The sequence below is a fragment of the Crinia signifera genome, chromosome 4, assembly GCF_055691185.1.
Source record: "Crinia signifera chromosome 4, ASM5569118v1, whole genome shotgun sequence".
Lineage (NCBI taxonomy): Eukaryota > Metazoa > Chordata > Amphibia > Anura > Myobatrachidae > Crinia > Crinia signifera.
Window position 1 is genome coordinate 188441439 of NC_139220.1, and position 72089 is coordinate 188513527.

Here is a 72089-nt window from a genome sequence, read left to right on the forward strand (position 1 = left end):
AGATTTTTACATATTCACTTATTGGTTACAAAAAAAAAAACAGCTCAGCCTCTTTATGATAAACTACTGTATCTGCAATTATTACTGAAAATATTCCTTAAAATAAAGAAAATAAAAAGTAATGTGCATGTGTTTGTGGAAAGTGTTCGGTTGAGATTTATTCCAGAATATAAACAAGTGGCACTTTGTAAGGAAGAGTCGTTTGTATTTAAAGAGGCAATCCAGTTCCAGAATACTAACCAATTAGGGAGAATATATACTGACACATAATACAGAAGGCCCTGCACTGTAGTCCTTATAATCTCCAAAGGTCATATACATATGTAAGACAAACTGTAGTGTCTGTTTAGGGTAGCTGGCATAAAAGTTGTGAGATGGTGATAACAAATGGACTCAGGCACCAAAGCAGGAAGTAATAGGATTTAGCAACCTCTGTAATGTGCTGCAGATACCACTTCTCCTGTTATCTGTGCGCCTTATCTGCGATGAATGAGTGGTTTTAGCACTGATTGCTTTGGATACTGTAGCTATCCATTTCCAGAGCTACAGCTGCCATTGCCTCACCACAGAACTGTGCCTGGCTTTCAATTCTGACAGCTAAAGATTTTTTTTTTTTCTCAAAAAAGCAGCAGGTGTTGCTGGGGAATTTCTGACACTATGTAAAGGCTGGTCAGACTAGTCAAGAAGTAGAGAGGACATATTGGGGAAAAAAAGGTAAGCAATTTCCCTCTTTGTCAAAAGAGCCAGTAATTCATGTAGCTGATGTATGGACCGTCACCTGCTTCACCAAACTAAATGGTGAAGCACCACTAAGAATACATCTCCACTGCACCAGGGTGGACACCTTTAGTGAGGTCTGATAGAATACATTTGTTTCCTATAGTCTATTCTATGGTCTTCAGAGTATGAGGTAGTATTTTTGTAGTCAATTGTAGCAAAGTGATTCAGGGTTTAATGGAATCTTGTGTTATAGGCATATTCTGGCAATGTTGTTGAAGTGAAAGCTGCAGAACTTGGTATTCCTCTTTGCTCACCACATTCATTCAGTTTCCAAGGCGAAGATAAGAGCAAACTTTGTGGATTGGTGCAAACCATTAGGTATCATGCTGGCCATACGCTATACAAGTGATGGCTAACCTTGACACGGCAGCTGTTGTTGAACTACACATCCCAGAATGCAGGGCCGGTGCAAGGCACCGGAGCGCCCCAGGCGTGTCGGGGTGGGGGTGCCGGGGGGAGGGAGGGGGGGTGGGGGTGGTACCTGTGTAAAAAAATTGCTGCCCCGGCGTCCCTGCAGTGCTGGGGCGGTCAGGGGTGTCCGTGCCGTAGGGGTACCTGCGGCGCCGTCATGTGTATAAAGCTGGCTGCGCCGCGCGCATAGCGCTAGTTATTTGCTATTCACTACAGGGACCCCGCCGGCCGCAACCAGCTTTATACACATGACGGCGCCGCAGGTACCCCTATGGCACGGACACCCCTGACCGCCCCAGCACTGCAGGGATGCCGGGGCAGCAATTTTTTTACACAGTTCGCTGGGGGTGAGGGGCAAACTTCCGCCCTCCAGGTGCCGGCGCCCTAGGCAAATGCCTAGAGCTGCCTAGTGGTGGCGCCGGCCCTGCCAGAATGCCCTGCATCAGTTTGTCAAGGTTAGCCATCACTGCTCTATACCAACCTTCATCCTACTAGTTGGTTGGAGGAATTGAAAATCTGGTGTTGGATAGGAGCAAATGTAAACTGTAATTTACTCCCAAAATCTGGAAACGTATATTTACTGCTTTACTTGTTAGTATACTGTATGTACCTCATTTGACAATTTGAAAAACCTCTCTCCACAAATCATTAAAAGCATTATTTTCCCATGCTTTTTTTTACATGTTACAAATATTTGATACACCCATCAGCCATAACCATATGACTGAAGTGAATAACATTGATTATCCTTTACAATGGCTCCCGTCAAAGGTTGGGGTATATTCTGCAGCATGTGAATAGTCTGTTTGTATGTAATCAGCACAAAAATATACCTCATCATGTGCTATTATGAGAAAAAAAGTTCATTAAAGGTCCAATGTTAGCAAATAATTTGGTTGGCTGCTCATATTGGTAAATCCCAGTTAGTGTAGGTCCCAAAACAAAATACAAGCAATCAGTGGCCCTCACGCCTCCACTCCAACCCACATTCACAATGTACCACACAGCAGTGAGTGGCAGCAGTTGGCTCCTTAGTCAACAGGGGCCCGGCGCAATGCACCTGCTGCACCAATGGTAGTTCCACCTTTGCTCACAATACAAATACCAAAAGGGCACAAGTAACGTGTTATATAAGAAAATTACTTCTTTAAAAATGTTATGTCCTTAAAATGTATCTGGTTTTAATTCTTATATCATTAAATTATGTTTATTTGGCTTTTCTTACTAGCATTCCATTAATCCAACAGGTTACCTCTCTGTCAGTAAGGTACAATGTTTATCTTTATCACAAGGATCATATACACGGGGATTCAAATGAAGACTTTGATCTTTATTTTATAAAGCAGGTCACAGCATACCAGATGAAGAATTCCATAGTCAAGCGTAGTTACAGGCAGCAGCATACAGGTAATCACAGCATAAACACTCTTGTGAATTGCTCCAGTGGTTCCTACCTCAGCCCATACCCAGTCTATTGCTTGGGCAGCTAATCCCACCATCAAGAGCATTTGCACTCTGCCCTGGAAACACTTCTATCAGGAAATTACAGGTGCTGCTGATTACACACCTGGCTTCTGCTACTGCTCCAAAACCCATCTCTGCCACATCCTCTTTCCACCTAAAATTAATATTTCTCCTTCCACATTCACATTTTTGTAGGTGTCATAGAAATAGACCCTTGCACCAAAAGCACACAGCAAAAAACAATGGACAATCGTTGTGTAGTATTTCACAAAATATAATGTATTTCATAAAAAATATATGTATAATTTGATTACTCTTATGCTGGCACACTTTGGCGATATGGCTCTTGAACAATATCACTGAGTGATTTCCCTTTATATCCTCAGACTCTAAGCACATTGCATTTATGCTCTATGGCTAGTTTGGTGTGGTTTATACTTACTGAATGCTGTTGCATTGTAAGATTGCACTACTTTTTGTTTTTGGCTTATACCTTCACAAAGTGTCTAGTTCTCTAACTATTGTGTTAAGGCGCTGTATGCTCTGGCTAAGGTGTTTATGGGAGAGGGCCCAGAATCGGAGAAGGCTTCAATCTTGCTGGACAAAGGAATGGCTGCTGAAGAGGGATTCTCTCATGTGCCTCTCCTTATGGAGATCCGCAAGAATAGTCCAGATGACTACCGGAACTATTTGTGCATGGATGCAACAATCCAGGAGTTACTGAATCCTGTGATTCAGCGGCAGGATACTAGGTTCAGTGGGCCATACCTGCTGAGGAAACGCTGATTGCTACTTTGGGTGATTGGCAGGTCCCTTGAAGTTTGGTTCCCTCATCTTCCTGTAGGCTATAGGTCTAATCATCCCAGAGATGATGTTTTACAAGAGGCTCATGACAAAATGGCTCACTATACCGAATAGTGAGGAATGCAATCATGGACTGAATTTCATGTTCGTTGCCGATGAAGCCTTTGTACTGCATGAGTATGTTATGAAGCCATATGTGCAAAGTGGTCTGACCAAGGAGTGGAGGATCCACAACTATCAACTTTCTAGGGCCTGTTGTGTTATGGAGAATGGAGTTAGAGTCCAGGGCTTGAAGGCGTGGCTGAGGATACTGATTTTAGTATAGTAAGTAGAAGTACACTGGAAATTTTACAGGGTCTGAGAACCGACTGTGGCCAAACTGGAACCAGAGGATTACTGGAATCTGCTAAAACCGAAGGAAGGATGAAGCTGGACTGGAACTAGAGTATTTATGGAATTGTCTGGAACCCAAGGAGGACGGATATTGGATCAGACCGACATTGATCATCAGTGGTGAGACGTAGACAGGGATAAATACACTGCAGATAAGTTTAAGTAGCTCATGGAAGATGCCATTAATATAGGCACAATGGGAGTCCACCGATGATGACAGTTATTGATGTTGGCACACTGATGGTGGCTGATATCAATAGTGACACTCTGACTGGTGACTGGTAGAAGAGGGTGGTACATCTGCTAAATGAGCTTATAGGCAGATGAAACAGAAATAACAGAAGCTCTAGGAGTTGGCTGGAACTAAACGGAGATTACCAGTGTAGCCACTGGAAGGTGCCAAGCTGTGCAGCAAGATACTAGCGGGGGCATTCTGGTGAGCCCCGGCGCTCGCTGAGAGGCGCTCCATCGTAGATGTTTAATATATAAAATATATTTTTTACATATTTTTAAATTGAATCTGTCAGGTTGTATCCTAATTCACACTCTAAATTGACTAGAATGTACCAACAATGTTGCGACTCCAAATGGAGCTTGCAGAGCTTTGTGTGCATTCAGAAATGAGACATCCTGTGGAATTGTCTATTATTTTAGACTCCTCCCATCATTTTGTGCTGCCATGTATGTGCTGTCTGCTGACTACACATGTGATGTGATGACCTTTTGCACTTACCTTATTCTGTCACACAGCCTGCAGTTTATTACACATACTGAGAGCTATCATCTGCATTAACCTGTTCCACAGGTGCCGGATATACTGTAATACAGCTTGTTAGTAGAGTATTAGTTCATGGTTTTCAAAATGTACAATTTATTTACTAACAGTTTCTTATTTAGCACAGCATATTACATTGCGCTTTACAAAAGGAGACAATGATACAACAAACTGGGTATTTACAGACAGTCAAAAGGTATGAGGGCCCTGCTCGCAAGCTTACAATCTATAGGGAAAGTCTGTTTACATAAATCTACTGATCTGGCAACTGGATAATTGAGTTTAGTATGTATTTTACATTTTGACTTACTGTTTTTTTTTTGTTTTGTTTTTTTATTATTTTTTTAAATAAGTTTTTATTGGGTTTTTCAAAATGAATACAAGCAGTACAATTAATATTTGTAACAGACCAAAAAGATTAGCTCCCTATAACATGAGCTGGGAGAAATTAAAAGATGATGATGAGACTGGAGGAGCATAGAGAAAGTCAAAAACATTTGTTAAATTAAGGGAGGGCAAACGTGGGGTTTTTAAAGTTTTGGCCCGGGCGAAGGATGAGTAAAAGGAGGGAAGGGGGATAGGTAGTAATTTGGAAGAAGATGGAGGGAAGGGGGAGGTTTAGTTGGGAGGGTATAGAGAATGTTTTGAAAGTGCCAGTGGTTTTCGAAGAGATTTGAGAAGAGATTGAAAGTTAAATATGTCAATGGGACCTCAGTCTGAAAGTGGGAGGTCCAAGGAGACCAGGTTTTGATGAAGATGGAAGAGGTATCGTTCAAGAAGGAGGTCATTTTTTTCTATCCTGTATGTGACCCATATAGCCTTAATCAGGGCGGTTTTGGCTGGGGGTGATTGATTCTTCCACCCTTTGGCTATCATGCATTTAGCTGTTTTGAGGATGTGATTAATCAGTTTTTGATTAGCAGGCTACAATTTTTATTTTATTTTATGATAAAGATAGAACAGTAAATCCACAGACGTATGCACAAATAAGTGATTACAGTGTTACATGTACTGTATGTTATTCTTGCAAAGGAACAGAAAGACATAAGACGTCATTGTATCATATGCTGAATAATGATAATAATACAGTTACAGACAAGTGGATGTAACATAATATGCAGTAAAACATTTCTATAGGCAAAATTCTGTCCATATAGAACAGGTAGAATATATAGAGCCTTCCTCTCGCATATCGTCATTTAGTAACACAGTTATCTAAGCAACAATGGGATGTAAATGTAAAAGAGACCGTACTGCGTACAACAGGAGTAATAGAGCCTATCAAGCACAAAGCTGTTTCAAAAGGTACCAAGTAGTAGACTCAAAAATTTTAACTATACGATTCTGAACTTGTTGGTCCAGGCTCATAATGTACAAAGCCCATTTTTTTATAAAAGCATGGAGCGCCTATGTCTAGCAGCTGAAACTGTCACTCAGAGTAGGGGTAGTAAACCAATCGGTGATATATCTAAAGTAGGAGGCCTGCGTGAATGATGAAATATCAGGCATGCCGAATCTTCCGTCTGATTTGGAAAGTCGCAGGCGGTCAAAGGGAATAGGTGCCTTCTTCCCCGCCCAGGCAAATGTAATAAAAAGCGTTTTGAGTTTTTGCAGGTCTACAGTGTGCAGTTGCAACGGCAGCATCTGGAGTATGTAAGAGAGTTTGGGGAAGGCCACAGATTTAATGACCGCTATCCTACCTGACAAGGACAATGGGAGTGCCATCCATCCATTTAGTAATCTATCAATCACCAGATAGGCGGGATGTATATTCACGGTATAGAGGTCCTCTAATCTCTTAGGGATCATTATCCCCAGATATTTATGGGTCGTCGGGCAAATAGTAAACTGATTGATGGAAGGGGTGGAGGAGAAGTAGGTAGGGGACGTACGCAAGGGTAGCAATCTAGACTTATCATAGTTTACACGGAATCCAGAGAATAGGGAGAAGTGATGCAAAATCTGTTGTATGGCTGGAATCGAGGAAGGGGGTCAGATATAAACAGTAATATGTCGTCTGCGAACAGACTAAGCTTTACTTCAAATGAACCCACTTGTATTCCCGAAAAAGTGAACTGTGAATTACATAACGAAATTGTTATGGGTTCAACTGCTAGCGCAAATAGCAGGGGTGACAATAGACATCCCTGTCTGGTTCCTCAAAAAATGGAAATCTTGGATGAAAGATGTCAAGATTTGGGAGGAGGAGCTAGAGTATAATAGCTTAAATGTGCGAATGAAATCATCCGGAAGCCCAAACTGTTTCATGGTATAAAACAGATGGTCCCATGTGACCAGATCAAACGCTTTTTCTGCGTCAAGGGCCAATAACGTAAGGGTCAGTGCTCCCAGATTCCAGCCACTGCATAACTGTAAGGGCCTTGCGTACATTGAGTACTGATTGACGTCCTCAGACAAACCTGGTTTGGTCAGAGTGTACCAATGCAGGCAGTTTAACCTTAAATCTATCTGCCAGAATCTTTGTGAAAAAGTTTTAGTCAGAATTCAAGAGGGATAGTGGTCGGTATGAACTAAGCCAGTGGTTCCCAACCCTGGTCCTCAAGTACCCCCAACAGTGCACGTTTCCCAGGTCACCCGGCAGGTGCACTCATTAGTCAGGCACATTTGGAAAGATCCACAGGTGGAGCTAATTATAGCACTTGTGATTCTGTGTGGAGACCTGCAAAACGTGCACTGTTGGGGGTACTTGAGGACCAGGGTTGGGAACCACTGAGCTAGGCAACAGACGATCTCTGCCTGGTTTATGAATAATCTACCTTAGGACTGTTGACCTAAACACCGTAGATCTAATGACTGCTTACCCCCTCAGCCTGCTACTTATACTTTCCCTTTGAATGGTGCACACAGTTTAAATACTTGGTGATTCAGATTTCACATTCCTCAACTGAAGTTGTGGCCCCTAATTTGACCCCTCAAATTGATATTTTTCATTAAGATAAAACTCTGGTGTGGCAAACATTTCACCTGTCAGTCACGGGTAGGGTCAATCTTATTAAAATGATTGTCCAGCCTGAATTGCTATACATATTTCAAAACTCCCCTATCTATATCCCTGCCTTTTAATTAATAGCATGTCATTTTGCCTCTTTTATATGGGGCTGTAAATGAGCGGGTATCACACTAAAGATGCTCTGTAGGTCTAGAACTGAGGGTGGCTTAGCCTTACCTGAGATACGTTTATACTATATTGCGGATTCGGCATGAAAAGCCGGCGGTCGGGATCCCGGCGTCCGAAATCCCGAAGCCGAAATCCCGACAAGGGGGGACGTGGATCGCCCCCCCTTGCGGGCTCGCTGCACTCGCCACGGTTATTCTCCCTCCGAGGGTGTCGTGGACACCCACTGGGGGAGAAAGTGTCGGGATTTCGGCGTACGGGATTCCGGCGTCGGGATTTTGAACGCCGGGATCCCGACCGCCGGGATTTAAACGGCTTCCCCTATTTTGCTTCACAGTTAGCTCAGTTGGGTGACTAGGTCATGCCTGCAGATTACAGGAATCTCCCTATAGCCCTTTTAGAAAGTGCAGGTTTTTCTTTCTCGTCATTACAGGTTCTGTCTGCTCGTACCTTAATATTTCTTGCTCCCCTTCTGAAACAAGCTTATAGAATTTGAGTGGCGGTTGGTAATCTTATGCCTGACTGAAAAGTCATGTGAGTCAAGCTATGGTGATTCAGGAAGGGGAGAGAGGTCAGAGACTGACAGCAGTCAGTGTGTGTGGAATCTGCAGCCGCCCACCCAGACAGTATGACTGCATGCGCTCATGGCCAGAGCTACCACTAGGCAGCTTTAGGCAGCTGCCTAGGGCACCAGCCACTGGAGGGCGCCCCATTTCATCCTAATCATTTTTCGGTACTTATGTAATATCTGGATTCCCGTTTTTCTTATGAGACCGCGTCCACTCACGGGGCTCGCTGCGCTCACCACGCTTCGGGCGCGGTGGCTCGCTGCGCTCTCCACACTATATGGTACTTCTGTAGTTTCACGGCGCCAGTATGGCTGAGCCCCCTAAGCGCAATAGTAGTCTGTTATTTTCTGTATTGATTAGTGTATGTGGCACGATGTGTGCTGGGTGAGAGGAGTTATGCATAAGGAAAAGGTGCTGAGGGCACAGTCCTGGGGATGGAAAGCGCTTGCCCTTGCTAGCCTGGGTCATACCTAGGAACCCCCTCATCTGGAATTTGAGGGGGATGAGGTTCAATTGTTTAAGAGGCAGTTGTTTAATCAAACACATGTTAATAGATTACAGTTGCAATGTTCTCAGTGGATTACTGTAACACAAGTAATTCAGACCTTTGTCATTGTATTAGCAATGCATCAGTGCTAAGTGCAAGGTGTGTACAGAGTTTAAAATCAAACGCTCATTTATAATGTATGCAAATACAGACAGGCAATTTCTATGAAAAGCAGTTTGGCTCTGTGAGAATGCAAAGCTTGCCCTTAAAATACTGTGATATAATAGACCATGACCCTATGATATATCAGAGCCATTTTCTGTCTTCTTAATCAAATCCTCTATTGCATAGTAAATTATCCATAATATACTATTGCTGGGAAATCTACGCACCATAAACTACTGCATGCATTTCAGATAACTATGCTATTTATTCATAGGCTTCTCATAATGTTAAATGGTCCTTCCACTATGAGATACAAATGTGTCCATATATACCTATCATCTTTTTATCATATGGCACGAGATGCTTGGCTCCCTATCATGGCTAGCAAAGTGTACTTTTATCTATAATTGCATAAGTGTCATCATAGCCAGGCTACCACTACTTGTTGCAATGGAACTAGTAGAACATGTATATTACGCATAAAGGACATGGCAGGAGCAATGGTCACAGAATGGTTGCTGCACAGATTACAGTAGTTGCAAACAGAAGTGCGGTACTATTATTGCCAGCCTCCGTGGTCATTGTACATTTGCAGCATAGTTTTGTTGCTTTTTGGGGTGTAAGTCACAAGGGTAGATGTATAAAGCAATGATAAGGAAGGAGAAGTGATAAAGTGGCTGGTACTTTATCACGGCCAATCAGCTCCTAACTGTCCCTTTTTCAACCCAGCCTGTAACTTAACAGTCAGGAGCTGATTGGCTGGTAATAAGGTACCAGGCACTTTATCACTTCTCCTCCCCTATCACTGCTTCATACACCTACCCAAAGATTCCTGGTACACCAGTGAGGCTGTTTGTGATGATCAGTGATGTGATGTATGTATGTAGATTTTGTGATGTATGTATACACCTATAGCATTATTTTCTTGGTATGCAAATTCCAATATGGCTCATACAATCAGACATGGCCTCCCCTACCACACGGTCACAAGGAGGTGTCCAGTCCACATACACCTCTCGGCCTGGTAGCAGTAAAGAAGGTGGAGTGGAAATATTACTGGATATGATGCTCAAACAGACTGCTGATTAAAATGATATGCAGCATGACTGTATTGCTACAGTGGCACACAGATTATATTCATGCTGCATATTATTTTAATCAGCAAAGTCTGCTTGTGCGCCTTATTTGTATATATGTACAAAAAGGACTTTCTGTAATCTGAGTCACATGCAGCTCGCATGTGACTCAGATTACAGAAAGTCCTTTTTGTACATATATACAAATAAGGCGCACAAGCAGACTTTGCTGATTAAAATAATGCGCAGCATGAACATAATCTGTGTGCCATAATGCGCTCTGCGTGTTGCGATTCATCACGTACAAAGGTTAGATGAAGGACGGATCGGTACATGCATCCTTTTGTCACAAATATTTTAATTTATGTTTGTAACAATTAGTTTTACATTTATTCATTTGAAAAATGAAAATACCATGGCTGTAGATATGCTGCACAGGTGTAAATTAACAAAGAGTTTTTCCATGTCACTTAATAAACAGGTGAACAAACATTGATCAACATCCGAGACAGTGTAATTCCACCGTAGAACTTTCCATTTCCTTATGTACTGTTATACCTTTAATTCAAAATCACCATGTGCCACAAATCGTTTTTTCTAATTGCCTTGACACGTAGGTAGGTCTCTGTCCCTCTGCTGGTCCTGAAGAAAATCCATATGGGTACCTGTGGAAGAACCACCATACCCACCATGATCGTAGATCACATCCTCTTCTGTCCAAGTAGGCATCCAGGGTACTTGGCAAAATATGAACCGATGTACGCGATACCAATCACGGACTGAGAAGAAGCTGCAGAATGTCTGTTTACATCCTGCGGCTCCTCCCCCCAAATAGTGCAATTGGCCGCCTAGTGGCCAATCAGGAGTCACTAGGCGGCCATTAGCGATATTTGGGGGGAGGAGCCGCAGGATGTAAACACACAACCTCCTGCTTCTCTCCAGTCCGTGCAGGGTATTGCATACATCGATTTGGTATTTTGCCAAGTACCCTGGATACCTACTTGGACAGAAGCGGACATGATCTATGTCGGAGGACTGCGGTGAGCATGGATTCCTTCCACAGGCACCCATATGGATTTTCTTCAGGACCACAGCGGAGGGACAGATACCTGCCTACGTATAAATGTAGGTAAGTATCTGTATGGATGGACTGTTGGTGTAATACAGTATTACTTTTATTGTGTGTGTGAGTTTTTATTTCACTATTTGTACTGCTGTGGAACTACAAGTTCCAGCGGGCCCTTTAATGCCCTGCATGCTGGGACTTGTGGTTCTCCAAGTCCCTGCATGTGGTGCAGGCTTGCTGGGACTTGTAGTTCCACCACAATATTATTATCTTTTTTACATCATCAGCCTGGTACCCCCTCTTTGTAGACCCATGAATTGCAGCATTTGGTTGAATAGAGGCATACTTGCCTACCTAACCCTCTCCATGAGGGAGAAAATGTTCTGTTCCTGGGCTTCCCTGCTAATGTATGATTGCCATCACCTGTGGGGAGTTAGGTAATTGATAAGAAAGGTGCTTCCACACAGGTGATGGCAATCATACATTACCAGGGAAGGCCAGGTACAGAGCATTTTCTTCCTCATGGAGAGGATCAGGTAGGCGATATTGGATATGGCTTGATGACCTCGGACCCGAGGTCCTGGGGCAAGATGTACACAGTACTAAGGATTGAAAAGTGATAAAATGGATAGTGCTATACTGTACCACCAACCAATCAGCTCCTGTCATTTTTCAAACCCAGCCTGTAACATGGCAGTTATGAGCTGATTGGCTTCTACTTTATCACTCTGCATTGTATCACTTTTCAAGCTTAGTACATCTGGCCCTGGAGAGGGGGAAAAGTAGGTAAGCTGCAAATGTACAAGAAGCTGTTAATAAATCTAAATCTACATAAATGGAACACCGCTGTGCAATACTTGGCCCATGCTGCTATTTTTTGTAGTTTATATGAAACAAAAGACATACAGTATAAGAAGACCTTGAAACAGAAATGCTACCAAAGCACTTCTATCCTGCATCTCTCTATCTGTCCCACATTATACAGGACTCTCCCAGTACCTGCAGCTACAGGGGACCTGCCAGTCATCAGGAAGGTCAGACTGGAAGCAAATCAAAATTGATGAGCTTTGCTCCGATTCACTGTACTACTGAGGAGCTGAGTCTTGGCAGGCAGGTGAGACATATGTAGGAGAAATATGTTGGTACGGTGGAAGAGACAGGAATATGTGACACCTGACTAATGTTTAGACTGCAAAGAAGTGTATACAGACATCATTAGTAGGCTGTCTATAGCTTACAGTAATTAACCACAATATGCATTATGAGATGCGTGAAAGCTTAGCATGTGTAAGATGTGTTTTAGTGATACGTTTCATTTGTTTTCTTTTGATGCATTTTGTTTATACCAGTACAGCCTATTTTTCTGATCGCACATTAGTACTTGAAAGCTAAATAACTTGTCACTAACATTTAATAACGTAACTGTTTGTCTTACCCAGCATTAGCAGCTAAGAGTGCAGTAACAGCTTATTGGCGTGAGCAAGCTATAAAGCTGTGATAACATTGTCTTTAAAATATGTTAAAGCTAATTTTGCTCATGTGTCAAACAATTAAAATTTTAGGTGCTATGAAATGTTAATTAGTGGCGCAGTGGCAAATATATGTTGATTGGGACAATTCTAATTAATACCTTATATAGCTCATTAAAGCCTCTACAAATCTATGAAATACCTGTATTTCTTTATGGTTCATAAATATCACATATTTGTTAGATATTTAAGGACAGGGGTGTATTCTGACTGTTGCCGCTAATGGGGGAGCTGTATCATGGCTTGGAGAGAAAGAAATAACCAATCAACTTCTGTCTGTCATTTTATACGTTTTTATTGTAAAATAAAAATTCAGAGCTGATTGGTTGGTACCTCTCTCCAAGTTTTAAAAACTATCCCCCAAAGTATGAATATTGATCACTGGCAAATAAACAGTTGTATTTTTACCCCATGTATATCAATCTTGTTTATTCTCCTTGTACTCCTGGTTCTCAGTGTCCCGGTTCTCAGTTTTTTCGGCGAATCGGTCTGTTTTCACTCCCTACGTGAAACTTTTTCACTGAAATATCTGGTTCATCATGGCCCTAGAGACGCCTGGCATTGACACCAACAAGTTCAATCTTTGTCTCATCAGACCAGAGAACTTTGTTTCATCAGACCAGAGAGTCCTTCAGGTGCATTTTGGCAAACTGCAGCTAGGCTGCCATGTGCTTTTTACTAAGGAGTGGCTTTCGTCTGGCCAGTCTACCATACAGGCCTGGAAGGTTCTACTTTCTCCACAGAAAAATGCTGTAGCTCTGAAAGAGTGACCATCTGGTATTTGATCACCTCCTTGACTAGGGCCCATCTCCCCTGATTGATCAGTTTAGACGACCACCCATCTCTAGGAAGAGAACATCTTCCATTTATGGATGATTGAGGCCACGATGCTCATTGGAACCTTCAAAGCAGCAGATCATTTTCTGAACTCTTCCCCATATTTGTGACTCGACACAATCCTGTCTTGATGGTCTACAGACAATTCCAGTGACTTCATGTTGGTTTGTGCTCTCACACATGTACTGTCAAGTGTGGGACCTTATGTAGACAGGTGTGTGCCTTTCCATATCATGTCCAACCAACTACACTTACCACAGGTGGACTCCAATTAAGCTGTAGTAACATTGCAAGGATGATCAGTGTAAACAGGATGCACCTGAGCTCAATACTTATGTACAGTACATGTGATTTTATAGTTTTCTTTAAAAAAAATTCATAAATTAGCATAAATCTCCCAAAACCGTTTCCGATTGTCATTATGGGATAATTGTGAGGGAAAATTTAAATTTATTCCATTTTAGAATAAGGCTGTGATATAACAATGTGGAGAAAGTGAAGTGCTGTGAATACTTTCTTGATGCACTGTACTGTGTATCATATTAATTTTTTTCAATGATTTTTAAATGCGTTATTACAACAGTCTATTAATCATCACTGTCATTTCTACAAAAGCTGAAACTGAACCTTTTCACCTACTTTTGTAGAAATGACGTAATGGGCCATTTATTTGTAAAGGTAATGCAGTAGAAATCATACAGTATATCCAGGGCCTGATTAAGGGTCTCATGAGGAGGTGAGGCAAATGCCATGTAGGCATACACTATATAAGCTCCAATGTTTTCCTAAATATAGAAAAGCACAAAAATTGAATAAATGTGTCAAATAGAAATGCAATTAAAATACGTATTGTGGCCAACATGTGTCTGTATGGTGTCTTCCTGGTAATCATCATGCTGCCATGATGATGGGCCTGTTTTTATGTGGAAGCTACCTGGGGCTGCAGCTCCAACCGACCCATTGATTTAATTTTCGGAGCTTAAAGAATTGACTTAATATTATTTTATAAGTCATGATTTTGCCTGATGTCCCCATAAAATAAAATTAAGTAAATTCTTTAAGCTCCGAAAATGAAGTATTTTGAAAATGAAAGCTTCACCATCTTGACATGCCATTTGTTCCCTCACTACATCCAATAGGAAGGCAGTCCATGGTTGCTATGGGGATCTGATCAGTTCCATTCTTCACTGTTTGGTTCCTTCTACCAAAATTTGCTCATATGTGAATCTATACAAGTGCAGTCCTGCTACTGGCGGCTACAGTAGTTGTACACTTACTTAGCATGTCCAATAATCCCTTAATAAGTTACTAATTGCAATAGTTATCTACAGTGTACAGGAATAAATGTTACATGATCAATATGTCCGGAGATATATATATATATGTACCAGTTATTTATTATTATCTTTTAACATGGTGACACTTGACACTGCCTGGGCTGACGCCTGTGTCATGGCCGTGCGTTCCACGATCTGACTGTGGGCGTTCTAGCGGCAGGATGTCATGTGTTGGCCCCTGTTTGATGTACTGCTACATCCTGTGTTGTTTGCCCTGCCTTAGCTGGCGCCTGTGTCATGGCCGTGCGTTCCACGGCCTGACTGTATGCGTTCCAGCGGCAGTAAGGCATTCACACGCTAGCGGTCACGCCGTTGGACACGCTGCTCACACCGGAGGGGGTGAGCGGTGGTGGACCTGTACGGCAATGTCTGCGGGCGGTGTTATACAGGATTTGTTTATCTATATCAGGTTCATTTTGTAATTTATACTGGTCATATTTTGAGAAGCCGGTCCCGGAACCGGAAGTGCGGTTCACGTGCGTTCCAGGGCACAGGTACACCAGGTGAGGTGATCTGACAGGTGAGAACTGTTTGGCCGATTTTGGCGCCATCTGGGCCTTTATATATGGCTAGCAAATCAGTTATGCTTGTACCCTTGAGGAAGGTGGTCGCACCACCAAAACAGGCTGTCGGGTATTCATGCTTTGGAGCTGGTGGCAGGTCCCCCTGTAACGCTACACCGTTGTGATGGGTTTTGGATAAGTAACCTGCACCTTACTTTTTGCCTTTTTGATTCCAATGCAATGCCATGTGCTTTATCTTTTTTATGACATAAAAATGTTTTGTCTTTAAACTGGTGTGCAGACCACTCTCTGTTAAAGGAGACACCCAACATATGCACAATTTCTTATGTGATCTGGCACCCTACTATTTGCCTGGCGGTGTGCGGTTTTTCAACTGTATATATATATATATATATATATATATATATATATATATATATATATATATATATATATATATATATATGAACAGCTGTAATCTGGACAGCTACTGTAGGTTCTTATATTGTAATAAATTTCCTTTAATATTGTTAAGCTTGATGTGTGCTTGATATGCTACATTAGTACACAGTTCATAACATTTTACATAATGTATGTTGTTCAGTAAAAACGCAACCAAAGGAAATAATAATAATTTTCCTTTATTGAAGTAGAATAAAGACAATTTCATTTATTTTACTATGCACAATGCTATAGTTTGAGAATTTTCAAAGTAATGCTTCTGAACCCATATGAAAGTGAAATGATAATGATTAGCTATAAAAAAAATAAAGTAATAAATTATACATTACTGAAGATAAAAGGCAATTCTATTAAAACCCATGATACTTCCCATAATAACAGAGGACAAAGTTCCTAACTATAGAAAATAAAACTTCATTGTCTAAAAATGCAGGCTTTACACTGTGCTTACAGAATGGATTTGCGCCCTATCTTGATTACTGCAATATGGGTCTGTGTTTCTGTACTACTGTATAAGGGACCCTCGGAAAATAAAGGTAGACAGCAAGGTAAGTGAGTAAGCTTGTGTCACAATCTGGAACTACATCATGGGACTCTCTGTGCTGCCTGTCCTACATGTCAGGTTTTCTTGTTGCACCTGTTTTGTGGAGCTGATGCATGGATTTTGCTACAATGGTCTTGTCAGCTGACTGTATTGCATCCTGTCAGAATGCTCTATGCCACAGCTCTCATTGGTAACCAATATGTGAAGTGCACTACCTATATTAGGTACTTGTTTCCTAGCACGGCGCCCATCGCATACCATAAGGCATATGATGGTATGCGATGCAATGTTAGCCGATGTTATACAATTTTAATTTGTATACCATCGAATTGTATGGCATAAACAATGGTATACGATTTTAAATTGTATAAGCACCCTAATGGGTGTTTTCAATGTTAAATGTGCCCCCTATAAGATAAATAATTGTATAAGCACCGTAATAGGTGCTTACAATGTTAAAAGCACCCCCATGCCACCCGTACTATCAACGCCAACCCGAAGCGTGGCAAGCGGCGGCAGTACGCGTCCTCCAACCTTTTCATACCCCCACTATCCACGTCGACGTGGAGTTAATTTTATTTAGTGTGGCGAGCGCAGCGAGGCGAGCGGAAGCGGAATACATTTGAAGTAATGCGCGTCCCCTCGCGGGGGTCGCTGCGCTCGACCTGCTCGCCATGCTTTGGTCTCGGTGGCTCACTGCGCTCGCCAAACTATATAAAATGAACTCCACGCCGACGTGGATAGTAGGGGTATGAAAAGGTCAGAGGATGCGTACCACCGCCCCTTGCGGGCTCGCTGCGCTCTCCATGCTTCGGATTAACGTCAATACTGGATGTGGCGTGGGGGTGCATTTAACATTTTACGCACCCATTAGGGTGCTTATACATTTAAAAATTGTATAGGGGCTTATACAATTTAAAATCGCATCGCATTGTGGGAGGGGGGATCGCACCATATAAAATCGCATGCGATCGCAGTTATCCATCATCATTTTTTCAGTGGTCAAAATTCTCTGGAAAGGGCTGGAAATTAAGGTTATTGAGGTTAATATTACTCTAGGGACAAAAAAACACAAAAATTATGTGCTTTGGGCGTTTTTTGACCATTTTTAACAAAATCCAAATCCAAAGCTTTTCACCGCCGCTTAAAAACTTTGTTTTTGGTTTAGCCGACATGTACCAACAGATGGTATTTCATACTTTACCATCTAGTAGGATGTGGAGGGAGAATAAACAGTGTAAACAGAATAAACAGTGTGCTGAGCACAGCACGCCATGCAAGGGGATGTGGTGCACCGATCAGAGAAAACAAACTTGAAAAAACCCATGTGAATTTTTGACTGTCGACCTAATGCTTGTGTCGACCTAATGACCCTGCCGATCTAAGCCAGTGGTCGCCAACCTGCCGCTCGCTAGCTACCTGTAGCTCACGGCAGCGAATTGGGTGGCTCGACCACTCGCCCACCCCTCCCTCCATTATATGCCACAGCTTCCCTTTTAAAGTTCTTCCTCTGAGCGTGAGGGGAGGAGAGCGCATTGCGCATCTCTCCTACCCCTCACTCTGCATCCCTGTGACTTGGCCGCCTGTCCGCCAATCAGAGCTCGCAGGCCGGCAGCCAATCAGGAGCCGGCCCGCAAGTTTTGATTGGCAGAAGGCCCAGCCACAGGCAAGTGATCGGCCGCATCACCCACCAGCGCCTTAAGTCTGTGGAGGGTTCCTCCCCCGTGTAGTGACGCAACCCTTGCGACGGCCGCTGCATCACACAGCCCCCCTCCGGCTGTGCTCTCCTCCGCAAAACAGACAGCAACAGCAGAGCACTGTGGGGGGGATGCCTAACTTTCCTTTCCCAGGCAGTGGCAGCAGCAACAACAGTGAGTGCTGCTGCTGGGCATACTGTGGGGGCATACCAATTTCTGGCACTGTGGAGGCATACCAGTTTCTGGCACTGTGGAGGCATACCAGTTTCTGGCACTGTGGAGGCATACCAGTTTCTGGCACTGTGGAGGCATACCAGTTTCTGGCACTGTGGGGGCATACCAGTTTCTGGCACTGTGGGGGCATACCAGTTTCTGGCACTGTGGGGGCATATCAGTTTCTGGCAATGTGGGGGAATATCAGTTTCTGGCACTGTGGGGGCATACTAGTTTCTGGCACTGTGAGGGCATACAAGTTGTGTCACTGTGAGGGCATACCAGTTTCTGGCACTGTGGGGGCATACAAGTTTCTGGCACTGTGGGGGAATAGCAGTTTCTGGCACTGTGGGGTCATACAAGTTTCTGGCACTGTGGGGTCATACAAGTTTCTGGCACTGTGAGGGCATACAAGATGTCTCACTGTGGGGGCATACCAGTTTCTGGCACTGTGGGGGCATACCAGTTTCTGGCACTGTGAGGGCATACCAGTTTCTGGCACTGTGGGAGCATACCAGTTTCTGGCACTGTGGGAGCATACCAGTTTCTGGCACTGTGGGGGCATACCAGTTTCTGGCACTGTGGAGGCATACCTGGTGCTGTGGGAGCATACCCGGCACCGTGGGGGCATATGTGTATCTGGCACTATTGGGGGCATATGTGTATCTGCCACTGCACTATTTGGGGCATATGTGTATCACACCCCCATTTTCCGCACCCCTTGTGGCATGTGGCTACATCCGTTTTTTTATGCGCGCCTACAGTACCACCAGGGTAAGTATTTAGAATGGCACCATAATCGGTCAGGCATTTTTTATCTGGCAGTACTGTGGGGAGTTGTGTTTATGGCATTGGGGGCAATGTGTAACTGGCACTGCTGGTGGCATGTTTATATATGGCACAGCGTCTATTCAGATAGGCTGGGGGCATGGCCAGCAGCTCTCAGAGCGCAGGAGTGCCACGATAGTAAGTCATGCCCCCTAATTTTGTGCGCAGATGTCCCTTCTTCTCTGTTTCCAGTGTTGGGAGGTATGTATGCAGCATATTGAACATTGCAGTGTGTGGCATATTGTGTTAGGGGCATTACAGTGTGTGGCATAATGTGTAAAGGGCATTATTTGGTTATTATGCAGATTTATTTTTATTTTTTATTTTAGTAGCTCTTCAGGCGGTTTATTTTGTCTGGAGTAGCTCATGCCCAAAAAAAATGTTGGCGACTACTGATCTAAGCCCATGTCAACCTTCTGAGGTGTTGACCTAAGCCAATGTTGACCTTCAGTGGTCGACCCAATTCATGTTGACCCTAAGAAGCATACCCAGATCTCACCCCCAGGGTATAGAAATCATTCAGGTACAATAAACTGTGCCTGGCTAAGATAACTGCAGGGTATCAGGCTACAAGTCTTACAGGCATTTTATCAGGCCGTGTATGCCCAGCATAAGAATGTGTTTTCCTTTTTTACCCTCACATATGCTAATGCATTTTTACCAGTTAATTGGCTATTGCTTTAATGAAAATATATTTCAAATAACTGACTGTTCTTCAAACTCCTTTAATGACCAGCATTATGTCCACGCAACTCAATTATCTCAATCCAGTCCCTCAGAGACTGCACTTTCTGCAGATAGCAGTAGCAGAATATCTCCGTAATTTGAAGTTTCCTATAAAATGAATAAGGATGGATTCTGTGTGCATTATCATCTGACCAAAGCTGCTCAGGAAGATGTAAAGACTTAGAGTGTGTAGATAAATATTATTTTGTGATTCTTTGAACCTTACAATCAGGGATGCGGTGTGCATAAAAGTGTAGATATATTGGCTGAAATTTGCTTTATACAGAAATGTTATGTATGTGTATGCAGTACTCCCAGACAGTAATGATCTATCAGTATTAGTCGCCAGGGATAACTTCAGTAATGTTTAGGAAAGATCATGTACCTGAATTGATCATGATATTCAAGAGCTTGTAACATAAGATGAAAATACAGGACATTTTGTTAAACAGGAATGAAAAAGACAACATGCATGTGAAGCACTGAGCAGTTTGACAAGCCACTATTTCCATATAAATGCCATGATATTTCCCATAGTGCTTACAGCACAAAAAGGATGTTTGCCTATGCTGAGCAGGATAATAGAGGCACCATTAGACTAGAATATGAAATTAGTTTCTATCTAGACCAAACCTTTTCTTATATACAGTATACTGTAGTTTGCCTTTTCTCCTATGATTGTTGATTACATTAAACCTAACATCACCGAGTCAAGCAACAAAATAATAAAAAAAAATACCAACATTACTTTAACAATAAAACTATCTTGCTAGGCAAAAAGCGATACACAAATCTTTTGAAATACAGATCTTCTTGTATAATGCAATAACTCGTTCTACTTGTTCATCTAGTTCATCTTTTATATGTGATCTGCCCGCATGCAGTTACTCTAATACCTCTCTGCCCATCGGCTTTTATTTTACATGACCCTCTGTCCATAATTTTCCCTTGCAGGCGACACTGCTTACCATCTTTTCATTCAAATGAACAACTGCCCGCTAGCATTTCCCTTATTTGCTTCACTGCCAACTAGCTTTCTCACATCCCCCCAATATATCCCTTAATGCCTTCTTGCCAGAGGAGGATTTTCCACAAAGTAACCTAGGTGACCGTCTAGGTTCCAAGGGTCCCCATAAAGATATACTGGCAATCCAAACATTGCATGACTATCGCTTGATGTCATGGCATCAACTTTCGGTTTAACTAGGTAGTGCCGGCTGCCAGCTCTGCCCTCCTGCTTCCCACTTCCAGCACCTGATGTGTCAATGGTCACATAGACATTCTGACGATTTGAAGCAAGCTTCCTCCTTTTCAATGTGTGAACAAAATACAAAGTAACGCGCTCACACAAGAAGGCATCTCCCATCCGTATGATCTCCATGGACTGCTTTCAGTGCTGTTGCCTCGAGCACTTTCAGGTTCATGGTACGGGGGATGTGCATAGGTGCTGATGGCTTGTTTCTGTGGCACTCTGCAGTGAGCCATTTCTGGCATCTTGGATTGTTGTAAAATCTCTAATTAACTATTAGAAGATATTCCAAAGCTGTAGATCTTCTTTTCTTCCAATTATAGAAGTTCACTTGCTCGGTCTCTTCCCCGGATGTAAGGAGGAGTGTGGTCAAAGACCATATACTTCAGGAAGGAAAGTTGGTGCTCTTTTTCCAAAAATGTTTAGCAAAAGTTTGGTCATTCAGTTTGCCGGTCAAATGACATGGGCAGACAATGATGTACACAATGTATGAACTAGAGCAGGTAAGTAGATGTTTTATTTTGGGCTTGTAAGGGTGTCGGAAATGTGGGCAATTCAAAATAAATTTACAAGTGGCACAATTTGTGCACTTGTAGCACTCTGATGCTTTAGATAAAAAATAAGTGCTTGTTTTGTTGGCACTGAAACCTGTGACATCCGTGTGTACCATGGTGTGTCTGATATTTTTAGCTTGAGTGAAACAGGACATAGGCCTATTGTCAGCGAACATGGGAAGGTCCCTGTCTATCTTTACAATGGGCCACAGTGCTCTAAGTGCCCTTTGAATAACTGGACTGGATATGCTATTGGTGTTTTTCCATGGAATTACTTTTTTTTTTTTTTTAAATCTTGGATATTAAGCATATTTAATTCCTCCGGTTTAATGATCCTTAAATTAGTCTGGTCGTATACCCTCTCTGAGAATATTAGCATGGTTTTGTCCAATTTTTCAGCCAAAGTGGAAGGGTTGCTCATAATTCTTGCAGTACGTATGAACTGTGATTTTGGAAATCCTTTTAGCAACACTTTGGGGTGGTGACTGTTGGTCTCCAACAAGTTGTTTCGATCAGTCAGTTTCATATAAAGAGATGTGTATTTTAATGTCCTCCAGTGTGACATGACTAAGTAATGAATAGTGTGTTGGCTCCATTGATAGGTATTTTTGGTACTTGTTTCCTAGCATGGCCACAAATCGCGACCATCGGTGGTCATTTTAGTGGCCTGCGACGCGACCGACACGATGCCCCCGATTTTTCCATTGAAATGCATTGAAAACAGTGAAAATCGGGTCGGTCGCGTCGTGTGCGGCTAAAAATGCTTAAATGGTCCACACGCGATGGCCGCAATTTCCCCATAGGGAACAATGTTAAATGGGTAACTTTACCCCCGATGTCCGCGATTTCCCATAGGAAACAATGTTAAATGGGTCAATTTACCCAAATCATCATAGGGAACAATGGTAAATGGGCCAGAAAGCCCAAAAAACACCCTTGAACATTGACATGTCCCCCCAAAAGTAGTTCACGCCACCCCGCGATGAACGTGAACCCGAAGCGTGGCGAGCGCAGCGGTACGCGTCCTCCGACCTTTTCATACCCCCACTATCCACGTCGGCGTGGAGTCGAGAATAGAATAGTGTGGCGAGCGCAGCGAGCCACCTAGCCCGAAGCGTGGCGCGCGCAGCGCGCCCCGCGAGGGGACGCGGATACCTTCACAGGTAGACGCGTCCCTTCGCGGGCTTCACAGGTATCCGCGGCCCCTCGCGGGGCTCGCTGCGCTTGCCACGCTTCGGGCTCGGTGGCTCGCTGCGCTCACCACACTATTCTATTCTCAACTCCACGCCGACGTGGATAGTAGGGGTATGAAAAGGTCGGAGGACGCGTACCGCCGCCCCTCGCGGGCTCGCTGCGCTCGCCACGCTTCGGGTTCACGTTGATCACGGGGTGGCGTAAACTACTTTTGGGGGGACATTTCAATGTTCAGGGGTGTTTTTGGCCCATTTACCATTGTTCCTATGATAATTTGGGTAAATTGAGCCATTTCACATTGTTTCCTATGGGAAATCGTGGTCATCGCGGGTAAATTGAGGCATTTAACATTGTTCTCTATGGGGAAATCGCGGCCATTGCGTCTGGCCCATTGCAGCCGATTTTTTAGTGCATGCGATGCCCGCGATGGCCCCGATTTTACCCCCGATGCCCGCGATCATGATCGTTGTGGCCGTGCTAGGAAACAAGTACCGTATTTTTGATGACAGGAGCATCCTGATTGATTTTCTCCATAAGTTATGTACATTTTTGAACACCTACTGTCCATACCATGAAGATGTCATCAATATACCTAGTGTATAGCAGTATAGACGATTTGATAGCTGAATCATAGAAGAACAAGGACTATTCCTCTTTGATCATGAAAATGTTGGCAAAGGAGAATGGCACATTGCTGCCCAAAAAGAAAGTTGTTTCCTGTGAATGTACATTCCAATAGGTGTGCAAAGAGATCAAGGTGTACCTCCTTGGAGACTTCCCTCTTTAGAAGTTCTTGTAGCACCTCCAGGCTTTCTTTATGGGGTTTACTGGTGACCATAGTACAAAGGATGCTCTCCTGAGGAATGTGGGATAGTTTCTGTAGCTTATTCCAAAAATTGGTAGTATCTTTAATGAAAGATGTCTGTTTTGTCACCAATGGCAGGAGAATGGTATCCAAGATTTGAGAAATGGGCTGATATAATGATTCTCGGGCAGAAATTATGGGTAGTTGGAATCTTTGTGAATCTTACGAACGGTGAACAACACTGGGACAACGGCATATGGCTGGATCAAAACTTTATGAATCCTATTGGAGATGTTCCCTTCTGTTAAAGATTTAGATAGAACCCATTCAATTCTTGTCTGTACTGTAATGTTGGGTCACAAGGAAGCAGAATATAAGTCTCTGGGTCCGCCAATTGTCAATAAATTTCTGCGAGTGAGTCTTCCGGGTTTTGAATGACTAACCCCTTTTCTTTGTCTGCCGGTCTGAAGATCACATCAGTATAATCATTCAAGCATTTTAGAGCTGTACTTTCCTCCTTAATAAGGTTGAAGTGTGTTGTAGGTGAAACTTTTGTGTGATGGGTGATGGAATCATCAAGTAGCTGCGAGAACGATTTGAGGGAAGGCTTGCTAGAGACCAGATCAAAAGAAGATTTGGAGCACTTAGCTAGGAAAGGGTCAAACACTGTTTAGAGAACTTTCGGTTCAGTCCTGCAAAAATGTTCCTGCAATTGAAGTTTATGGGAAAACTTATGAAACTCCACCTTCCGTCTATAGTCATTATGTGTATTAGTGGGCACGAACAACAGTCCTTTGCCAGTCCAGTGTTAGAGAAAGTTTTTGAGGATTAACTATCAATCAGGTCGACTTTTTGGAATCTAGCTTTTTCGACCCCATTGTGCTGTTCCCAAGCCCCCCCCTCCCCCCCTGCTGGGAGGCGGCTCAGACTCTCGGAATTGGAAGTTAGTACATTCTTTGGAGCTTGTTGGATGTATGTGGAGTCCTTCGAGTCCAGATATCTTAATTCATTGTCACTGTTAGGGTGCGCAGGACCTTTCCTTTGCGTCTTCCTTGGGATTTGGATCTCTAGGAGCGTGGGGTGGATTTGACTGTCTCCTCCCACTAACCATTTGGACAATGTATTATTCTAATAATCAGCTCTAACAGTATGTAATTTTTTTATTTGTTTCTGCTGTGAACTTGTAATGTCACTTAGCACTGCTCTTATCACCTCTTATTCTGTTTTTTTCTAGCAGCTTCCTGAATGAGACACGAGTGTCTAGTAGGTTACCATGGCTACCAGAAACTGTAAATGGCTCACTCCAAGGTGCCAGGCAAACCAGAAGCCATCATCTATGAACATCCCCATACCACAAACCCAGAAGTGCTCGAGGCAACAGCACTGGAAGCACTCCAATGAGATCACATGGATAGGAGATGCCGGAACCCTCCTTCTCTCTCGTGCACTGGTCTTTTCCTATTTAAGGTAAGATTGTAACTTTGTATTTTGTTCACACCTTTAAAAAGAGGCAGCTTGCCTCAAAAAATTGGAATGTCTATGTGACCAATACACTTTATTTGTTCCACCTCAAACAGTGAGTGCCCCCTTCTGTGTCGATTTGTTTTACATACCTACATGGAAGGCACCATGATCATTGTGGACAAGCAAAAGAGAGTACTGACCCATCCAAGTGTGTGTTTGTGTAGACAGAGAGTAGTCCGTGGTACTGGGATCTTAAATAAATAGACTGACGCTTGCCTCTCAGGGGTTAACGTTTCAGCCTTTATTCAGGCTTTTGTCAAAACACCATACATGAATAAGTGAGCTTAAACACTCACCTTATAAGCCGTGCAAGCGTTAGTCTATTTATTTAAGTCCCCAGTGCTACGGACTACACTCTGTCTAGAGCTTGTGCAGGGTCTCTACCGAGGGCACAGGGCGCATGGTCCACACGGAGCTGAGTGCCGGCTACCCCGCTAACATATATATAGTATATATCAGTTTCGGTAATGAGTGCACTTACCAGTCTTTTTCAGCAAATGTCAAATCTTTTTTTATTTAGTTAGGTATGGTTTTAACCTATGGTTTGGTTGGTTCGGCTTCCCTCTTTTTCTCTGGAAGCAAGAATCTCTGATATGTATATGGTCATCAATTATGGCCGTATATATATATATATGTATGTGTGGTCTCTCCTTTGATTGATCTGGCAGTCAGTATACAGTAGCTGCCATTTGCCATACCTCCCAACTGTCCCGGGACAGTCCTGCTAATTGCAGACTGTCATGCTGTCCCTCCTGCAGGTCGCAGTGTCCTTCGGGCAATGGTGCGGGTTAGGGAAACCAATGATCACTATAGTAAGTATGGGGTGTGAGCTGGGGGCTGCTCAGGAAAGGTTGGGCATGCCCCAGAAATGACTCAAATGTGAATAGTGGCACTTTGGCCCACCCCCTTCTACCCAAGCTCCCTCTTCATTTCTAGATACTTTGAAAGTTGGGAGGTATGTCTTTGCTCAGAGTCCAGCAGGGGCTGAATTCAAAGACCCAAAGGCGCTCTGCAGGCTGCACTGTGCAGTGTGTGCTCCGGACCTGACCGTAGAGGCTGAAGGAGCCGGAGGGCGATGCCGCAACACGGGTTATGGTAAAGTAATGGGGAGGGGGTAGGGGGAGGCGGGGGGATGGTGGGAGGGCCCGCAGATGGGGGTGGGTGGGAGGGAGGGATATGGCGCTGTGACGCTGGTGGCCTGGACTGTAGGTCAGTCCTGGGCCCCAATATTTCTAGTGGTGGCCCTGCAAAGACCAGTGTGTACTTTAAAGCCTCTGGGGGGCAGGAGGCCACAGCTGTAGAAAACAGGGACAATCACCAACTGAATCTATTGAGCTGTGAGAGCGAGCCAACCCAGGCCACAGCCCATGCTACTCTGCAGTAAGCAAGCAAGTCCGTGAGACTTTGAGGGGTAGGTTTACTAAGATGGGAGCTCTATTGAAGATGAGATGTCGTCCATAGCAACCAATCAGATTATATCTATTATATTCTAAAATGTGCTAAATAAACAAGAAGTAGAATCAGACTGGTCGCAATGGGCAACATCCAATCTTCAATAGAACTCCCATCCTAGTAAATTTACCCCTGAGTCTGTTGCAGCCTGGGTGCCTTAATCTATAGAGGGGTGAGTCAGTGAGGTGTAGTGCCTTATGCAGGGGCAAAGTGGTTGCATTAGTTTCTGTTTATGCTTTTAGAAGTAAAGCCGTATTTCATTTGTTCCTTGGAGAAACTGCGGGTGGTCTCTGCCGTAGCACCTAGATACTGCACAGATACACCCCTCTACGGAGCTAATCACCCCATTTCCTCACTATATATATTTAGAGAGAGATGTAAAATTATGGTTATTAGCACTTTAATAAATAAGCCCTTTTTCTGCCTGGTCAGATCTTACGTCTGTGCTTTACCCTCCATTTCTGTCTTATCCTTAGAATTGTATTACTTTTCTGTTTATCGTATATTTTCTTCCCTCTTTCAGTGTTCCTTGTCCATCCTAGCCCTTCTATTTGTGGCTCATACTGTCTCAGATCCTGTACACATCACAAAACAGCTGAGAGGAATGATCTCAAGCTGTGTTGTGATTGGATAGTATTGCGTTACCAGCAGGAGGCTTCATTTCATCATGTGGCTGGCGGGGACACATACCACATCCTCAGCACAAACCACTTGCAGCAGTTTATGTGTACAGTCTTTGCAATAATACTGGCATGTTATTTTTTTTACACATTTTTAACTGTACAGAAAGTGATTTGCGGTCACAAATCCACCGGCATGTACATGTGCCTGGTGGTTACCAGTCAGAGCGAGTCACATTCTTGGTCTCTCTCCGCACAACAGGTAGCGAGTACCTGGCAGGGATCTCCTCTCCAATGTGCTCAGTGGGTGGGCCCCTGCCCAGTACAGGCTATAAGGAGGTGTGATGGATCCACACACAAAAGGATACATTTCAGAGGCTGGTCCAGTCCCTACTAATAAAGTTAAAAAGGTAAAGCATCCAATCCAGATCAGTATAAGGGGTGCTGATGCGTTTCGCTGCTTGTGGATGCAGCTTTTCCAAAGGATCTTTGAAAAAGCTGCATCCACAAGCAATGAAATGCGTCAGTACCTCCTTATACAAACCTGCATTGGATATCTTTCATTTCTGCTTCATTAATAGTGACCAGACCAGCCTCTGAACTTTATCCTTTTGTGTGTAGATCCATCACACCTCCCTACAGGGTACCACCACTGCCTCCCTACAAGCCATTTTTCTTACCTTGGGAATATAATTGCTCCACTGATATTCAATTATCCATCCTTAAGGCAAATATAGGAATAGATACCTTTCTACAAACTGGACTCACATCCAACTGGGTGACTATTTTTTTTTTATTGATACATGCAGTGGTCGAAGTGGAAATTTTGAAGTGGGGGTATGGAAAAGTAAAGAGTGAATATAGTGCGCACCTTCGGACACCCCCCTGTCCATCAATGTCCCCTGCCAGACTGCCCCGTTGTACAGGGGTATTACAAAAGCACAATATGTGCTGCTGAGTGATCAGAGAGCATCCTGAGGGGGAAAAAAAACTTTTTTTTTTTATCTTCAGATTAAAGTGGGGGTATGCCATACCCCCGTATACCGCCCCACTTCGACCACTGGATACATGAATATATACTGAATGTGCTTTAATTGTTTTTTTTTTGTTATTTTTAGAAATTTCTATTTAAGTTTATCATCATTAAATGTAACCCTTCCCGACATTTGACGTACATGTACGTCATGGTCGGGAAGTACTTCCCGACACATGACGTACATGTACGTCATGGCTTTAAACTGTCACCGCGTCTATAGACGCGGTGACAGTTTGGAGATGTCTGCTGTCCCTGACAGCAGACATCCCCCCTCGCCGCCCAGGGGGGGCAGGGATGCCCCCCCCGGTCGGCGATCGCTGCGATTGGCTGTTCAAAAGTGAACAGCCAATTGCAGCGTTTTCTGTGTTACCGGCGGCTAAGCCGCTCGGTAACACAGAGATCGGTGGTGATCGGTGCTGTTAAGTACAGCACCGATCACCACCGATCGGCAGCCTAACCTCCCACCCACCCGGCAGCCTAACCTCCCACCCACCCGGCAGCCTAACCTCCCACCCAGCCAGCAGCCAGCAGCCGCAGCGCCAGCCCCCCTCCCACCCCCCCACCAGCCGCAGCACAGCATGAAATTACAGTATGAAATTACTGTATGTAAAATAAAATGAACTATATATATATATATATATATATATATATGTGTATATATATATATATACACACATATATATATATATGTGTATATATATATATATATATATATATACACACACACATATATATATATATATACAGTGATCGGTGCTGTTAAGTACAGCACCGATCGCCAGCCCCCCCCTCCCACCCGGCAGCCCCCCCTCCCACCCACCCGGCTGCCGCAGCGCCAGCACCCCTCCCACCCCCCCACCAGCCGCAGCGCCAGCACCCCTCCCACCCCCCCACCAGCCGCAGCGCCAGCCCCCCTCCCAAAGCTGGTGAGCAAAATGGGGTCACATGTGGGGGGGTTCCACTGTATTGGTGCTTCGGGGGTCTTGCTAATGCGACATAGCACCCACCATTCATTCCACCACCAAATATCACTCCTTCCCTTCTGAGTCCTGCCATGCACCCAACTAGTATTTTTTGGTCACATATGAGGCATTGCCGTACTCGGGAGAAATTGGGGCACAGATTTTGGGGTGCTTTGTCTCCTTCATTCCTTGCAAAAATGAAAAATTTTGAGCCAGAACTGCATTTTTTGTAAAAAAATGTAATTTTTTACACAAAAATGCAGTTCTGGCTCAAAATTTTTCATTTTTGCAAGGAATGAAGGAGACAAAGCACCCCAAAATCTGTGCCCCAATTTCTCCCGAGTAGGGCAATGCCTCATATGTGACCAAAAAATACCAGTTGGGTGCATGGCAGGACTCAGAAGGGAAGGAGTGATATTTGGATTTTGCAGCACAGATTCTGGTTGAATGACCCCTGAAGCACCCATACAGTGGAACCCCCCCACAAGTGACCCCATTTTGCAAACTACACCCTTCAGGGAATTCATTTAGGGGTATAGTGTACATTTCAAACCCCCAGGGGTTTCACCAATTTTGATACAACTGAGCTGTGAAAATGAAAAATTAAATTTTTTCATTTTCACAGCCCAGTTGTATCAAAATTGGTGAAAGGATACCAGATACCATGTGCACTCCCCAGCCGCTTCCCCTGCAGCAGCAGACCGAATCTCCCATGTGCTCCCCCTGTCCCCCCCCCAAAAAAATTAATAATAATATAAATGATACTGCATCCAATTATGATGTCTTTGTGCACTGCCTGTATCCTTCCTGGCTGCTGTCTTTTGCCACTGCAGCGCACTGTGGAAAGGCGTCCAGCACTTCTGGTATCCTTTCAGCACTACCCGGATGTCCCAACCTGGGTTGGGACCATTTACACCGCCCACGACCCAGGTCCAACCAGTGTTCAACCCTGGTCAGGACCTGGGTAGGAGACCAGTGTTACTGGACCTGGGTTGACCCCTTTTACACCAACGTTGACCTGGGTTCGACCTGGGTCCAACCTGGGTTATTCCTTGGTGTAAAAGGGGTATTAGTTAACAGAGGAAGCATAGGTGCTGGAACAGGGAGTTTCCAACCACCCCCCCCCACCCCAAAAAAAAAATATATATATCGGTGGTGCCAAAATACTGAGGTACAGGGGGAGTTTGGCTGCCATCCACTGTTAATATGGCAGCTCCAGGATGGAGATAATGTTGAGATGTGCCCTGGTGCTGGGACAGCCAGTGCAAGGATCAAATGTCCGGTCCCAGTGCTAGATGTGTGGTGGCAGGGAGCGAGGCAAATGGAGCTGCATTTCAAAATTGGTGCCAATCTGGTCGCCAAAAGTAAACGTTGGTAGTGGTGGTTTGATTGGCGCCATCAGAAGTCAATTACAGTTTGAGAATTGGCAGCTAATAACAAATGGGCAGGGTGAGCTAATCAGCTGGTCAGACGTCACCTGGAGACAGAAAGTAGAAGTCTGATGGTGGGGACAGAGCATAGAAGAGTACCAGTAGACTGAAGAAGGGCAGGGCCAGAAGTGGCTCCAGAAGACAAGGGTCCCAGCGGCCACAAAAGAGACCAGAAGATGCTGGTTTCAAAAAAGAAGATTCATGGCACTGGCTGGTTGAAGAAAAGAAGAGGTACCACTGGCCTCTATAGAAAGAATGAAGAAAGCCAGAGCCCTGTGGGGGTGGAAATCAGTAGAGCTGACAAAGCTCCCTCCCCCCGCAGCCTCTCCCAACTCTAGCGAGGTGCCCATGTGCCACTTACCCTATGCCCTCCCTATACCACCAGGGATCAGGCATTGGGCCCATGGGCATAGTCATGCTCCCTTGGCCTGTGGCAACCACAGTCTCTCGGCCCATGGGCATAGTTGGTCCCCCTAGCCCATGGGGCACAAGTGTCGGGCTCGCTAGGTCTGTGCTCCTTTTTCTAGGCATTAGGCCCAAAGTTTGGTAACAGTTGTTGCATGACATACGCATAGTTAGTTTTAGGGCTTTGTGTTTTAGTTCCAGTACTTGTGCCACACTAGTTAGTCTTGGGCCCTACCTGGGCAAACTGTGGACCTTGCACTCCAGTGCAAGGTTAAGTTTTCACCTGGTGCGCAATTGCCAATAGGTGTTAATTTAGGCTCTGAGGCCAAAAGTGCAGAGGATGACCTTCACATAAGCCCAAAGCTCCGTTGTGTAGGTACATCGTGGGAAGGGGGGCGCATCAGTCAGTGCTCAGGAGGGACTGTATTCAACTCTCCTTTAACTTAGACCCTCATGTGCAGGTCCAGGTGAGTTACCAGGACTGTTGTTTTTTCACCACCTGGTGCATTTGTCTGACAAAAATCATCCTGACTTGGCCGTATGGTCCTTCTTGGAGGATTTCAATGAGGGTAAGGATCTGGCTGGCTCCCATACTCGATAACGCAAGGTTGCAGCTCTACACTGATGCGGCCGGTTCCATGGGCTTTGGTGGCTTCCTGAACGGCAGCTGGTGCGCCGAGGCTTGGCCCGATCACTGGGTCACAGATGGCCTCACGAAGGACATGTTGCTATTGGAGTTATTCCCCATCATGGTTTCCATGGAAATCTGGGGGCGACCAGCAGTGATATAGAAGCACCAAAATAAAATAATATTTTCCCTCCTTCCCCCGCTTAAAAGGTTGTGGCACCCCTGATGGGAGGTACGTATTACATATAATGTTTAATTAAGCCTTTTGGGCTTTCTGCCTTTTCCTCATACATTTTGCCATTCTGCTCACTACACTCGTTAGGCATATGAGCTGCTCCACAACACTTTTCCTGTGGTCAATGGCCATGTTGTCACTGTTTGCTGATTATTGAGTAGGAATTTTTATTTCTGTGAATATGATATATATTCCCTGCAACATCCCTGTGATTTCCAGATAACACACTCTGTCACAGGATCGTCTTGACAAGTAAGGGCATTCACCTTCTAGAAATATCAATATCTAGGATGAGTGCTTACTGCTCCTCTGAGTCCAGGCCAAGCTATTTCATCTACCGAATTCTACCTCTGATCCCAACACTTATTATATTATAGGCTGTTAAAAATCAATCTCTGCCTGTGATGTGCAGGTAATATTTATTGTGTTGCTGGTATCCGCAGTATGGTACGTGGAACAGCTGTTAAATTCCTTCTGATGATACAGCCATAAACAGAGATGGACAAATACATCAAGCGTTGATTACTAAAGTAGAGAATGAACATTTGCTGCCAGTTATGGAAACCTGTACATTTCATACTAAGTGACATTAATATAAACACACTGGACAGTAATTGTCTGAAATGTATTTAAAAACCTGAACGAAGTTCAGAATCAAGAATAATTCAATCCTCGGATATACTGTACATACTTTCCTTCAGGGTTTTATCACATAGTAACATACTTTCTATATAGCAGTAACACAGAAGATTGCATGCCCAAGGGCTTCCTCGGGTTCTCAAGTCTTGATAAGTGTTTTCCATTAGGTGTAAAGCACACACTACTCTTCTCCCATCAGCCCAGTATATGTGTATACATCTTTGAGATATACAGTCTCTCTCTCTCTCTCTCTCTCTCTCTCTCTCTCTCTCTCTCTCTCTCTCTCTCTCTCTCTCTCTCTCTCTCTCTCTCTATATATATATATATATATATATATATATATATATATAATGCTCTAGCAACATTTACTATATGCCTTTGTCATTGCTGTTATTTTACCAATGCTAAATTATATTTAGACAGGTAGAGATATAGCTAAAGTAATTTTAAATTTTTAACCAATCTGAATCTAGAAATCATTTTCAGTGTTAGGGGCAGATGTGCTAAGCCTTTGGCAGAGATAAAGTGGAAAGTGATAAAATACATACCAATCAGCTCTTAACTGCAATTTTGCAGACTGAGGGCCAGATGTACTAAGCTTAAAAGTGATAAAATGGAGAGTGATAAACTACCAGCCAATCAGCTCCTGCCTGTCATTTTTCAAACACAGCCTGTAACATGACAGATAGGAGCTGATTGGCTGGATGTTTATCACTCTCCATTTTATCACTTTTCAAGCTTAGGACGTCTGGCTTGCAAACCTAACAAAAAATCACCCCAAAATAGACCTGCGTTTGGCAGGCGACTTTGACAGATGTGAGACTTGTGCATGCTTCTGACTGGAAATGTGTGTAAATATGTAGAATAATAAAAAAAATGGTGTGGGGTCCCCGCCCAGGAGCATAACCAGCCCTGATTTTTTTTAACCCTTGGATCCTTACTTGGACCAAAGAGGACTTGCTCTACACTGGAAGTAGGTGAGTATAAGTTTTTTCACCCACAGGTTCCAAACGGATTTCTACTGGAGAAAAGGACTGACCTACAGATGGAGCCAGTTTATTCATCCAGCCGGCATGCCAAAGCTTTCCATCTTGTCACGCTGTTTTCTGAGTATGGGACACACGTGCATGTGAGACACTCATGCGCCCCATTCGTGGCATTGTGAGACACTGGAACATCCCCATCTCAGCGCCAAGATGGAAAGCTTTGGCGTGCCAGATGGATGAACAACCGCCGCTCCATCTATATGTGGCAAGACGTTTGAGTATACTGTATGTATGTAATTGAAGTTTTATTTTCTACAGGTTGTGTCCTTATTTTAGTATTGGTTATGCTGTGTAACTACAAGTCTTAGCGTGCCCTTTGAATCCCTGCTAGCAGATATTTGTGGTTCTCCAAGTACCTGCATTCAGGGGATTTTTACACAAAAAAAGAGTCTGGGGCTGGTTATGCTTGTATGGGGGTGTGGAAGGGGGGAGGACCCCATGCCAATTTACAAAAAATATTATAATAAATAATATCACACCCTGCTCCCTGTGGTTTTCATCCAAAAATAGCACATTTGACATGTGCAATTTTATTTGGTTACCTCATTACATTTGGCCCATGGTGTTGATTTTTTTTAGTAGGTACATAGGCTGAGTTTTCTGTACAGTAAGGTATTTCTATGATAATGAAGAGCAGGTTTGCTTCTCACTGTGGAAGGCGTGGTGTTAGAAAATAGCTACTGCATTGATTTCACCTGTAGTGGTCCATGCACATGAATCGTCTAATGAACTACTAGGACACACCTGTCTGTGATCCACAGAAGAATGCTGTCACAGGTGTCTGCCGCGCAGGGCGGGCCCATTACACTTGGAGAAATAGAGCTGCGCACCCAACTGGAGAATATGAAAGCAATTTAATACTATTACACAGATACAATATAGAAATAAAAATAAATTAAAAAATCAAAAATGAAAATACAATAAAAACACACAATATATAAAATGGGGAATATACAACCAGTTGTATTTAACTATAATCCAGTCCTGGTAGTATTGATTAGTATCAGGTTAGTACTGTTAAGAGCATGTTATTACTGACAGTCACTGTGCATTCCCGGATTTTGATGTCATTATTAGAAACGTAGTATATTGCAATATTTGTTAGTAGTTCAATGAAGTTTTAGTAGTAACTTTTTACGTCTGGCCAGACAATTTAATTAGTGGTACCTTACAGATGACCTTGTGCTGCTATGTCCTGTCCTCCCAGTTGATGGCGCTGGTTAGCCAAATTTTCAACTTTATCCGGAGTATATTTCTCAGGAAAGCTGGTCACAGCATGAGCAGAGGTACCGGTCCTCTTAAATGTATTGCCGGTGGACTTGTACTCTAACGCGTTTCCCCACCTTTTGTAGTGATCAGCGGCTTCCTCAGAGAGGAAGCCACTGATCACTACAAAAGGCGGGGAAACGCGTTAGGGTACAAGTACTCCGGATAAAGTTGAAAATTTGGTTAACCAGCGCCATCAACTGGGAGGACAGGACATAGCAGCACAAGGTCATCTGTAAGGTACCACTAATTAAATTGTCTGGCCAGACGTAAAAAGTTACTACTAAAACTTCATTGAACTACTAACAAATATTGCAATATACTACGTTTCTAATAATGACATCAAAATCCGGGAATGCACAGTGACTGTCAGTAATAACATGCTCTTAACAGTACTAACCTGATACTAATCAATACTACCAGGACTGGATTATAGTTAAATACAACCGGTTGTATATTCCCCATTTTATATATTGTGTGTTTTTATTGTATTTTCATTTTTGATTTTTTTATTTATTTTTATTTCTATATTGTATCTGTGTAATAGTATTAAATTGCTTTCATATACTCCAGTTGGGTGCGAAGCTCTAATTCTCCAATTTTTTTCTCTCTGCTTGGGACTATGAGCAATTCCAATTAGAGCAGCAGTACCTAACGACGAGTAAAGTCTGGCCGACCTAAAATTACTAATCAATAAATTAACATCACCTAATATATAATCAATTTGGTGGGCCGCAGGACTTTTTTCTGTGGGGCCCATTACACACCTGTCCGTGCGTGGCAGCATCTCTGTGTGCTGGGTTCAGGGCAGCATGGGCGGCCATCAGTGGGGGAATCTGGAGCGGCTGCAGTGAGTTGGCAGACACCCAGTAATGTATAAATAGGGTAAGGGGAAGGTGGGACACCCGCGCACAAGTTACACCTCTTATTCTAAAATGATAATTTTGTAATGATACTTATGAAAGATCCACAATACCAAAAAATTATTAGTCCAATGCTGGTACGTTTTTTTTGTGTGGAGGTGCACCCCTGAGAGTAGGAGACATATAGTTACAAGGGAAAAAAGTACTCTCCTTTGTTTGGGGGCACGCTTTAAACAACAAAGAAATTTGTTTGTTTTGATGAATACATTTAAAACTTAGCTTTTAATAAAATGAATTTGCTAAAAAACTTTTGATGGACAAAGACACAACACACTACACAAAACATATAAATGTGGTTGAAACCACTTTGTGAACGTGAAGGAGTTCTTTCAGCGTCCTGTTGCTGGTAAGGATAGAAGTGCAAATTCTAATCACAAAAATATAACACTGTCAATATAATAATATAATTAATAGTACTGAATTATGCACTGTAAAATAATCAGCACTGATGGCGAAAATAAATACATTTAATTGCCCGGTCACATCCAACAAATTGTGTATGGGGTCTGAGATATTTTTTTATGATTTTTCAGAATGCTCAATAATCCACATAAATAACAGATATTTATTATAATATGACGCTCTGTCTTTAGGATCAGGTAGCTCTTAGTGGTAGCCACTAAACAACGGTGTTGTAAACAATAGAATTGGGTGAAAATTGTGTTTCCACAGGTGAAAAGAAACAGTTGCTGCTGCTGCTGTATCAACAGACTAGTCCTAGTCTCTGGTTGAAACAGTGAGTGGACTGTATTGTTAACCTGTACGTATGGAATTCATAGATTGAAAGACTAGCATCTGCTGTCTCCCTCAAGGGAATAAGGTGCCCTGTTGATCTGAGATCAGTGCAGGGTCTAGCCGAATTCTCAGTGATGCCCGGCGTTTGTAGATTGGATTGATTTCTAGGCCATCTTGGATATGGGTGAATGTATAATTTGTCATCTTGAGCTCTTTTCTGAGTCCTTTCCTTCTCTTTTCAATGGCAGAGGGCATGCATGGGCTATTTGGTGTCAGTAAAAAAACGTCTTCTGTACAAGTCCAGAGCCTCCAGGTGTATTTAGGCCTCAGCTTAGTACTCTGCTCAGCCTTTCACTTATTGCTCCTAGGACTACTGGCCGTGCCTTCAGCAGTTATGGTATAAAACATCTACAGTGTCTAGGTCTACAGTCATATGGTCAACCACTAATGGTCGACAGTCACAAGGTTGACATTAAAAAGGTTGACAGGGTCCAAAGGTCGACAGTCAAAAGGTCGACAGGGTCCAAAGGCCTTACACTGGGCTATTAGACCCAGACATATTTGTTAGTATTTATGGGATGGGTTTGGAGGTGCAGTGCCCCCTGTGTTGGTATGGCTGGGCTGCCTCAGGTTGGCACACCCTAACACTTTATTAACATGGGATTCGGCATGAAAAGCCGGCGGTCGGGATCCCGGCGTTCAAAATCCCGACGCCGGAATCCCGAACGGCGAAATCCTGTCAAGGGGGTAACGTGGATCGCCCCCCCTTGCGGGCTTGCTGCGCTCGCTACGCTCGGCACACTAATTTATTCTCCCTCCGAGGGTGTCGTGGACACCCACGGGGGGAGAAAGTGTCGGGATTTCGGCGTTCGGGATTCCGGCGCCGGGATTTAAACTGCATCCCATTAACACTTATGTTTTCCCTATCACATTGTATATATTTTGTATTATTTTAATTGCACTTCTCACTTACTTACATAGCACTTACCATCTAGTCTGCCCCTTTTTTTACCCTTCAGGTAATCTCAACCCTTTTTAATCCTTATTTCTTTGTAAGGATATTCATATGCCTATCCCAAGCATTTAATAAGCAGTTAATAAGAAGCACTTATGTGCTTCCTATTAACCCTTACTAATTTTAATTTGTGTGCTGCCATGGAGTGGTCGGCCTGTGCCGGCATGATGGGTACCCGCACCTCAGACCCATACCCACTATTAGGGACCCCCCAGTGACACAGACACACCTTGACGTATGGCCGGGTGGCTTATCCCTATATCTGAATTCATTTGTATTTGGCTGCTGAATTTTCTGGCAGTGAAACATGGCCGACTCTGAAGCATTGCATCGATCAGGCAGATCCGTGGGAGGCTTCTCTATGTAAAAGTAAAAGAAAGGGTTACAAATTAAAATAAATGTCATTGTGTCCTCCTTCGTAAGCATAACTTGCCCTGGGCTCTTGGAGTTGGTTCCGGTTCCAAAAATATGGGGGACAAAGGAGTTAAGGGTCCCGCATATTTTTAAACCAGCATCAGGCTCTACTAGTTAGTAAGGTAATGCAACAGCTAGGGAACACTTTTATATTGGTCCCTGCAGTCATGGCATTAACCCGCATTAACCCCTCCCCAACTAGTCATCCCTGGCCATTGTCCCTGGGTATGGAGGAAGCTCCCAATTAAAGGGTCACTCCCCTCTAGGGTACCTAAGGCACCCCTGGATGGTGGGTGCTGGTTAAAAGCATTCAAGTGTAAAGAAATTGATAAAATATTTGCTGTGAAACTAAAAGTCTCAAGACTGCAGACTTAATTGAAGGTGTCCACAAGGGTGACCCCTATTAACCTTGTGGATACCTTCAATTAAGTTTGCAGTCAGGCTGATTTGCTGGTTCCCATCTTAGGACTCAATGTTATTTTCCTCATTTAGTTAAGGGTTGTCAAACTAATAAAAAATAAATCACATAAATCTCTGGAAAAAAGGATTTAGCAAAACCTAGGCACCAGATAAAAACTTATGGGGGTTATTAAGACCTGATTGCTGCAGTACTTTATAGCAGCGCCCTGCGATTAGACAGCTGCTGCCCAGTCTGTCTGGAAGCCCACCCTGTGCAAGCCTGCAAATTGCTTAACAAGACTTGAAAAAAGTAGCTGGATCGGGGATCCACTACAAATCCATTTGCAAGACTGTCACCATTGAATGATTTTCCCAATGTGTGCATAGCCCAGGACCTGGCGCTGCGATAAAAGTGATCGGATCGCGTCCAAAGCTGATGTCACACGACTTCCACACAAATGCTTGGGTACGCCTACGTTTTCTTTGACCCTCCCAGAAAATGGCCAGTTCCCACCCCAAATGCCAGCTTTGTCAATAAATTTGCATATGGCCAGTGATCACAAAGGTAGCATTATTTTATCACAAGATGACCTTCTGCATGAGAGCTATGAACCATACATACAGTATGTGCAGTCTATCATTTCGCAGCAGGTCTGAATAATCCCCTATGTTTTAGCTTTGGTCACAGAATAAAAACCCACAAGAATGAGTTCTATACGACAGTGGGACAACTAGTTCCTCTTGTGGCGGTGCACCCCTGAAAATAAGGGTCAATGTTAGGAGAAGAAAAGTTCTCTCTTTTTGGGGATTTTTATACTAAGGTTGAAAAAATAAATCAAGTAACATTATGATATTAAGGGTAGAGGACACCAAAGGTAAGGGTTGGCTGGATACCGAGCTATGAAAGGGATTGAACCAAAGGGAAGTCAGGGAGCATGGCGGCACCTCGTGGACTCTCCACTACAGCAAGGCACCGCTCTATTTACCTCTACTGTCCCTGTCTAATAAATTTATAAGATAAGACTTACAATCAGCTCTCTTCTAGTCACTGCCAGCAGCCTCCCTTCTCCACAGTTTATTTGGCTTGTTCCCCTTTGTGTGTCAATCAACTATTACTTGTCCGTGGACCAGCTCTAGAATTCTTAACCGCTGCACTGCCTCCCCACCTGTGATAACACCAGAGCTGGAGAAAATCTGCTCCGCCTCAGCTGCATGTCCCCTTAGCCAGGCTTGCTGCATGTAGAATCTGGAGTAACATCTTGTACCGATTTGCCAAAAATGTAAAACTATGCACATTGATACACATAATGAAGGTTGCTCTATCAATTTATTGTGCCATTATAAGTGGTCTTACACGGTAAGGTGTCTCTGCTCTGGTGGTCCTACACTACATGACAATAACACCTCCTTTCAGTCACACATTTATGTATTTCTAAATGAGAGTCAACTTACATGGATTCATCAATATATTCTTCAATATGGCACTACAAGCATCCACATACCTCCTAACCACGGACGGACTCCTTACATGTCTCACTGAACAACGATACACAAAATGGTATTTGCGCAATCAATTTATTGGCCCATATTTATCTGCACATTATCAGTGACTCTTATTTTTGCATAAAAGAGCAAAACATTTATTGTTTTCCTCTACATTTATTTTCTTCTACATTTTTTGAGATTCTGAAGTCCAGAAATGTAGCAGTTACTGGATGAGGTCTGTTTGCCGCTCCCCTCTGCTGAACCATGTGGTGTGTCTTCTTAGTTTGTGGTCTCCTCATATCACCGTAAATTTAAGGCTGTATTTAGCTTCATACAGAGCTGTTCAAATATTGCTTGGCCTTTGACTTGCTTTGGGATTCCCACAGATCGTAAATAATTTTTAAGAGGCATGCTTTCCAGGTCATTGATTTCTTCAGTAAGTTGCTGTAAGGATTTGGATTGAGCTTTGCTATTCTGCATTGAAACTAAATGGGTATATTACTAAATGTTAATTTTTAACATTTTAAATAAATGAAAAGCGGTCTAAAGGGAAATAAACTTTAGTGCTGCAACAAATTAATGTTTCGGGGCATGGTGCCCCATCATGGGGATAAACAATCGTGTGCAAAAGAGTGCATTAAATAAGCTTACCAGTCCCCCTGTCCCATCTCACAGCGCTCCCCCGGGCCGCACCTGGGAGCCGTCGCATCCTCCAGGCCGGAACCTCTCCCCATTCCACCGGAAGTGACGTCCCCCAGGGGCGGCGCCCACGCAATGCTGTGAGCCAGGAGGGTTACCCTGGCAACATGTAAATGCTGCAAAAAAAACGAACAAACGTGCTGGATTATGCAATCATACGCACAAAACATAAAAAAATCAGTGAATGGTTTATACGAGGCACACTGCGTCATATTAGAAAAACTAAGAGACAGTATCTATTTAAGACACCCGTTCAGGGCAATCTGCCACCACTCACAGATGCTAAAGTGAAAGAGTTATTTATTTCTGAACAGTTTCTTAATTAGCGCACACATATTCCACATTGCTTTACAGGGAATATTAGAACATTCACATCAGTCTCTGCCACAGTGGAGCTTACAATCTATATTCCCTACCACATGTACACATACACACAGACATTCTAAGGTTAATTTGTTGGGAGCCATTTAGCCTACCAGTATATTTTTTGACTGTGGGAGGAAACCGGAGTACCCGGAGTAAACTCACGCAAGTACGGGGAGAATATACAAACGCCGCACAGTTAGGGCCATTGTGAGAATCAAACCCATGACCTCAGTGCTGTGAGGCAGTAATGTTAACCATTACACCATCCGTACTGCCCCAGTAAATTTATATATATATATATATATATATTTATGCTAGACATCCTACTTATCGAGCATCAAAAATTATTGTATACCTATTACTGATTATCTTAGATGATCTTAACAATAGCGGTCTATGACAGTCTTAACCAAAAATATTTCTTTTGAAATACATGTGCTGGAAACACTCATGTTCTAAACATGCTTCTATAATTCTATAATTCCTGGTACAGGTTGAGTATCCCGTATCCGAATATCCGTTATCCGAATTATTCCGAAATACGGACATTCCAGAAAGTGAAAAAAAATTTTTTTTTTGCTAAAAACTCACTGGGGACATATGTAACAGCATCACTGGGGACATGATATGTAACTGGCACTATATATGTGCAAGACAAGGATTGCTTGGCATTCAAATTCAGTGCTGAGATAGTACACACATTTTGTTTCACGTTTTGAAACCTTGTTTTTTGAACAATTAAAATATGTTTGTGTGTATTTTATGTGGTAATAAAATATATTTGTGTGTATATTATGTGTTTATACAGCATAAATGCAAGATACTTCAAAATACATCATTGAAATATTAAAATATTCCGAAATACGGAATAATCCGTTATCCAAAATTCTCCTGGTCCCGAGCATTTTGGATACGGGATACTCAACCTGTATAACGGATTTAAATGATGTACTAAAATTATACTGATATACAGTACAACATCACTGGGGTACAGTATGTGGACAAGCCTGTATTCCTTGTTATCATGTATGCTTTAAACTACGCAAAAATGCTAAAAATTACTAAACATTAATTCACCCTAGATTGTTATTGATCCCTTTTGGTTTAATTGTCCCTAAACAAAAGAACCATCTGGATTCTAGCTGAAGTAACTGCAGTGGACAGTTGCCCATGTATAGATGGAGGTACCTGATCTATGATCTTGTACTTTAAAGTCGCCATCCCATGTTTGGCTTTGGCAAAATGCCGTGTACCGGCTGTTCACTGGTCCCTAATGTTGATTCAGCTCTGATGGCAGTTCTATGCTGTGCCATCCAGGTTTTGAACTGGCACTCGGTTTTGCCAACATAATAGAGTCAACAAGAACAAAAGATAACATAGATGACAAACCAGGAGCTACAGGTGAGTGGCCACCTGATTTTGTACCACCTGCCATTGTAGGGGTAAGCTATTGTATCACCTGTAGACAAATAGCAATAAAATTTTTACCTACAAGGATTCTACAACTTGGTTCTCCATCACGGTTGACCCTGTGTCGACTAACGCCTCTCTTAAAACCTTTCAGTGGTTGATAGAACAGGAAGGTATAAGTGAGTTACTACCCACTTACCATAATATGACCAAAGAAGAATAAGAGGCATTGAAGTCACTTGGACAGCACCAAGACATTCTAATAAGAGGGGCCAACAAAGGGGGCTCAGGACATTGCTGATTATTCCAAAAAAAGCATCAGGACCTTGCTAATTATTAAAAAGAATGCTACAGGTTGTTGAATGCCCCTCACATCTATGGTTCTCTGGATCATGATCCAATGACTGAATTTCAGGCCAAACTTAAAAAATTATTGCTACAGACTGTTGATGAGCAATTGATCTCCAGGGAACTATTTGGTCTTATATATTAGAGCACCCTCAGGTGCCAGTGTTCTAGAAGATACCTAAAATCCATAAGGACTCGCACAACCCCCCTGGCAGACCTATTATTTCTTCCAGGGGTTCGTTGTGCGAGCTACATTTGCTGACATATTTCCCGGTTGTGGTTTCTGTTCAATGTTTGATCATTTCTTTATGGTTTCTTTGTGTGAAAAATTGATATATGAAATAATGGAATACTCTTACTAGACGAGAAGAGTGTTTTAAGTATTTAAATTTTTACTTACTTTGTTCTTGTATCAAAAAGTAGTAATTTTTTTTGACCCCATGCCGGAAGAGGCAGGGCACACTAAATTATCTAAGGTATAAATACCACAACTGTTGCACTACACTCCAACACACCCTGAGGAAGACCAAAAAGGTTGAAACGCGTTGGTTTTTGTGGAGTTATGGGCCCCATACATCAGCAATCACAATTTATGGATTTTAAGATACAGGGATTTTTTGGCCAGATAAATGGATTTTACAATCTATCTGACTTTGCCCACACATTACAGATTTATTTCAGTGATCGGCAGATTTTTCCATCTAAAGATTGCATCTTCATATCTGGAAATTGCCCAATCGATTGCTGTTCATAATGTAAATAGATGAAGAAGACGAATTGGGAATGCCCACACATATAAAAAAGATCTGCAGATAATACCAGATTATTAAACATGTTTAAAAACCTGATTAAGCAATCGATTGGCGATTTTGATTGGGATTGCCAAAAGGGGGAGCCCACACATCTAAAATGAATTGTGGCAATCATCTCCATATCTGAAAATTGTCACAATTAATTGCTGCTGTATGGGGCCCATTACCTGATGATCTGGACTTATTGGGACTGTTTGGAGAGGTGAAACCCTCATACGCCTACAAACAAGCCTTTTTTGTTAAAAAGGCCAGACACTGTACCAGGCTTTTGATTTATATGTATTTGTTTTAACTGTATAAAGAAATAAAATGTTAAATTTTATGCTATGAGCATATATGCTTTTTATTCACATATCTGAGGAATATCGAAGGAGTCGAGAACTACTTGTTGTGTACTACATGATTGAACTTGGCCTAAGCAAGGCCATTAAAGGTTATGGAGGCTAAACATATCCCCTTACCCCATAGAAATCTCCATCACAGTACCACAAGCTGCACCATGAATTGTCTTCTATTTTTGTCCTTGAGGTTAAATACTACGGAAGAAACAAAAAGTAAAAATCTACATTGGAGTATCAATTTAGGATGTCCAGTTTATTGGTTTACCCTGACAGGAAGCATGGGTTCCATTTTTATATTGCTATAGAGGGGTCAGTAGTGTAGTGGTGGGTATAGAGGGGTCAGTAGTGTAGTGGAGGCTATAGAGGGGTCAGTAGTGTAGTGGCGGCTATAGAGGGGTCAGTAGTGTAGTGGCGGCTATAGAGGGGTCAGTAGTGTAGTGGCGGCTATAGAGGGGTCAGTAGTGTAGTGGCAGGTATAGATGGGACAGTAGTGTAGTAATGGGTACAGAGGGGTCAGTAGTGTAGTGATGGGTACAGAGGGGTCAGTAGTGTAGTGGCAGGTATAGAGAGGGGTCAGTAGTGTAGTGATGGGTATAGAGGGGCCAGTAGTGTAGTGATGGGTATAGAGGGGCCAGTAGTGTAGTGATGGGTACAGAGGGGTCATTAGTGTAGTGGCAGGTATAGAGGGGTCAGTAGTGTAGTGGCGGGTATAGAGGGGTCAGTAGTGTAGTGATGGGTATAGAGGGGCCAGTTTTGTAGTGATGGGTACAGAGGGGTCAGTAGTGTAGTGGCAGATATAGAGAGGGGTCAGTAGTGTAGTGATGGGTATAGAGGGGCCAGTAGTGTAGTGATGGGTACAGAGGGGTCAGTAGTGTAGTGGCGGGTATAGAAGGGTCAGTAGTGTAGTGATGGGTATAGAAGGGTCAGTAGTGTAGTGATGGGTATAGAGGGGCCAGTAGTGTAGTGATGGGTACAGAGGGGTCAGTAGTGTAGTGGCGGGTTCAGAGGGGTCAGTAGTGTAGTGGCGGGTATAGAGGGGTCAGTAGTGTAGTAACGGGTATAGAGGGGTCAGTAGTGTAGTGATGGGTATAGAGGGGCCAGTAGTGTAGTGATGGGTACAGAGGGGTCAGTAGTGTAGTGGCGGGTATAGATACTCATGTGCCCAGATCCAAAAAGATTAGGAACCACTGTACTAGTCTTTTTTATATAGCCCTATTTAGGCCAGCCCCCCTAGCACCCTGTAGTTCAGCCCATCATATAGATTGTATGGTACAAGTGTATGCAATAAGATAAATTACATGCGATTTGTCACAGGTTGATCATTTGCATGCAATATATCTGATGCAAAATAAGCCCTCAAGTGCAGAATGTGACATTCAGGACTCCCGGGGAGTTCAAGGGAAATCTGATGCAATTTAAAGCCTCAGATAATTTGCCCTAGTGTATGGCCACATTAAAAGACTGACAGACACGTCAATACACAGCTTGCTACAATCTCAAACATAGAAACTGATGGCAAAGAACCATTTAATAACCAAACTGTCAATGATGTAGGACAGTATAAAAAAATTGTCTGTACAAAAAGAACCAAAAGCCAAATCTGAAAATTAAATATTTGTTTAAAAAGCTGTGAACGATCACTTCATTAATATAGAACAGCGGTTCTCAAACTGTGAGCCCTGACCCCAAAGTGGGTCGCGACCATCTCAGGCTCCATTTTGCTGACCATCACGCTGATGAATTTTTCAGTCAGTGATCCAATCAGTCTGAAAAATTACATTGAATTGTCTGTTACTTCTGACTCCTCGCATCATTTTGTACCACCACAATACTTCCATGCATGTGTCATCTGCTAACCACAGTTGTGTAGTAACCTTGTGGTAACTTGCTGGGGTCCTCTAATAATTATTATTGTCTGATGGACACCCAGAGCAAAATAGTTTGAGGAACCCTGATATAGAAGCTCACGTTTTCTTATCCATATACAGTCTTTCGCATATGTCAATTCCCCGTAGTTGTATCACAAACAAATCACTCTCAAATGTGTTTGGAACAGACTTGAGCCCATCCTGGAAGCACAAAGCTAAAATGTGTGTTTGGTTGTTTTTTTTTTTTTTTTTTACAAACAAGGAAGACAGTTCATTCTTGTCCTGACTGTCTGTGTTCCATTGCTAATGATCAGTGCGCAAATAATAGGATTTTTGTATGCAATACTTCCTCCAATTGTGAAATGAATTCATTATTATAACCAGGTTTATATAAAAATGCACATTCTCATTATCTCCCAAAATAAGTCAAGGAGTGTGACAGAAAATATGACTGCTTAATAAGCTTTGAAACATCTGTTTAAAGAATCAGCTGGTGAGTTATGCAAGGAAAAGTATGTTGTCATTGTAATGAATTGTTTATGAGTATTGGCTGATTTTGGACTAAAGCCCATGTAATATAGATACACCAGCTTCTGTAGGAATTCCCTCTTATGACATACAGCTGTTTGGTGTCATAACAGTTACAAACACAACTGAACATACCGCTCTGTTTGGCTTATTCTTATTTTGTATTGTATTATCCATAGTAAGCTAGCCCTTGCTCATTATGAAATGTTCCAGTAATCTATGTCTGTCTGGTTACCATTCTGTTTTTGTGCACATATGGATTCATTACACAAATTGGCCCATTTCTTTGATTATAGTACACCACAGTGGCGGAACTCCCGGAGGCAATGGAGTCATTTGCCGCTGGGTGCCAGGCTTAAAGGGGGCAGTGGCTCCATTGCCTCCGATGTTCTGCCACTGCATGGCTGTGATGCAGAGACTCAAGGCTCTGCTCCCTGCCGATTACATCGGGGGACTCTGGGAGCCAGAACAGTTCTTAGAGGTCTTCCGCACCACTGCGCACAAGGCTACAGGAGAGGGGGGGGGGGGGGGGCGCGCTGTGTTGCATAGCCGCTGCCGCCTGCTGCACTTATCTTATTCAGCGGCATGTGGCTATGTTATGCATATGAAGCACAGCGCGGCCCCCCTCGACGTAACCTTGTGTGGTGCGGGCGGGCAGGCGACCCCCCTCCTCCCCATACCCTTGTGTGCAGGCGACCCCCGCTCCTCCCTGTCACCTAGCTGGGGCGGAAGTTGGCCTGCCTGAGGTTGAGCCAGCCAGCCAGCCTGCAAACAATGTCAGTGTGAGACAGTGATGAAAAACCAGGAGTCGGGTGGGAGACAGTCCACGCGCCATCTAAGAGCCGGATCTGAGTGGGAGGCGCTGCAGTGGCAGACGGTGTGGGTGAGTCTATGAAATCCTCTCTCTCCCTAACATTCTTTCTTTCTCAGACTCTATTTCTCCATAATTTATTCTCTCTCTCTAGCTGAGGGGGGGGGGGGGGGCACACTAACTTTTATCTTGCCTCCGGGCTACATGGACTAACTTACGCCACAGGTACACCACATATCTGGAAATTACTCTGTAACCCTGTTAATTGCACCCACATACTGTAGCAGAAAAGGTTGCTACTTAATGCCTTCATTTGAGAATAGTACAACTCTGCATCAATCAGCTGTTCAGTGTTACTCTCCAGTGCTGTATGTAGAAGTCAGGGTGTCCTGGAAAAGTGAACACTGTGACTTTGGGCCAGATGTACTAAGCTTGGAAAGAGATAAACAACCAGCCAATCAGCTTATTCTGTAACTGCCATGCCACAGGCTGTGTTTGAAAAATGATAGGTACTGTAGGAGCTGATTGATTGGAGGTGTATCACTCTACATTTTATCACCTTTAAGGCTTAGTTAATCTACAATGCCATGTGTGCTATACTTCAGCACCATAACATCATAGAGTAGGCATGTCCAAACTGTGATCCTCCAGCTGTTGTGAAACTAAGTAAGTAAAACAAGAAATTTTTCCCCCAGCTCACTGAATGGTATTAGTAACCAATCTAGAACACTACATGATAATAGAACTCAGATATATTGGTTACATATACCTGCGCAGGTGTATGATATGCCCCGAAGCCACGTCAAGGCTTCTCTGTAGATTGGGGGTCCCTAGCGCTATATCTAGGTGTAGGGTGTGGCACCCCAAAAACTATCATAAGCAAGAAATCCCATAGAGATACTATAGTGTTAATAAATATTAGTGATATGAATCCGAAGCTATATATATATATATATATATAAAGAGAGATAAAATAAAAAATGAAATGTAATTAAAATAGAAGAGAGATAGTGTTAGTGAGTGAAAAGTGTTAATAGAATGTAAGGGCGTGCCGCACTAAAGCCACCCAGCTCAGCCAGTCCAGGGCACCGCACTCCACACCTCCGTTACCCTAAATTGGGTCTACGATTAACCAGCAAGAAGCCACATGATAATGGCTCCTTACTTGATATATCTAAACTAAGAGCTACCTACCTTGGAGCAACCCCAGACTTCTCCACGTGGCATATCAGGACCCACATCTCCTCCTAATATGGGCTCCCTTCTGCCTCTCACAATATACATATGGATAGTGATAGATGCTTAATTAGTTCAGTAATACCACTCAGGTGCATGAGGGAGGGGTTAATACTGAGTAAGTAAAACAATACATTTTTCCCCCCAGCTCATTGAATAGCCAATCTTGAACACTACATGATAATAGAATTCAGAGATATTGGTTACATATACTGTACCTGTGCAGGTGTATGATATGCCCCCAAGCCACATCAAGGCTTCTCTGTATATTGTAGGTCCCTAGCACTATATCTAGGTGTAGGGTGTGGCACCTCAAAAACTATCATAAGCTAGAAAGACCAGTGCGGCACGCCAGTGAGATACTATAGTGTTAATAAATATTAGTGATAGGAAGCCGATCAGTCAAACTGAGGAAGTCGCCGATCAGTATCTGAGGCGGAGAAACGCGTTTTTTGAGCTCACTATCAGTCCCTGGAAGGCATCACTAGTGCCTGGGCTCTCTATCATTGGCAGCAACAAGAGACTGTGTCCAGTTACATCACTGGTAAAGGAGTTTTTCACCCACAAGAAAAAGCATTGCCTGAGGGGATTACACTCATTAATTTCAGCTGCAGGAGTCCAACAATCGTACACGACTGGTAACTACTGTATAAAGGATTAAAAAAAACGCCTTATATAAAGGAACTGTCACATCATTATAACTAATTCCAAGCCCATACTAAGCCTCATGAATATTAGCCTCAAAGATAAATATCCAGCATTATATGTTCTATGTTGTTTGTCTAGTATGTTTTAAAAAGTATTCATTATTGTAATTGTGAAGTGCACTTCTCTCTTTTTCACGAAAATGGTGGTGTTTTGGAACAGATCCAGATCCAAAACACTGCCCGAAACACGCAAAGTGCCCTGTGCACATTCTTATATAGAAGTCACAAAAAGTGTGAATTACATTTGTTACTAGAATTTCATCTGCATTGTATAGCAGTTCTAGAATGTTATTGCATTGTATAGCAGTTCTAGTATCTAAAACATTATCTGTAATGTTTGCAAAGATCAAAACGGTGCAATATAGTTTTAAATATAAAAATAAGACTCTCCGCTAGCCTCCAAACTTTTCCCACAAAGTGTTCCCTTCTGGACTTGTAACTTGGTGGGACTGCTATGCTATTACTGATGCCTGTCCTTGTGTTTCCCTCCTATATTCCTATAGATTGTAAGCTCGCAGCAGGGCCCTCCTACCTCCAAGTCTGTCTGTTACTCAGTTTGTTTTATCACTGTCTACTATTGTAAAGCGCAACGGAATCTGCTGCGCTATATAAGAAACTGTAAATAAATAAATGATAATGAAAATGTGGCCGTTGTGAATTCAGTGGTTAAGCACTAATGGAGGCTGGCTGCATTAACCACAGGGAACAATAAAAAGCAAATATGGAAAACTGTGGGGAAGGCTGTCAATGCCGTTGGACACACTGAGAGGGATGTTAAGTCCTATTAAACTTAAAGTGGCAGATATTTTATTACATTGCATATTGAATGTGTTTTTTTATTGTAACAAAATCCAGATAATTAATATTCACTAGGCAATGTAAAAATCTGCAGCACTACTGCTGAGCACAGTGGCCATAATAACACCTGCGCTTTAACATTACATTTACATTGCATAGTGAATATATAATTTACGTGTGTGTGGGGGTTTAAAAATAATAACTGCCTGTTCATAAATGAGTGATTGTCAGCACCTGCACACTGTCATACCAATACACCCCCTGGTACTGCAGGCTCTGCTTTCCAGGTTCCAGTCCATGCTGCCTGTTTCCTCTGCAGTCCTGCTCCTCCTAGTTGGACTGAGAGTCAGCACTTCAGGGACAGAACAAGGAAGGGCAGATGGGATGGTGCAGCATTGTGCATCTCTTAAGGTGCCCATACACGTACCAATTACTCGGTACTTTTTGTGCTAAAATAGCATCGCATCCCATGCACAACACATGCACAACGATGCTATTTTAGCACAAAAAGTACCGGGAAATTGGTACGTGTATGGGCACCTTTAGTTTGGTGCATTCGAGTGATATTCCTAAACTCATTAGCACGTGTAGCCAGACAGGTGACTAGGCCTAGAAGCAGAGGTGTAACTTGATATTCGTAGGCCCCATAGCAAAAGTTTGTAAGGGCCCCCTATTTAGCAACTTACAGTGATAAATGTATGTAAAACATATTACTTAAGACAAGTAAAGATGGGCCCCCTTCAGCTCTGGGCCCCATAGCAGCTGCACCCCTTGCACCTATGGTAGTTACGCCCTTGCCTAGAAGTGTTACCGGAGGTGGTCCGAGTATGGTCCCTTCCAGGAATCCAGGGAGGTGGCACCTTTATAAATCACTGCTAGGCAACTTGAAGCCCCTCTCAAGGTTTTGCCCAGTACAGGAGACCTCTTTGTTGCCGGTAGGGAGATCTCTGGGTGTCACCCACTGAGGGATGGCACCAAAGTATCTAGTTCTTATTAATTTAGCACCGTCTAGAACATAATAGATAGTATCTAATTAGTTGCCCATAGCAACATCCCACGTAAAATAGAACTCCCATCTTACAAAATTTCCCCCCAAAACCTCTCTCTTACCTCCTGAGAAATGAAAATGGGGGTCTTATCCTTAAGGCCATGACATCTTTCATATGAAGCCACACAGGGAGTCACCAAAGGTAGGGACTCCACTGCCTGCAACACTCAGGTGAGTGCCAGGTATGTGTCTTACATTTTTCCGATGCTCACTTTGATATATTTCTGGTTTGCACACTGTGTAATTGCACGCATCTTTAGCTGGTTGGCAGTGGCAAATGCAGGAATTTTAAAGGGGGGTTTCCAAATGTAATCCAAATTCTCCCATTCTGCAGCACATTGGAGTAAGTACGGGAGTCTAGGAGAGCAGTATCAGCCCTAAATATTAGTCTTTTTATACACTGAATATGGTATGGAATACAGTATTAATATTTAACAGTACATATGGTTAATAGACTATTAACCATCTGTACTGTTAAATATTAATACTTATCTTATTTAAATGTTTGAAACAGCCTATGCTATTAATAGTGTCGGCTGTTTCAAACATTAAAATAAGATAAGTGGTCAGGAAAAGGTTAAAGAAATAATAAATGCACAAACATAATAGAACCAGTACTGCACTTTCTAGGCTCACATTCTCCCACTTCAAAGTAAGGCTCCTGTCTCTTCTTTTTGGCAGCTACTCCCTGGTCCATTGCAATGTTTGAGGGCTCAGATCCACACAGACAGTAAATGTGGTAGACGAGGCTGGTACACTGGACATGTGCAACAGCTCTGCTGTGTCCCTTACACTGCATGGTGTGGTGGCAGCTCTGTTGATCATATTATATACCAGAGGAGGGGGGTCTCCGGGCAACCAGAACCCCCCCCCCTGCGTTTTCCTATAGGTTGGTGCATTGATGTCTCTTATCTCACTAGTCAGTAATAGTAAGGTGACCAACCATCCTCCTTTAGGGAGGACAGTCTTTCTTTTCTAAGTTCAATGGCTGGCAAGTTCTGTCCTCCCTCAAAACGTGTCCTCCTTCATGTCCTCCTTTATTGCCCTTAATAACATTTCTGCGGCGGCACATGCACAGAAGTACTGTACACAGCCATAATATAATAGCCTCGTACAACCCCCCCCCCCCCCCCCGCAGCGCAGCACACCCAGCCCAGGCCCTGTCTCGGAGGAGTAGGTAAGAGACAGCTCAGGGCACAAAATGTTTTATATGGGATTCTACAAAATGGGGTTGACTTATTTTCAGGAATGCACCTACGGCGTGCATTGATGTCCCTCCTGCTGTGGATTAGAAGTTGGGAGGTATGAGTTGCTGGGGACCCAAAGCATATTCTTGCACCTGGGCCTGCGAGTCACTAGTTCCGCCACTGCCCACCCTGCTGGTCTATTTAGGTTTGCTCCTTGTTTCTTTTATTTGCAATATTTTTTTTTCTTCAATTAATTTGTGTCCACATTAGTAATAGGCTGTAAATTAAGCCTCTTCATTTTCGCAAAAGGTGCTGTAAATGTATATGATGGCTGTCCCATAGGATCTGCATTGTTATTTAAACAGCATTTTATTGCTAAATTCTATTTTATAAATTAGTGCAACATACCTCCCAACTTTGAAGAGGGAGGAGGAGGGATGCTGGTGCGTGGCGAAGGTGCTCCAATGAGTGTCCCCAACTTGATAAGCGTTAGCACACAAGCGTGGAAAGGTATGTGGACTATGTTGAAAAGTGAATAATGCATTACATTGAGGGTAAGCTGAGTTAACATGTACAAAAAAGTGTTCAAATGTATTCACAAATAAAACAGTTATAGCCATGGAGGCATTAGTTTTCAATCCAGCCTCATATCATCCCTTACTTTCTACAAATGTAGGTGCAAAGTAATATTTTCACCTACTTTGGTAGAAATGAAATATTGTAGCTGCTCATTAAGTATTAATGTAACACAGAAAATATCTGCGATATCTGCTGCGTACCTTTCAGTCCTAACATGGCCCGCTGTCCCCAAAAGCAAAACCTTCACCATTGGCAGATGCCATTTGTTCTCACCCGCTCCTTTCTATAAGAAGTAGGATTGTGGTCTCTTGTCTCCTGTTCAGCTCCTCCTGCTGGAAATTGCTCATGTGTGAGTATGTGGAAGAGAGTGTTTCTGGAACCGCACTGTATAGGTCACCCTAGCAGCCTTGTTAAAGTGCTGAAAATTGTGGTGTAGAATTTTTGTTATAACCAAACTACCACTTAATGTGGGCGGTTTGTAATGATAAACCTTTAATCATTCAATGTGGTGTTTGGTGGTGCTCCCTAAGCCAGAAAAAAAAACATATTTTTATTAGAGATGTGCAGACTCAGATTCCAGAGATCCGAGCCCCCACGGATGTCATCATTCCGAGCCCGGTTCCGAGCAGCTCTGGGAGATTCCCGTCTGACTCGGGTCCGTCCGCGTGGGCAGAAGGTCATTGCCCGGGCGCCGGATTTTGTGAGGCTTTAAATAGCGGCTGCTGCGCCCGCCATCTTCACTCCAGTCTAGTAGTGGGTTGGGAGAGGGTGTGTTGGTGCTGCTGCAGGGGCCTAAACTTGAGCTTGACCTTGAATGCAATATTTTTTATTCGCTGGGGCTCTCTCTCTCAGTGCTGCTGTGTACTCTGTTCTCGTCTCTGCTTAGGGTGGGATCACCCTAGAAAGGAGGACAGTCTAACTGTGCACTGGCGGATTCAGGGGGGGGGGGGGGGGGGGTCACCCGGGCACGTGCCCCCCCTGTCATTTCAGACTTTTTTTTTTCTGCTGCCTGCTCCCCCGCTGTGCCCGCTCCCCCGCTATCCCGCTCCCCCGCTGTGCCCGCTCCCCCGCTGTGCCCGGCCGGGAGAGAGATGTGCTACTGTATAAAATTCACTTCTCCTGCTGGACCGCTAGCGCCTATTGGCTAGCGGTCCAGCGGGAGATATGAATTTTACATAGGATAGGAGCACATTTCTCTCCCGGCCAGGCACACTGTGGAGCGGGGGAGCGGGCGAGCGGGGAGACGCCGGCGAGCGGAGCGGGGATGGCTGGCTGTCAGCACAGGCGGGGGGGGTTCACACACAACCCTCCCACCCTACTGCACCCACCCTGCTGCAAGCACCCTCCCACCCTGCTGCACCCAAGCAGATTCAGTCGAGCATGAAGCCCCTTGGCATCGAGCATGAAGCCCCTTGGCATCGAGCATGAAGATAAGTGGCACTTATGTGTCAAATGTGTAATGGGAATTATGGTGTGATATATAGTATGTAATGGGCATTATGGTGTGTTATATAGTATGTAATGGGCATTATGGAGTGATATATAGTATGTATTGGGCATTACGGTGTGTTATATAGTATGTCATGTGCATTACGGTGTGTTGTATAGTATGTGACGGGCATTACGGTGTGTTGTATAGTATGTGACGTTCATTACGGTGTGTTATATAGTATGTAATGGGCATTACGGTGTGTTATATAGTATGTCATGTGCATTACAGTGTGTTATATAGTATGTGACGGGCATTACGGTGTGTTATATAGTATGTAATGGGCATTACGGTGTGTTATATAGTATGTCATGGGCATTACGGTGTGTTATATAGTATATAATGGGCATTACGGTGTGTTACATAGTATGTAATGGGCATTACGGTGTGTTATATAGTATGTAATGGGCATTACTGTGTGTTATATAGTATGTAATGCGCATTACGCTGTGTTATACAGTATGTAATGGGCATTACGGTGTGTTTTATAGTATGTCATGGGCATTATGGTGTGTTATATAGTATGTAATGGGCATTACGGTGTGTTATATAGTATGTATTGGGCATTACGGTGTGTTATATAGTATGTCATGGGCATTGTGGAGTGTTATATAGTATGTAATGGGCATTGCGGTGTGTTATATAGTATGTAATGGGCATTACGGTGTGTTATATAGTATGTCATGGGCATTAAGTGTGTGATATAGTATGTAATGGGTATTACAGTGTGTTATAAAGTATGTTATGGGGATTACGGTGTTATATAGTATGTCATGGGCATTGCGGTGTGTTATATAGTATGTAATGGACATCATGGGGGGAATTTACTAAAGGAAATTTGTAAAAAATAGGTGTATTTGTATCCAGAAATACACTTATTTTTGACATTTATTATCCCGAAAATACGGCAATTCGTATTCGTATTGATAGCACATCAATACAAATACGAATTGCCGTATTTTCGGGATAATAAATGTCAAAAATAAGTGTATTTCTGGATACAAATACACCTATTTTTACACCTATTTTTTACAAATTTCCTTTAGTAAATTCCCCCCCATGTGTGGGCTTATGTGTAATTGGAATTACAAAGTTCACTAAAATGTGCAATGGGCATTACGGTGTGTGGTATAATGTTGGTCCATGACACTTTTAACTGAGCAGGAGCCTCACCTACTACAAATTGAGAGGGAGGGGGGGGCGCGAAACATGCCCTTGCTCCGGGCACCGTGGCACCTAGCTACACCACTGCCGCTGCCTTATAGGAGACAGACACTAGAGGTACTGCTATACCTCTAGTGTTTGTCAGAACAGAAGAGTGCGGCCAGCGCTACCCGGAAGTGTGGATTTGGGTAGCGTTGGTGCGCTATTTAAATGGAACCCTTCACAAGCATGCACCCTGGCTCCCCCATGGCAAAAAAAATATATCAATCCCATGGCATGGCAACAAGAATAAAACCCCTTGCAAGAAGCATGTAACCCCTGGCAACAAGTGATATTCCTCTGACAATAAGTATGTAGGTAAGCAGCAATTAAATGGTATAATATGTAATAGGCATTATTATGTTTAATGGGCATTTTGGTATTGGCATTATGTTTAATGGGCATCACAACGTATGGCATTGTGTTTTATGGGCATTACTTTGTTGGCATTATGTGTAATGGCCATTACAGTGTGAAACATTATATTTAATTGGTATTACGGTGTGTGACATTATGTGTAATGGGCATTACTGTGTACATTTTTGGCTCGCCGACGGCGCGCAATGTCCCTATTTATACATCATTATCTATACTATGGCTTAATCCATGTGGCGTTATCTGAATTTTGGCTTAATCCATGTGGCATTATGGAAATTTTGTCTCATTCTTTTTGGCATCATGTGTAAGCGGCAAGTATATTAGGGTCCACTATTTTGTTGCATAATGTGTAAAAGTGGTATATGGTGTGGTACACTACACTCAAGGACACGCCCCCTTTGGAATGACCACGCCCCCTTAAAAAAAAAATCGGCGCGCACACCACTGCGTCCTTCACTTTTCACTCCACAGTGGGCCTATGGACTTAAAATGTCAGGGCCTATTTCTAATCCCATTCCTTCCCTCTCTCTCTGCTCTCTGGCACTACTAACACTGCTCACTCCCATCCCCCCTGTCATGGTGCCCTCCCCTGTCATTTTCTCCTGGATCCGCCCCTGTAACTGTGTACTTGTAGTACTACTGTCTCCTCTGTGCGGTCTACCTCTGGTGCTGTGCTGTAATTATTTTATTCACTGGGGCTGTCTACCTCAGTTCTGCTGTGTACTCTGTTCTCTCTGCTTAGGGTGGGATCTCCCTAGCAAGGAGAACAGTCTAACTGTGTACTTGTAGTACTACTGTCTCCTCTGTGCTGGGGCCTACCTCTGGTGCTGTGCTGTAATATTATATATTATATATAAAGTCCACTGGTGCTGCCTGCACTGAATCTGCCAGTATTATTTACTCAGTCCACTGTTGCCACTGGCAGTGCTACTGCCTAAGTGTACCTACCTAGTACATACTAGGCTGCTATATATAATTTTATTAAAAAATAATACCTGTGCTGCGTGGGACTGTAAAAAATAATTCCATGCTGCTGGTGCACTGACGTGTGCCACCGAGTGCCACTGCCAAGCAGTACCTAATAATAAAATTAATTAATATAAATTCTGCTGGTGCACTGCATAATAGTGTGCTACTGGTAGTGTTTAACTACCTTTTGTATTGACCACTGGCAGTGCTACTGCCTACCTACCTAGTATTTTATTTTCTCTACCTACTAGGCTGCTATATTATTAATACTTAATTAATTGAATTTTTATATAGTCCACTGGTGCTGCCTGCACTGAATACTGTGAATAGAGGTTGCCAGTATTATTTACTCAGTCCACTGTTGCCACTGGCAGTGTTACTGCCTAAGTGTACCTACCTAGTAGTACAACTACATACTAGGCTATATATAATTTAATTAAAAAATAATACTTGTGCTGCGTGGGACTGTAAAATAATAATTCCATGCTGCTGGTGCACTGACGTGTGCCACTGAGTGCCACTGCCAAGCAGTACCTAATAATAAAATTAATTATTATAAATTTTGCTGTCTACCTGTCTATCTACCAGTCTTGTGCCTAGTACTGCCTTATCTACCTGTCTGGTGCCTAGTACTGCCGTATCTACCGCTGCAGTGCCACTCTTACATGAGCCACGTGTTTGTGCCGCACACTTGTGTGTCTTAGCATAGTATCCAGCTACCTCGTGCAACCTTTTGCCCTAAAAACAATTTTGTGAGGTGTGAGATGTTCAGAATAGACTGGAAATGAGTGGAAATTAATGTTATTGAGGTTAATATAGCGTAGGAGCAAAAAAAAAAAAAAAATGTGCGATTTTTAGCAGTTTTAAAGCTTTTTTAACAAAAAAAATCAGAACCCAAAACACAAAAAATCCAAACACAAAACATTTAGGAGGTGTTTTGGCAAAACCCATTAGAACCCAAAACCTCAAGGTAATCAGAACCCAAAACCCGAAAAGTGCCCGGTGCACATCCCTAATTTTTATAAGGAGAAAAGAAGACTCTTTTGTTGGGGCACTCTTGTACTTGTTTCTGAGGAAACATCTAGAAGAGTGCCCCGACAAAAGAGTCTTCGGTACTTATGTATTATCTGGGCTCCCATGTTAAATGCACCCCATTTTTTCATACCCCTACTATCCAATTACGCATGGAGTTGATTTTATATAGTGTGGCGAGCGCAGCGAGCCACCGTGCCCGAAGCGTGGCGAGCGCAGCGAGCCCCGCGAGGGGACGCGGTCTCATAAGAAAAATGGGAGCCCAGATATTACATAAGTACCTAGTCTTCTTTTCTCCTTATAAAAATATCATGTTTGAGTATACAAGTACACCCATGCATGGTAGCAGTACTAATGTAGTGATTAAATAAATCACAGCTGTCTCTGCACTGCAGCAATGTTGAATTACTCCAGTGATTTTGTGCCCACTCGCAGCACGTTGGATACTTAATTATCAGGGGCCACTCGGCCCCTGATGATTAACACGCTGAATAGGCCCCTATGTGCAGTTGCAAGCTATAAATTACTGTGCAGATTATTATCCAATTTACAGCTTTAAACATTGCTCAAGCTAATCATGTTTACATGAGTCATTCAGCCTCAGCTCCTGTTGTAAACATGCAGTGGATTTTCACAGCTTTTCTGACTCAGACAGGCATTTGCTTGTCATCATTGTATTATGTATGGGTGTGGAAACACCGTTTAAGCTATTTATCTGACAGCTTGCCGAAATTCTGTGAAGAAGTGAAAATTGAAGTAAGACAATGAAACTAACAGAAAAGGTTGACATAACCCCAGAATTCTATTTGTGCTGTGATTAAGGTAAATTAGAATCGGGACAGACGGTTATCAACTGACATTTAAATTTGCTGCAATTTTAATGCAATTGCAATTCCTGTGAATATATAACTAAGAATAAAACTCTTAGGTTTCTATTCACTTAAGTAAATTTGCAAGATATCCCTCAAAATTGACAGTATCCTCTGAATGTATCTATGGGGGGGAAAGCAGCTCACATAGGTTTCAATGTTCTATGAGGCCTTTGTGGTCAGCAGATCATGCATGTGCAGTAACGCTGAAGGAAAAAGCAAAAGGATCACGAGTGTTCCCTCTAATTCTACAACACTGCATCAGAGCTGGCCCTAACTAATTTGATGCCCTAGGCAAGATTTTGGCTGGTGCCTCCTAGCACTGCCACTACTCCAGTCTCTGGCCTATCACCCAGCAGCACAGATCACAGCAGCAGCCAGCAATACCAATCACCGCTCAAACACGGCAGTTACCATCCACAGAACTGTAACTAGTTTGGTAGCCTGTGCCAGCAACCCCCCATAACTTAAATAGGGGCCTTAGTCATATTACATTACACAATAGTGTTCCTTATTCATGTTATGCCACCCTGTATTGATCCTTACTCATATTGCTCCTTATGCACATTACATCACCTGTATCACTACTTATTCACATTACAATGCACTGTCCTCCTCCTTATTCACATTACACCACACTGCATCACTTCTTATTCACATTACACCACACTAGTCTTTAGCCTCCTTTCCCCCATTATGTAATTTTCTGACATATTTTAAAAGAAGTAGCATCCATGGGTCAAAACACAATAGTGTTGGGTCATGAACCTCGGGTATCTGGAGTTCACATTTTCTCCATGTGACAGCTGGGTATTAGATACAAGTTGTATCATATATTAGGGAAAAAGAAGCATCGTACAAGACAAAAAAGGGATTGGAGGAGGCAGTAATTTAATAATTTACTCTGAGGGTTGGTACAGTATACTGGCTCCACAGCTTTGATAAATAGGGCAGTCATTTCATCGCAAGCATAGGCGAATCTAGAATTATGGTAATGGGTGGTCCCAGATCTAGACATAATAGCAGGGGGACCTTTGCGCGGCATAGCCATGTGGAAAAAGGGGGTGTGGTCTCATGGGAAGGAGGCATGGCATCACAAAAAGGGGTATGGTATTACACTTTAGACCATACACAGTAATGCCCATTACACATTTTAGCAAACTCCGTAATACCCATTACACATAAAGCAACACGCCATAATGCCAGTTACACATAAGGCCACAGACCATAATGCCCATTACACATTGTGCCACACATCATGATGCCCATTACATACTATATAACAAACCGTAATACCCATTACATATTTGCCACATAAGTGCTTTTTACCTACGTGCTCATTGCTAGGGGGTTCTTGCTTGATGGCACCATAGTACCCATTGCACATGATGCCGCACACCATAGTACCCATTACACATGATGCTGCACACCATAGTACCCACTACACATGATGCCGCACACCATAGTACCCATTACACATGATGCTGCACACATAATGCCCCTTACACATGATGCTGCACACATAAAGCCCCTTATACATTGTCACACATTATGTGTAATGCCCCCACATACCGCCACTTGTAGCGTCCCTTAAGCAATTCCCCCAAAAGTGCCACTTACTGTAAATTTTTATATGAGCCTTCGCTGCTGCTGCAGGGAGAGATGGAGAGCGGTGCAGCTGCTTCTATGGGGAGAGGAACAGAGCGCAGAGCACGCTCCCACTCCCCTCCTGGTGTCCCCTCTAGCCGAGTGGACATTTGAAATATTGTGCACACTGTTGTTGTGCATGACATCGGGGGAGCACGACGGGCGCCGGCACCACATGATTAAAGGGGGGGGGGGGGGCAGGCTGAGGTGAAAGCGGGAAGAAGAATTGGAGCAGAAGCTACAGTGGTGACAGTCATTGACAGCTGGGCAGAGAGCAGGGGGCTGCCCGGCTATATTCAGAGTACTGCAGGTCACGGCTGTTTGAAATAATACGCCTTTCACAACAGAAAATGCAGGGATTTACCCGGGAATATGGTCCCAGGATCATGCAGGGACATTCCCAGGCTGACCCCTTATACACCAGCCTAGTCCTTGCATTTTCTGGAGTGAGGGGGAGAGACAACCACTCCCCCCTCCCTACCTCCCTTTAACCAACCAGCTATATCTTCAGAACCAACTGACCCATTTACATGAGACCAGTATCATATTAAAGAACTTTTGAGTTGGCTTCGAATGATTTTGGTCCCGTGAAACTGGGCTGTTTGGTTCCAGAGAAATCTGCCCTCAAAGAACATAAACATTCATGAAATTACATTTAAGAAATTAAAAAAATGGTTTAACGTCAATATCCCTGGAACCAATTAACCCATATGGATCCAGCCTGGTATCAGATTGAAGGCCCAGCGATTTGGGTTCGACTGAGATCAACCTCGAGCTTCAGTGATGCTGAAGGGCGAACTGGCAGCCGTTGAACTGGGTGGGGGTCGGAATTAGCGGGTCCCATGTTATCCTATAGGGAAAACGTTCCAGCTTTGCCTGGCAGTATCTCCGGTTCCCAGGGGGCTAGAGACACGGGGCTGGGCTCGTTGGAAAGCCCCATCCCTCAGCTACAAAATGGGCCAATGGGTGCACCCCCGGACCACCCCCTAGATTCGCCTATAATCGCAAGTGGGAGCACAGCATGAGAACAGCCAGCCATGGGGCTTTGGAGGCAGCTTTATTGAACTTCTTACCTCAGTGTAGAAGGTCAGCTGTTTGGCAGCAGCACTGAGGCAGAGCCTGTGCCCATCATTAATATGTCATGTATGTAGCTGGTCATGCAACCCTCCCCCCAGGCTCTTTGCAGAACTACAAGTCCCAGCATGATAGCACCTCATGTAAATCGGGTGTGTATTCTAAGATCCCCCCCCCCATAAGCTAATATTGTGTACACCTGTACACCTGAAGGTTGGGACTCCTTCAACTTAGAGTAGCACCCCGCCCACCTGATCTGAACATTAGTTTACCAGTTTGGTCCCTGGTTGCCACAGACTGCAAAATGAAGGCACAATGAAGGTAAGACCTAATCATTGACATTAATTGCTAGTCTTGCGGATGGATTTGGGGCGCGGCTCCCCTTGGGTTGGTGTGGCTGAGTTGCTATCGGGGTGACACACCCTAATATTTATTTAGCACTATTTATTTTCCACTAATATTATACTTTCTAGCACTTCACTTTTTAACCTCTAGCCTCTGCTTCTTTCTTATTAATACACTTACAGCTTAGTTTTTCACCTGGGGTGACTGGCTTATGCCGGCGTTTTTAGGGTTTCACGCGCCAGATTCAAACTTAGTATTAGGGACCCACCAGAAATGAGGTCACCGTGAAGCTGGTTGGTGGGCAAATATTTCTTGGCCAATGAATATTCCAAGAACCTCTATTATTGATTAATAATATGGAATGAGTATCTGCACCATGTGTTTTTCTTTGCAGAACTACAAGTCCCAACATGATAGCACCTCATGTAAATCGGGTGTGCATTCTAAGATTCCCCCCTCCCTCGCCGCTCCCCATAGGCTCTGCAGCAGTATCTAATAATGCTTACTAGCAACCCATGTATGAAAGAAATCCCTCTTCTAGAGCAGCAGTAATGGCAGAATCCAGCAGCAATATGATAGCTGCCATACACAGCACAGAGGCACCAAGCATATCGCCTAGAAGCAGTTATGCTGTGATCAAATGAGCGTTGGACACCAGCCTGCGGTATCTATATGGTAGTAATCCACTATGTGCCCAGCTCAGGGTCACCCCAGAAGCATCTACTGCAATGACAGGGGACGGGGCTTATACAGTTGTGCTTATAAGTTTACTTACCCTAGCAGAATTTGTGATTTTCTTGCCATTTGTCAGAGAATATGAATGATAACTCACAAACTTTTCTTTCACTCATGGTAAGTGGTTGGGTGAAGCCATTTATGGTTCTCCTCCATCGATGGCACAGCATAACCAAATGGATTTTTTTTCTCCTGATGGTGCAGGGACACAAGCAGAGCTCCGCCCCAGTGCCTGTAAAGCCTTGCCCCCAGGTTCTGTTTTGGCCCATGGGCCAATCAATCAAAGAAAATAGATGACTATCATCAAACACATCCATTGTTATCCATTAGATATTTCGCTGCCATCGATAAATATGATGCTAGTACATGCAAAGTAAACTAACATCTGCTGCCACCATAATGGAGTATAGATATGAAGTATACTTAGATAACATGCGATGCAGGGACACAGGCGCACTTTTTCAAGATCTTGAAAAAGTGGGCCTGGATGCATGAAACGTGTTGATCCTGCCGCCCGTGAAGGAGAGAAGAACCTGCCCATCTCCCATACTAAGCCGAGGGACAGCTTCATCCATCAGCGCTGACACGCGCCGAAGCACTAAAAGTGACGGAACGGAGAGAGACGCGGCATCACCAACTACCGCCGCCAGCTCCCGAACCCCGCACACAGCACATTCGTAGAGGTAGGGACAGTGTCAGCAGTCCCCACAGACACAGCTAAACACTCCTATAAAGGAGCGTAAACATATATACCATTTTTTCCTTACAGGTTTTTTTGTTTTACTTTTCTCCCGTGTTTTCTTTTCCTCTTTTCTTCTTATCTTTCACCTCCTTTTTAGTGCTCATTTTCCACTATGTATGCCTATTATAATTATTGAGCTGCTTTTTCTAAAATCATTTAGTGCAGTAGAATCTTCCCAATTGTTACCATTGCTGTTTGCTGTGCATGCCAAATGGGCACTTTGTTAATGAGATATTCAGGTTTGTGCTGTATAAGTTTGTTGGTATATACCCCAATAAAATGCTCATCTTTTCACAAGATCTAGCAAAGCATCGACAACAAGTCAGAGAAGTGCTTTGTTGTCTTCATGATTATCGTCTCGATTGGAAATTGTCCAAGTGTACTTTCAAAGTGTCCTCTGTTCCATTCTTAGAATTTGAATTTGAAACATAGAATTTGACGGCAGATAAGAACCACTTGGCCCATATAGTCTGCCCCTTTTTTTAAACATGTTACCTCAAACCATATTTGATCCTTATTTTTTTGTAAGGATATCAATATGCTTATCCCAAGCATGTGTAAATTGTACTACTGTATTTGCGTCTACCACCTCTGTTGGGAGGCTATTCCACTTATCTACTACTCTTTCTGTGAAAAAATTCTTCCTCACATTTCCCCTGAATCTTCCTCCCTCTAGTTTCAGTGCATGTCCTCGTGTTCTGTTGCTCCTCTTCCTGTGAAGAATGTCTACCAGCTGTACCTTGTTAAAGCCCTTGATATATTTGAAAGTTTCTATCATGTCCCCCCTTTCTCTTCTCTGCTCTAAAGTATACATATTAAGATCTTTTAGTCTTTCCTGGTACGTTTTGTGATGTACGCCATGCAACATTTTAGTTGCTCTTCTTTGTACAGTCTCTAATGTATTTATATCCTTCTGGAGATATGGCCTCCAGATCTGAACACAATACTCTAGGTGAGGTCGTACCAATGACCTATACAGTGGCATTATTACTTCTTTCTTTCTACTGCTGATACCTCTCCCTATGCAACCAAGCATCTGACTTGCCTTCTTCATTGCTTTGTTACATTGCCTACCTGTTTTTAAGTCCCCTGAAATAGTGACACCTAGATCCTTCTCTTCCTCAGTAGTTTCCATTATAGTGCCATTTATACTATATTTAGTCTTTGGATTTCTGAGACCCAAGTGCATGATTTTGCATTTTTTGGCATTAAACTGTAGTTGCCATTCTCTTGACCATTTCTCTAATCTACCTAGATCCTCAATCATTTGTTTTACCCCTCCTGGTGTGTCTACTCTGTTGCATACCTTTGTGTCATCTGCAAACAGGCACATTTTACCCTCAATTCCATTTGCAATATCACCAATAAAGATATTAAAAAGCACCGGTCCAAGTACAGATCCCTGGGGTATTCCACTTGTAACCTTTCCCTCCTTTGACTGTACTCCGTTTACTACAACTCTCTGTTTTCTGTCCTGCAACCACGCTCTTATCCATTCAACTATCTTAGAATCCAATCCCAAGCTTTCAAGTTTATTTAACAGTCTGCGATGTGGGAGTGTCAAAAGCTTTACTAAAGTCTGGATAAGCTACATCTACAGCCCCACCTTGATCTATTACTTTAGTCACCCAGTCAAAAAAGTCAATAAGATTTGTTTGACATAATCTTCCCCCAGTAAACCCATGCTGTTTTGGATCCTGTAAATTGCTGGTTTTGAGATATTCTACAACTCTTTGTTTTAAGAGTGTTTCCATCAATTTCCCTACTACTGATGTAAGGCTCACTGGTCGATAGTTGCTTACCTCTTCCTTGCTTCCACTTTTGTGCAGTGGGACTACATTCGCTGTTTTCCAGTCCTCTGGGATTACTCCAGTAGCTAGTGACTGGTTGAATAATTCTGTTATTGGTTTTACCAGCTCCCCTTTAAGCTCTTTTAGTATCCTTGGATGTATCCCATCTGGCCCCATTGATTTATCCACTTTCAGTTTTGAGAGTTCTGTGAGGACTTTCTCCTCTGTAAATGTACTTGTCTCTCCCTCAGTTTTCTGACTATACTTGCAACTTAACTGTGGCCCCTTCCCCTCTCTTTCAGCAGTGAATACTGAGCAGAAATAATTATTAATATTATCTGCTATTACATTGTCCCCCTCAAGAAAACTTCCACTCTCTGTCTTCAGTCTAATTATTCCACTTTTTGTTTTTCTCATTTCACTTATATACCTAAAAAATCTTTTCCCCCTTTACCCACTGACTGGGCCATTTTCTCTTCAGCCTGTGCTTTTGCACATCTGATTACCTTCTTAGCCTCCTTCTGTCTAACAAGATACACCTCTTTGTCCTCATTCTTCTGCGTCTGCTTAAATTTCTTAAAGGTCAACTTTTTTGCTTTCACAATGCTTGCTACTTCTTTTGCAAACCACAATGGCTTTCTTTTTCTTGTGTTTTTCCTAACTCTTTTGACACAAAGTTCTGTTGCTTTTAGAATTGCACTTTTTAATTTTTCCCACTTATCCTGCACTCCTTTCAAGTTCTTCCACTCTGCCAAAGAATCCCTTACAGAGTTTCCCATCTCTACAAAATCAGCCTTCCTAAAATCTAACACCTTTGTTTTTGTGTGCGATGAGTCAGTTTCTGTCTTTATTTTGAACCATACTGCTTGATGGTCACTGGATCCCAGATGAATGGAGAACTGGAAAATGTACTAGAAGCAGATAATTTACCAGGCAGACTGGACTAGATGAATGATGAATGCAGAATACTTCTAAATGATTTCCAGCATGGAGAAGGACAGAAGGAGCTCAGGACACTTTGACATAGATTAACTATGCAAAGCTCTGAATGCTATAGTAGATCCATACTAGCTAAAAACAGTGCAGGCGGGAGTGGTGCCAATCCAAGCTGAAGGAGTGTCTGCCTTCATCTTTACTATGTACACAAAATAAAGTATATGGGGGAGGGTGCCTTGAATTGCAGACCCTAATTACAAATATCATGCTGAGACTTGTAGTTCCACACATGCTGATACATACTTTATAGTACCAAACAAGACATTGTTGACTCGGGCAAACAATTCTCAATTTGCTAGTCATCAAGGAGTGCTCCAGACTTACAAGATTGTCCAGAGTACTTATTGGTGGATCAATATGAAAACTGTCATCCAAGCTCTCGCCTCTTACTTTTCTAAATTGCACAGCATAAGTGTCTTGACAAGCTTCAGCACATTCCCTCCAACAATTGTCTGTACCTACTCCTCACCCATGTTTCCATCTCTCTGTGTACTTTATATCTGAGTTATCCATCTCTCCTGACTGCAAAACCATCTGGGTAATGGTTGATCGATTTTCCAAGATGGCCTAGTTCAATCCTCTTGTTCTACTCTCAGCTGCCAAACTTGTGCAAATTCAAGACATCTTACGCCCTCATATTTTTCCTTCCTAAATGACTTTATGCAGAGGAGTTCAATTTGTAGCTACATTTCAGAAAGCTTTGTTTTCCACTCTACTGGTGGTACATGCTCCTCTGCTTATCATCCACAGAAAAATGGTCAAGCCAAGAGGGTAAGTCAAGAATTACAAACCTTCCTTAGAGTCTAAAAGGTAAATTTACTAAGATGGGAGATTTATTGAAGGTTTACCAGATTATATCTATTATCCTCTAGAAGGTGCTAAATAAATCAGCAGTATAATCTAATTTGTTGCTATGGGCAACATCCCATCTTTAATTGAACTCCCATCTTAGTAAATTTACCCTTACAGTACATCTTGCCATGACAACTGGATTGATCTCTTGCCCTTGGACAGAGTTTTCCCCAATTTCTAGTATAATTTGGCCATCAGAACTTCACCATTCTTTGCTGTCTATGTGCAACATCCTTGAGTTCTGGACTTTCAATCTTTGACTTGCATGGATGTTCCAGCAGCTTTGCCCACACTACAACAATTTTCTTAAGTAATAATAAAGACTAGAGAGCGCAAGAAACACACATTTAAAATAATTTATATTGATTATAGAATAATGCGCAAAAGGAACATCAATAAACAATTAGCACATAAATACAGATATAATAATCACAATTAATAGAAATTAAATTAAAAAAGGACGGAAGCACTTAGCCAATTCCTGCCAATTGGTCTGTAACCATAAACCCTGAAAAGTAATATATTCCAGTATTCGGCTACCTTAGCCTTCAAAGTCTCAGATCCACAGAGATGTAATACTTCCAATTTGTATATGCATATACCAATAGTCCAAATCGGACGTTTTTTATCTGGAAGAGCAGATTGAGTTGTGGTTTAAGGGCTACACACGCAGAGATAATTTGTGGGCAATCAAGGGTTCAGTGTAAAGCGGCAGCTGTGATTTTATAATCTCACTTGTTGTGACAATCACCTCCAAACAAACTTATATAGTGAAGGAGCAGTCCTGACAGTGTGAGGTAGCGGGTCACCTTTGATTTGTGTGACAGGCTTTTGTATCCAGGACCTGACCGCAGCAACAAGGCAAGCTCACTGTGTCAGGGAGCCGACTGCTCAGACCCAGCTGGGGGCAGACGCTACACGGGGTACAGACACACAGTAGTCTTTTGTATAGCTACCTCCACTCCTGTCGAATGATTAACGGCATCCACCGCACTCCACATGTAAAGTAAAAGTTCCATATCCACAGACCTTCTTTAGGAGATCTCCTTTTTGTTGGGGAGGCAATCACAGGTTGGCAAGGTCTGGCCTTAGTGGCAAGTAGTCAGCCAGGCGGGGGATGGGGCACTCTTAACGAGTTTTTCCGTCCTTCAGGTATGACGGTTTCTTCAGAAGATGCTGCCCCTAGTACTCTGCTGGATTTTAAAAGGCTATACACCAATTTTCTTAAGTATGGGCAAAGATGCATCAGTTACTCTTGGAATTCTGCTCACTATAAAATATTCACAGATTGTAAGTGGTGAACAGTTTTACGTTTAAAACCAGGTGACTGTGTCTGGCTTTCAATTCTCAACTTGAAAGTTTAGGTTCCTCCAATGAATTTTGCTTTATGCATCACTGAACCTTTTCCTGTGGAAAGAGCCTTTAATCCAGTTGCCTACAAGTAGTAACTGTACAGATGTGTACTCTCCAGTGTTGTCATGAGAATACATATTTCCATATTAAAAATCCATAAAAGCCTAATACAGTAGGTGTCTAGTTGCCTTCATGTCCGTCAGACAATTTACACTGTTTCTCTTCAGGTCCCCATTGCTGTTGGCAATGCATTCCGATTTACCTTGCAGGACCTGTAACCTTCAGCTGTTGGGTGCCATTATGTTGCCAGTGATCACCTGACTACTGTTGCCATTTCCAGTCTGGTCCAAGAGTGAAGTCAGTTTCAGACTAACTCCACTTCCTGTTCTGATGGTTCCAGTCCACTTCAAGTGCAAATTCAGTAGCAGTTACGGTTCTGTGTATTCCAATCTGGTTCTAGTGCAGAGTCAGTTCATGTGCCAAAGTTTTCAGTCCAGTTCAAGTTCATAGTCCATTCTAGCATGACTCAAGTTCCTATTTTGCCAGTTCCAGCATACATACAATTCTAGATATACACTCCTTTATATCTTTTAGTAGCTGCTACTACAATAGTAATCCCCAATATCTTCCATCAGCAGTCAGTGCCCAGTCATGTATTACCTCGTGTCTAAGAGCTACATTCACCCAACAAGTTTACTGCATAAAACACAAATGATTGGTTCATCGCCACTGTCAACCTCAGGTTTACAAGTATTCCCTGATGTGATACAATGATTTTTCTCTCATGTTATGTTTTGCATCTTCAAACAGAATAGTTAGTGCTTTTGCATTTGTTGCGTTGATTACAAGCAAGTATTGTTGATGAACTGGTAATGATTCTGGCAGACAACAGGGACTTGATAAAGACTAACACTGCATTTTAACTTTACAAATTGAGTATTTAAAATAAAACATGTTTGTCATAATGCATTATGTCATTTAATGTGTCTCTTCTCTCAATATAGGTCTGGAACCCTAGTTCATTGTGTAGAACATGTCTATATCCCACTGCAGGGACCCCAGTCCCAGGCCAAGACAGAAAGGGGGCCCAGTACTGGAATCAATCATGGAAAATTTGGCACAATTTAACTTGACGCAATATAGAGTTTGAGTAGTGCAGCCAGTGCTGTGGACCGGCGGTCTCCCCAGGTACGTCTGGGTTTTGCAGAGGGGACCTGCATATTTTGTCAGTCCTGGGCCCCACAATTTTTTATGGCATCCCTGTTAGACTCCACCTCCTAATTCCAGTGTTCCTTTTCCTTTTTTTTTTGTTTTAAATTTACTATAGATTCCATTTATTTTTTCACAACTATTTTAGGATCATACTGTACTTCTGGCTTGCTTCTGACCGATGTATCTTTGGCATGGCCTGCTACCTGACTTTTTCTCAGATTTCCTTTTTGACATTCATGAATTTGGGTATAGGTTGTTACTGTAGGTCGGCAGTCAAATGTTAACACACCAAGAAAGGTCGACATGCATTAGCTCAACATGATCAAAAGGTCGACACATGGTCAAAAGGTCTAAGTCAAAACAGAAATGAAAAAAGTTTGACCTTTTATTTGTCGACCCAATGCATGTCAACCTTTTTGATGTGTGTCCTAATGACTGTATCCCCCTGCATTGGTACTAGACCCGGGTTACTACTACTACTCTAGAATAGAGTAGGGGTGCACTGTAAAATGTAATGTACAAGAGGTTTTAACCAGGGACCACCAGAAGGTGTGTTGTGCTTTGCTGAGTCTAATACGTGTGTAGTGGCCCCTGAAGTGGTAGCCTGGAGCATGGTCAGCAAGCAGACAGGGCTGTTTCCAGAGTGCACAGTAGAAAAATTCAACCCCCCCCCCCCCCATCCCCATTGGAAACCTCTAAAGGTGCACACTCAACAAAAAGGGTGTGTGGCTTCACTGCAAGGGCATGATATCACTTAAGGGGCACGGTCTCACCTTACACCCCAAATTTGCACCCTGACCTGCCAGACATTGGCCACCGCATAAAAAAATCCTGAGTCATGCCCCTTACATTATTTGTCATTTTTATGTTAATACTCTTGAAACACTATACACCATATGCACTCGCCACGCTGCAGGCTCAGTGGCTCGCTTTGCTCACCTCAGGTTCTATTCTCCCTCTATAGGGGTTGTGGACCCCCATGAAGGAGAATAGCCCCTGTCAGTAGGGATCCATCCCGTATGTCAACATTTAAACAGTCGGGATTCCGATGTCTGTGTCCTGACCATCGGAAACCTGACTGTTGGGCAGTCATTCGGCACATGTGCCCCTGTACATATCGGTGCTGCAATCTAAAGATAGCAGGACAATTGTATTACTTTGACAGCTGCAGGTGACTATGCCCTAACCCCACAGCAAGGACAGTCTGAACTGATGCACTGTCTCCAGGAGGGGACATCGTCAGAGGGAGGAGTTTGCGTTCCCCCGCTTCAGCAGACAAGATGTTAATACATCTTGACGACATCCCTCATTACGAGGCTAAGCAGGAAGTGTTATAGTGGTGCGATAAGCGCTGCTATAATACATCTACCCCTTTTACAGATTATTTGAACATTCACTTTAATCTCTGTAGTTTGCAATCTATATTTCCTATCACATGTACACACACACACACACACACACACATATTTTTGTTGGGAGTCAGTTAACCTACCAGTAAACTTTTGGATTGTGGAAGGAAACCCGCACAAGCATGGGAGAATATGCAAACTCCACAGTTAGGACCACGTATGGAATTAAACCCATGACCTCAGTGCTGTGAGGCAGTAGTGGTGGTAGTATTTGATTTTGTACACATACAACAGCAATGCACATTTCATATGTAACTTTTATACAAATAAAGTTGCTACAAGCAAATTATAGCTGTGTAATTATAATGCTTCAAAAGACACTTGCTCGTTTAATTGCTGAACACGCTAATGACAAGAACAGCACAACCTTGTACTTTGCAAGTTACCTTCCATGTCAAATTTACTTCTATGTAAAACACAGTGATATTTCATTTGGTAATCTCTATAAAATAAAACTGTCAGATGCTGTTGCTTGCTATGGATAATTGCCCATATTCATTTGTTGCAATGTAGACCACCACAATTTCTCTTGCACTGCACACAGGACAAAGGGCCTAATTCTAATTTGTACATTAAAGCATACGCAGCTGCAATCTTTAAGCCTGCGCACTAAAGAAAATAGAGACACCAACCAGGGCTTTGACAAAATCTCAGCAACTGTGAACGCATTCACAGCAAAAACATGGGGACCCCCTGAGTAAGTCTATGGTGTCGCAAAATGGCTGCCAGAGCTGTGAAACTTGCACTTGTTACTGCCCCAAAACTACCAATCACTCTGAGAATAAATCCTCACTGTGAGCGGCATAGCACAGTGCAAAGAGTGGCTGTGGTTCATGCACATTCTTCTGATAATCACTCGGCTTTAGTAAATGTGTAGGGAATTCTGTCCTATAGTAAGGGCCTAATTTATGTTTGTATAGAGTTGCACAGCTGCAAGGAAGCGACTGTGCATTTAAATGCAAATAAATAAAAATGCAGACAGAGGTATCTGTAGAAGTTAGACAACACGTGTTTGCATTTGGGAGTGCTGCGTATGAGTATGTAGTTTCAGATCACCATTGCGACCATCTGGTCAGCCTGAGTAAACTCAGGCTGGCCATCCGATCTGAACACCCAAGTTGGATGATGCAGACCCTGCATACCCTGCATACCCTGGACCTGTCTTTATTTCAAAACCCGTTTTAAAGAAGGGTGTCAGGTGCCACTCTCACTCTCACATTGGTGTTGCATAGGTGGTTAGGTTGCAGGCCTATCCATAACGTCCCAATTTACGTTCTTGTTTGGGTTATTGCAACGGATTTGCATTATAGTGGGTGAGCCTTTGTCTGCATGATTGCATGTTCTAGTCCAGTAATGGCTAACCTTGACACTCCAGCTGTTGTTGAACTACACATCCCAGCATGCCCTGCATCAGTTCTACTATTTAGCCATGCTAAAA